Source organism: Gorilla gorilla, chromosome 5 (assembly GCF_029281585.2).
Source record: "Gorilla gorilla gorilla isolate KB3781 chromosome 5, NHGRI_mGorGor1-v2.1_pri, whole genome shotgun sequence".
NCBI classification, from domain to species: Eukaryota; Metazoa; Chordata; class Mammalia; order Primates; family Hominidae; genus Gorilla; species Gorilla gorilla.
Genome location: NC_073229.2, coordinates 157,080,026 through 157,152,114, shown reverse-complemented (window position 1 = coordinate 157,152,114; position 72,089 = coordinate 157,080,026). Strand labels below are relative to the sequence as shown.

General features: G+C 38.3%; 1 pseudogene; it reads left to right on the top strand.

Annotated features, from left to right (window-relative positions):
* Positions 1 to 14,432: 14,432 nt before the first annotated feature.
* On the top strand, positions 14,433 to 42,849 carry LOC134758707 (histone-lysine N-methyltransferase SETMAR-like; annotated as a pseudogene).
* The last annotated feature ends 29,240 nt before the right edge of the window (positions 42,850 to 72,089 follow it).

Sequence of the window (72,089 nt, the reverse complement as noted above, 5' to 3'; positions counted from 1 at the left end):
CTTTATAAAGTGTTTGGTTGGTTGCATTAGATGGGTACCACTATTTCATGAGATGGATTGATGAAACACCTTTATTGCTGTCAGAACTCAATACAACAGTTCTCATCGAGCAAGAAACACTACAGAAGTATTGTTTGGCAAGAATTTGAAGTCATGTTTCATATCAATAGAAATTATGCCTAAGGGCTTGTGTGTAGATTATGTATTAATTCCAAAAAACGTGTTATAGCTCTACCTGGAGAACACACTCAAAACCAGGATATTGAAACACTTGAATGTTCACAAGAATATTAGTGTGTAGATGATTCCCAAGTAGATTGAGAAGAGAAGTAAGGGACAGGCCTCCTGTAACACTCTGAGCTCTTTTCTAGAACAGCACATAATGTAACGATCTATTGTTTGTCTGTCTCCACTACTAAACCTTCAATCCCTTCAAATTAGGAGTCTTATCTTTTAATCTTTATCCTAGTTCTGGCATACTCCAAGACACATTGGGAATTTTAATCATGGTTTTGAAATAATAGAATGACGACATAGTATAATGTTTACTTGCATTAAAACCGTTTATAAATGTAATTGAAAAGGAGTAATGTCATGGAATCTAATTCTCAGATTTGATCTGAAACATTGGCCTTATAAGCGAGTGTCTACATTTGTTCTATTTAATGAGGGAGTTTTCCCAGCATTATTGACATTGGCCATGCAAATTAGCACCATGGATAAATATACAAGATTTGATTTTGCTTTGTTCAAGGAAATAATCAAATTTATAAATTGGGGCAAAATCTTTACTTAAATTTCTTATCTTGGTTTATGAATCAGTAAGATTCATGACTTGTAATAAGATATTTGGAGCCACATTGTAAGTCATAATAATTGGACAATGCAGATCATTGCCATTTAGAATGCATAAGTAATTCAAACTTTTAAATTGGTACAACATGGAAAAATTAATCTTGCTATAAATTTTTATTCAAAAGATTTAGACTACATTATTCAAATTATAATCCTAAATGCTATTTTCCTGTCTTCTTTGATGTTTAGTTTCATAAAGATTTACGTATTACATTTCTTGAAGCCAAAATGTATCATATTGCCTATGCTGTGAAGAGTTTCTCAATGGCTTTTAAAAATGCACAGCATTGAGTGCTCAATGGTGTGGGTATTTATTATGCACCTGAAGGTCAAATTTACTATTGTTATTTGGTTATTTCAATGCCTAACTTTTCCTAAGCTGAGAAAAATAGGTTGCCCTGTTTAATATGGTCTTATTTCCACTGCTTTCCAGATTTCTGATGTTACAGTTACACAGTGGAAATTCTGTTGTTTTTCCATGTTTTTTCCCCACTACTATTTTTCTTTTTCTTTTTTATTGAGGTAAAATATACATGTATAATTTACAACTTTATTTTTTTTGTTTTTTTGTTTTTTGTTTTTTGTTTTTTGAAACAGAGTCTCGCACTGTCACCTGGGCTGGAGTGCAGTGGCACGATCTCAGCTCACTGCAACCTCTGCCTCCTGGGCTCAAGCGATTCTTCTGGCTTAGCCTCCTGAGTAGCTGGGATTACAGGCACGTGCCACCACACCCAGCTATTTTTTTGTATTTTTAGTAGAGATGAGGTTTCACTATGTTGGCCAGGCTGGTTTTGAACTCCTGACCTCAAGTGATCTGCCCGCCTTGGCCTCCCAAAATGCTGGGATTACAGGCATGAGCCACCGTGCCTGGCTTTACCATTTTTAAGTGTACAGTTCAGTGGTAATAAAATCATTTATATTCTTTTTGCTCCCTGCATGCACCACTGTCTCCTACCCTTCCCAGCTTCTGGTAACTGCCATTTCACTCTTTATCCTCATAAGTTTTACTTTCTTAGCTCCCACATGTGAGTGAGAACATGTGATATTTGTCTTTCTGTGCCTGGCTTATTTTAACATAATGGCCTCCAGTTCCATTCGTGTTGCTGCAAATGACAGGATTCTGTTCTTTTTCTTTATGGCTGGATAATATCTCATTGTATATGCGTACCACATTTTCTGAATCCATTCTTTTGTTGATGGGCACTTAAGTTGATTCCATATTTTGGCAATTATGAATAGTGTTGCAACAAACATGGGAGTGCAGATATCTCTTTGATATATTGATTTCCTTTCTTTTGGATATATAATCAGTAGCGGAATTGCTAGATTATACAGTGCTTCTATTTTTAGTTTTCTGAGGAACCTCCATACTGTTCTCCACAGTGGCTGTATTAATTTACATTCTCACCAAGAGTGTACAAGGGTTCCCCTTTCTCCACATCCTTGTCAGCATCTGTTATTGCCTGTCATTTTGATGCAAGCCATTTTGACTAGGGTGAGATGATATTCCATTGTGGTTTTGATTTGCATTTCTCTGATGATTAGCGATGTTGAGCATTTTTTTCATATACCTTTGGCCATTTGTATGTCTTCTTCAGAGAAAGGTCTGTTCCGATCTTTTGCCCGTTTTCTAATCAGATTATTTGTGAGGGTTTTTGTTTTGTTTTGTTGAGACAAAGTCTTGCTCTGTTGCCCAGGCTGGAGTGCAGTGATGTAATCTCGGCTCACTGCAACCTCTGCTTTCTGGGTTCAAGCAGTTCTCCTGTCTCAGCCTCCTGAGTAGCTGAGATTACAGGCACCGGCCACCATGCCTGGATAATTTTTGTATTTTTAGTAGAGAAGGGGTTTCACCATGTTGGCCAGGCTGGTCTTGAACTCCTGACCTTGAGTGATCCATCGGCCTCCAAAAGTGCTGGGATTACAGGTGTGAGCCATTGCACCCAGCCTATTTGTGGGTTTTGTTTGTTTGTTTGTTTGTTTTGCAGTTGAGTTATTTGAGCTCCTTATATAGTCTGGTTAATAATCCCTTGTCAGATGGGTAGTTTGCAAATATTTTCTCGTATTCAGTAGATGTATGTTCATTTAGTTGATTATTTCCTTTGCTGTGCATACTACCAGCTTTTAAAATTATTAAATCAATAGTCATAGGAAGTAAATACAATAGTCACTACATGATGGTTTTAATTGCCAAGTGCATGGAGAGTTGATCATTTCTTCCTGCTTGCCTTCTAGGCAGCCATTGTAAGGGCATTGGCCTTGTTCCTAGCCCCTGGTTGAGAGCTGGCCTGGGTGACTTGGGTATCATGGTACTCTAATCTGCCTCAGGTAATTGTATTAACTGAGCACCTGAGCCAAGGATAATTAAGTCATATGCCTTCCAATAACATTTGACGTGGCCTAGATTGAAGGGAAAAAATGATGGCTATGATCATTCAGATTTCTTTTCTCAGTGATTTTAAGTAAGAAGAAATTCCCAGAGAGCAGTTAAGTCCATGAGCCAGTTAACATAAATTCTGAAATGGCACCAGGATGCTGTGGATCATGACCAGCCAAAGCCATGTGTAAGCCAAAGTAACGTTAGGGCAAAATATGTGAGCCATAAAAAAGAGGACAGAGTGGTTGCCCAGCAGGAGCAGAGATGGCCCAAGACTGCACAGCCTGAAGGAAGCCTGGGCAGTACTGGTCTCAGCATTGCCTCCTTTCCATTTCCACTTCATTAGTTCCAGCGCATGCATGAATGTCTTTCCAGCAGTTTCCCACAAGGAAAATAGCTTTCTTGCTCTTCCAATGGGAAACATAAGACATCAAAAAACAAACAAACACAAAATTTAAATACAATAAATAATTTTTTTAAATAAAAACCACTGTAATGCTGTGATTGTTTTATTGACTAGCCATCTGGGCTTTTCTTTAGATATATTTTGGTATTCACATACGATTTTTCACAGCTGGTTTGTAGCTTGCATTTTTGACTCAAATGTCATGAACATATTTCCATGCTCATAAATATAGCTTTGCAGCATTATTTCTAATAGTTCATAGTATTCCACTGTATCCATATACTATAATGTCTAACATAAATGTCTTCATGGTAGACATTTATGTTTTTTCCAATTTTCCTCTACAATAAATAACGCTGAAATAAATCTATTTGAGTATTATATATATATATCTTATAGATTTATTTTTGTCTATTTTTATAATTTAAAATTTTCAAAGTGGAATTATTATTAAGGTGCCCACTCTTTTTTATTGTTGATTCAATGATATGATTAGCAATTTACATTATGAGCTATTCACTTTCCTAAACCATTGTTAACCCAAAGCATTAATCTTTTCCAGTCAGAGAGGTGAAAATTGCTATCTCTCTTTTTAAATTTGCCTTCCTTGAATCATTACAATGTTTTTTGACTATTTGTGTTTCTCCTCTTGTGAGGTTATTGTTCATAAACTTTACCCACTTTGCTACTAGAGTGTTATTTTCTTATTGATTTAAAGGGTTCTGTATATATTAAGATCATTAATATTTTGTTTAGCATATATGTTGTGAATATTTTCTTAGTATGCTAGTTGGCTTTTAAATGGTTTAAAATATATTTTGCATTCAAAAGTTTAAGACATTTCATAGTCAAAATTACCAACCTTTTATGATTCCTGGTCTTCTTGTCATACTGAGAGCAACCTTCCCAAGAATATAAAAATATCCATGCTAATTTTCTTTGAGGATATTTATGGATTCATTTTTTATATTTATATATTTGATCCCTTCTGGAATTTATCTTTGTGTGATTGAACTAAATATTCAGTTTAATTTTCCCACAGTTTTACAGAGTTAGCCCTGCACCACTTCTTGAATAATGTATTGTTTTTCCACTGGCTGATTTAAAATGCTACTTTTATCATGTACTAAATTCCATGATACACTGGAGAGACTGTGTAGCATAGTAGCAAAGCAGTTTGACAGTAGAATTAGAAAGGTTTATGTTCACACCGACTAACTGTGTAACTTTGGGTGAGATACCAAATTTGTCTAAGCCTCAGTTTCTTTGTCTAAAATGTGGGAATAATAACGCCTCATAGGACTGTGTGAGGAATAAGTGACAAAAGATATGTAGAACACCCAGCCCAGAATCGGGCATTATGAAAATTTCAGTAAAATTAGTTACTAGCTGTACCTGAGCTTCTCTCTCTCTGTAGTCTAGGCTGGAGTGCAGTGGTGTGTGTGATCATAGCTCTCTACAGCCTCCAACTGCTGACCTCAAGCAATCCTACTGCCTCAGCTTCCCAAAGTGCTGGGATTACAGGTGTGAGTCATCGCACCCAGCTTGATTATTCTTTTTTTGTTTTGAGACGGAGTCTCGCTCTGTCGCCCAGGCTGGAGTGCAGTGGTGCGATCTCGGCTCACTGCAGGCTCCGCCTCCCGGGTTCACGCCATTCTCCTGCCTCAGCCTCCCGAGCAGCTGGGACTACAGGGGCCCGCCGCCACGCCGGTCTAATTTTTTGTATTTTTAGTAGAGACAGGGTTTCACCGTGTTAGCCAGGATGGTCTCGATCTCCTGACCTCATGATCTGCCAGCCTCGGCCTCCCAAAGTGCTGGGATTACAGGCGTGAGCCACCACCCCCGGCCGATTATTCTTTAGAAAACTCTTCCCTTGAAGTAATTTGAGTGGCCTAGTTAAAACAATAACAATTACTTTAAGCATATACAAATTTGGTATAATATCTACTTCTTAGAGTTATGGTGAGAGTTGGATACTAATATAAATAAATTGCCTAATAGAATATCTGAAATATGGAAGATATTCGATAATTGGCAATATTTTGATTGTTATGATCTCAATTGATTATCTATCATGGTATTCAGGTAAATTATTACCATAATAACTTCATGTTCTAAAAAGTGGCAAGCAGAATTCTGCATTGTTACTAATTACTGTACAAAGGATGAATTCCAATAGTAAACTTAAACTTAACTGCACACAAAAAATCTTGAATATCATTTTATTAGTCCATTTGCCTGCCTATAAAGGAATACCTCAGACTGTATAATTTATAAAGAAAAGAGGTTTATTTTAGTTCACAGTTCTGCAAGCTGTACAGGAAGCATGGTGCTAGCATCTGCTTCTGGTAAGGGCCTAAGGAAGCTTCCAATCATGGCAGAAGGCCAAGGGGGTGCAGACCTATCAAGTGGTGAGAAAGGGAACGACAGAGAGAGGGGAGAGATGCCACACTCTTTTTAAACAACCAGACCTCATGTAAACTCATTGCCACTCATTATTGTGGGGTAGGCACCAAGCCATTCATGAGAGATCTGCCCCCATGACCCTAACACCTCCCACCAGGCTTCACTTCCAACATTGGGGATCACATTTCAACATGAGATTTGGAGAAGACAAACATCTGAAGTATCTCATTCTGCCTCTGGTCCCCCAAATCTCATGTCCTTCTCACAATGCAAAATACAATCATCCCTTCCTAATAGACTTCCTCAGAGTCTTAATTGGTCCAGTGTGAACTCAAAGTCCAAAGCTGCAGGTGTTATCTGAGACTCAAGACATGTTTCTTCCACCTATAAGCCTGTAAAATAAAAAATAAGTCATTTACTTCCAAGATACAAAGATGGTACAGGCATTGCATAAACATTCTTGTTGCAAAAGGGAGAAACAGGCCAAAAGAAAGAGATCACAGGGCCCACACAAGTCTGAAACTCAGCAGGGCAGACATTAGACCTTGAAGCTCCAAAGTAATCTCCTTTGACTATGCATGTCCCACATCCAGGACACACTGGTGCAAGAGGTGAGCTTCCAAGGCCTTGGGCAGCTCTGCTCTTGAGGCTTTGTAGGGCACAGCCCTCATAACTGTTCTCATGGGGTGGAGTTGAGTGCCTGTGGCTTTTCTAGGCTCAGGGTACAAGCTGCTGGTTGCTCTACAATTCTTGGGTCTGGAGGATGGCAGCCCCATTCCCATAGTTCCACTAGAACATGCCCTGGTGAGGACTCTGAGTCAGGGTTCCAACCCTACATTTCTTCTCAGCACTTCCCTCATAGAGGCTCTCTGCATGGGATCTATCCCTGAAGCAGGCTTCTGTCTGAACACCTGTGCTTTCCCATATATCCTCTGAAATCTAGGTGGAAGCTGCCAAGCCTTCTTCGTTCTTGCATTCTGTATACCTGCAAGCTTAACATCTTATGGAAGCTGCCATGGTTTATGGTTTGCAGTCTCTGAAGTGGCTGCCTGAGCTGCATCTGAGGCCCTTTGAGCCAAGACTGGAGCCAGAGAGGCCAAGATTGGGGGAGCGGTGTCCAGAGACTGAGCACAGCAGCAGGGTCCTGGGCCTGGCCCCTGAAACCATTCTTTCCTCCTTGACCTCTGGGCCTGGGATGGAAGGGGCTGTCTCCAAGCCTTCTGAGATGCCTTCAAGGCCCTTTTCCCATTGTTTTGGATGTTAGCAATTTTAGTTATGTTAATCTCTCTAGAAAGTAGTTCCTCCATAGCCCTCTTAGATTCTTTCCCTGATAATGGTCTTTCCTTCTCTGCCACAAGGCCAGGTTTTGACTTTTCCAAGATTTTTACACTTTACTTTCCTTTTAAATATAAGTTCCAACTTTGTCATTTCTTTGGTACTATATCTGATTCTACGTTGTTAGAAGCAGCCATGCTGTTTCTTGAATGCTTTGCTGCTTAGAAATTTCTTCTGCCAGATATCCTAGGTCATCACTCTAAAGTTTAACCTTACACAAAGCCCTATGGCATGGACACAAGGCAGTCAAGCTCTTTTCTAGAGCATAACAAGGGTGACTTTTGCTCCAGTTCCCAATATACTTCTCATTTCCAACTGAGACTTCATCAGCCTGGCCTTTGCTGTCCATATCACTATCAGCATTTCAATCACAGCCATTCAATCAGTCTCTCAAAAGTTCCAAACTTTTCCTTTTTTTCCTGTCTTCTTCTGAACCTTCCAAACTCTTTCAACCTCTGCCCATTACCCAGTTCCAAAGCTGCTTCCACATCTTCAAGTATCTTTATAGCAACATCTCCTCCTTGGTATCAATTTTCTGTATTAGTTCATTCTGCATTGCTATAAAGGAATACCTAAGACTGGGTAATTTATAAAGAAAAGAGGTTTATTTTGGCTCATGGTTCTGTAGGTTGTATGAGAAGCATGGCACTGGCATCTTCTCCTGGTGACGGTCTAAGGAGGCTTCCAGTTATGGTGAAAAGTGAAGGTGAGGCAGGCATATTACATGGTGAGAGAGGGAGCAGGAAAGAGAGGGGAGAGGTGCCACACTGTTTTTAAACAACCAGATCTCACATGAACTCACTACCACTAATTACTGCAGGCAGGGCACAAACCATTCATGAGGGATCTGCTCCTATGACCCATACACCTCCCACCAGGCCCCACTTCCAACAATGCAGATCATATTTCAACATGAGATTTGGAGGGAACAAACATCCAAACTATATAAATCATACTACTAGAGATGCAGGTTTAGTACCACAGTTAGTGCATTGGAACACGTTGCTGGAGTAGGCAAAAGATGAGGAGGAGAGTGGACATTTCAACTTTCATTACTTCACTGGCCCAAGATAAAATTGAAACTTAGTGCTAAAACTACAAAGATCTAGGTGGTACTTTTACAGACCTTTATCCAAAGATATGTACACAAGGATGTAGATGAAGGGAAGCTGTGCAGAGCATTTGTTATGTTTTATGATACTATGTCTAAAGGGGTAAATAAGAGTTTGCATACGGCCAGGCATGGTGGCTCACTCCTGTAATCCCAGCACTTTGGGAGGTCAAGGCGGGCAGATCATGAGATCAGGAGATCGAGATCATCCTGGCTAACATGGTGAAACCCCGTCTCTACTAAAAATACAAAAACAAAATTAGCTGGGCGTGGTGGTGGGCACCTGTAGCCCCAGCTACTTGGGAGGCTGAGACAGGAGAATGGCGTGAACCCAGGAGGCAGAGCTTACAGTGAGCCGAGATTGCACCACGGCACTCCAGCCTGGGTGACAGAGCGAGACTCCGTCTCAAAAAAAAAAAAAGAGTTTGCATACTTTTTAAGGTTGCTGCTGGACTCCAAATTAAAATTTGAGAAAACTAATCAATGGGCCATTTTTCTGAGAGTAAACAGATCTCTGGGCCCAATAATGAATATAGTTTTTTTTTTCATTCATTCATTCACTCACTAATACATTCAACAACCAGGGTCTCCTCTCACAAATTATTTCCTATCATTAGGAAAAAAGAAAATTCTACTGTCCTCCTTTACCTCTGATAGAGGAGAAAGGAAATAATTTCAGAACTCTAGTCAAGATAAATATAAATTTGTATTATTATTTTCAATGAGTCTTCCAGGGGAGGGGAGTTTCTCATCCAAACCTCCCACACAAAATACCTGAAGTACAGTATCTTCTCACTACAAGCATAAATCTACTAGTTAAAAGGGAAAAATGCATAAATAAGAAAAAAATGCCAAATTATTTTTGTTTGGTAATTTCCTATTTTAGCAAAAGCATTATAACCAATTGGTGTCTGATTTTAAGAGTTTAAAATGCCTATGATACACTGCATAATATGCCATCTGGGTAATTCTGAATGTTGCAAGCAGTCACCTTACTTTTCGGTTCTGAGGTTATGTTCATGAAGAGAACTGCAGTTGGTATCACATTGCACAAGCTCCCGGAGCTTGGGGGAGAATAATGACACGAATCAATAATGCTGTCTGGGAAATGGCTTAGAATAAAATATTACAGAAGGGCACGAACATCACCCAGGGGGAGACTTTGGTGCTGATTAAATATGGCTGCCTCAGCTCTCGTCCATGCAGTGACAGATGGAGAAGGAGTGCTTACTTTGGCTTTTGCTACATTTTTCTGAGCTAAGGTTACTCAGGTAGCATGAAAACAGGGTGGTGCATGCCAGCTTATTTAGCTTTGCTGCACTTGGACGCCCCCTGAAGGTCAAAATTGCACACATAGGAAAAGAATTTCTTCAGCACTTTCAACTGAAGCCATTGCTTACAATCAGTTTCCAACTCTCTATTCTTTTCAAGGCATCTTTGTAAAAAGTAGTTAATACACAAAATAAAGCATTCACACCTAGACTTCTTTTCACCCCACACCCCAAAGGAAACAAAAAAGATAGTTCATTTGTTTGAGTTAACAAAATAAATTGTGTATGAAGAATTAACAAAATACTCCAAAAGAAATTCGGATTTTAAAACAATCTAGATAAATGTCAACTTTGAATCATATTTGAATGCATGAAAAAAGAAATAAACAAACAAATTTGCTCTGCCAGGGCCAAGAAATCGTTCTTTCTTATTTTCTCCATGTGTGAACTGCTAAGTTTTGAAATCATATCATGCCACAAAAAAAGAAATACAATGTTCTCCATTCCATCCAACTCTACTATGAACTTATCATAGTGCTAAACTCAAAAATTCAATACATTTATCCTACAATAAAGTTTATTTTGGCCTTTCACAGAGGCAAAACAAACAAACAAAATTTATTTTGTCCCTGAGAGTAAAAAATGTGGGTGGCAGAGACCTTAGCCATTAGTAGTACAGACACTGAACTTACTCTGTGTGTAAATGCCTGTGTCCCTGGGTACTCTGTGATTGGAGAGACAGGTCCAGGAATGCTTGCTGCCAACTCGGCTCTGTTATAAATTTGATTGAAACCATTAGCTAGAATATAATGAATTCCATGTGTCAGTCTTATTTGGCATTTTTTTTAAGATAAGATTTTTAGAACACATAATTGTGATAAATCTATTCCAGATAATTTATGTTTTTCTCTTTTTAACTAGGATTTTTTTCCCACATACGTATTTTAAACAGTCAAATATGTACTTACATATTAACTGTCGGTTATGACTCTGCTCTATAAATTTACACTTCAAACCACATTTTCCAGTATCTTTCTCCTTGGGAATGATTGAAGCATCTAGGAAAACAGATAACTTTTTTAGGCCACTGATACCTAAAACTTTTTTGTTGAAAACTAGACTTACTTGAAAACTTTTTCTCAAATGTATTCCCTGAATTTTTTTTTTTTTTTTTTTTTTGCACTGTCACCCAGGCTGGAGTACAGTGGTACAATCTGGGCCCACTGCAACTTCCGCCTCCCGGGTTCAAGCGATTCTCTTACCTCAACCTCCCAAGTAGCTGGGATTATAGATGTGCACCACCGTGCCTGGCTAATTTTTGTATTTTTAGTAGAGATGGGGTTTCACCATGTTGGCCAGGCTGGTCTCAAACTCTTGACCTCAAGTGATCTGCCCACCTCAGCCTCCCAAAGTGCTGGGGTTACAGGCATAAGCCACTGCACCTGGCCTGAAATTTTTAAATAATTGAATAGAAAGTATTTTGTGCAATCTAAATCCTGAAAACTCAAGAATAATAAGTGTGTATTTCAACATTTTTATGTTCTAAAACCTTTATTTTAAAGCAATGACCAGTATTCAAAAGTTTGTTTCAGCCAGTACCATATATGAAAACTGAAGAAGAATCTACTATAACTTGTAAACACTAAAGTATCCTAAATCTAAATTAAATCGGCCACTCCCTAACGTTTCTAATTCAGATAGGTAAAGATACTAAATCACATCTTTTCTTTTTTTTTTTTTTTTTTGAGACAGAGTCTCACTCTCTCACCTGGGCTGGAGTGCAGTGGCACGATCTTGCCTCACTGCAACCTCCACCTCCAAGGTTCAAGTGGTTCTCCTGCCTCAGCCTCCTGGGTAGCTGAGATTACAGGGGCCCACCACTACGCCCAGCTAATTTTTTGTATTTTTAGTAGAGATGGGGTTCCACCATGTTGTTCAGGCTGGTCTCGAACTCCTGACCTCGTGATTCACCCACCTCAGCCTCGCAAAGTGCTGAGATTACAGGTGTGAGCCACCATGCCCAGTCTAAATCACATCTTTTAACAAAAGATTTCCTCCAAGCATACGGTCATGGTCTTTTAAAATATGTACACACATATGTACACCAATAAAAGGAAATACAGACCTCTCCTGCACAACTTCCATAATACATTCTTGAGAAACAGACATTCTTTGAGAAAACAGTAACTGAAAGTCAATTTCCCATTATTTGTAGTGGAAAAAGTTAAAATGTGCTATATACTAACCCCAAACCACCAACCAAATTATTAAAACACAATAAGACTCCTCTATATAAGTAACAAGACTCCTCTATGTAAGTAACAAACTAGTAAATTAGAATATAAACTGCTTAAAACATCAATTTTTAATTACTGAAGAATTAATATTGCAGTCAACACATGCAGTTGCTTTGTGTAGAGTACCATGGCCTTAACACCAGCAGCCTTTTACATGCCATTCTGTTACCAATGATATTTGGAATATAATATGAGTTTTTCCCATAGACCAATGAGTTTGGGGGAACATTTTTTTTCCTTTACAAACATCGGCTAAATAATGTTGTTCTGAGGAGATATGCACGTTTGGTGATTGAAAAACAGAGGTCTTTTAGGAAAAATGATCACCAGGGAGACCTCTGACAGAGTGTGCCTATGTGGCCATTGTCACTCAGTAATGCAATCAGCTGCCTCAGGAGGAACTGTTTTCTCTCTTCCTGGAGAGGAGCAAGCCCAAAATGAATGAGCCCACGATTGCAACAGCACCCAGCCACTGTCATCAGTCTTCGTTTCCCGGAGTAGTAGTAACACACTGCTACAAACTTGGGGGCTGAAAACAACAGAACTTTATTCTCTTACAGTTCTGGAAACCAGAAGTCCTAAATCAAGGTGTCAGCAGGGTGGTTCCTTCTGAAGCTGGGAGGGAGAACTTGATCCATGCCTGTCTCCTGGCTTCTTGTGGTTGCCCACAACCCTTGGCATTCCTTGGCTTAGGAACACATTCCTCCAATCTCTGTCTCTGACTTCACATTCCCTTCTTCCTTGTCTTCTCCCCTCTCTTCTTTAAAGAGGACACTGTCCTTGGATTTAGAGTCCATCCTAATCCATGATGAGCTCACCCTGGATTCCTTAATTTAACTACATCTGCAAAGACCCTTTTTCCAAATAAACTTGCAGTCACAGGTTCTGGGTGGACAGACCTTTGGAAGCGAGAGGGACATATTTCACCCACCCCACCATTCAAGGTTGAGTTTGTCTGATGTCACCTCTACTAGAAACCAGACCTGCAGGGGCAAGGCCGTCATTTGCCACAATTCTCCTTCCTCTACTTCAGCTACTTTAGCTCCTACCTCTGCCATAATTATCATTAGCTGAGTTTCTTTTTAAAGGAGAGACCTAAACTTCACTTACATCTTTACAAGAGATAATCTGATATAACTAATTCTGCAGGATTTCTTTAAACTACCACAGTCTATACACCTAAAAATTAGCTGAAAGGGTCAGGGGCCCGAGGGTCTGGTATGAGTGACCTGTGTCAGGCACCATGCAGGGGTCTCTGTGGAAACGTGTCAAGAATTCTGGTGGTTTTTCTGATTTCCTTGCCTAAAAACTGCTTCTAATTCACCTCCATTAAAGTGGTTAAATAGAAATCATTCTGACTGAGAAATGGTGTGTGGAAAAAAAAAAACAACAAAGAGTGATCCAAAGAAATGGCATCTTTGATGGGACTGCAGATTTTATCACTTGCAACTAAGATGACAATTAGAGTACTTGTAGCCCACCAAGAAAATGAGCTAACAGGCTTGACCCAGTTTTTATTCATGTGTAAAGTAAAATTAGTTCATGGTGTTTACAGATGTGGATGAAAACTTTATACATTTTCACAAGCACATACATTTATGTATATACTACCTGTGTATAATTTATAAACAAATATTCACTGATGTCGCTGTCAAACATTTTGTTCTTATCAACCGATTTTCCCTTTCTGAGATTCCCCTGCCCCCGCTTTTCTCTTTTTCCTCTTTTTTATTTTTTTTAAATAAAGTTTTCTTTCAAGTCCTCTACTGTTACAGTGTTTCGGCCATCAAAGTCCTCTTCTAGCCATTTTCATTTACCTTGTGACTCTGACCCTTTGTGAAGCTGAGCATTTTCGGAGTAAACTGATCCTGTGGGTCCCCAAGGATGTTATTCTCATTTATTCACTCAGCCCTTTGAATGGAGCAGCCTTCACTTGGCAGGCGTTCAGCAGACCAAGATTCAAAGAGCACACAATCCTTTTTCTTCCAGGGCCCTTTCAAAACACGGCCCAAGGTTCGTCGAGGGGCTTTAATGGATGTCAGTCATTTAGCATGTTACATTTTATTCATGGCTGCCAGTGAACGTGGTGAGTAGAGAAGGAACAAAAGAAAACAGACAGACAATAGGGGAAAGGAATAATTTTCTGAGCCTTTTGTGACGTGACATCATAGAGGGCATTTTTGAGCTGCCATTACTCATGATGGGGGAGTTAAAATAGACGAGTTAATGTGCTTGTATTTAAAGCCCCACCGAAGCCTCCTAAACAACTTCAGAGCCAAGGTTTCAGGAAATCAGGGATCAATTTGAAACGTAGATGCTCTGGATCTGAGACAGCTGCGGTGTGGGGCGGCCCTATTTTTTCTCCCCAGGTGGGGTGATGGAGGGACGGAGTCCCTATTGTGCCATCTGCGTGGTCACCTCTGACAGCTGCCTCTCGTTTTCTGAACTTCAGGATGTTTGGAGGCAGTCTCTGGGGACCAGCAGTAAGACACGGAAGCTCAATGACAGTCCCAGCGGGCAGAGAAGCGGGGACAGAGGCAAAGGCTTGGGGCTGCGCACCTCTGTACCTGCCAACTGGTGTGTCATAGTTGGACTAAAATTACTGGCTGGTCAGTTATCTGATTAAAGAAAGCCTTTCATTTGAGGCTTTAAAAAAAAAAATCCAGACTGAAATTTAAACCTTCTAGTAACTTACCAAAACTTTTTTTTTTTTAACTTGGGCATAATCAACCTTTGGGGGGAAATGATAAAAAGGTACAGAGAGAAACAGTTTGTTACTGGCTACAGGCCATAAATTGTTCTGAGATTCTTTTTCTTTCTTTTTTCTTTTTTTTGTTTTTGGTCCAAAAGCAATGTTATGTACGTGAAACTAACTGTTGGCATCAGATTTAATCTTACTTATCTTCACACACATACACATACACACACATGCACACATGCATGCACACACACACACAGCTACCAGGCCAACTGTATTTTTAAATTAGTAGAATCAATTGATTAAATAAGGTACCAGTGTTCCCCAAAAGCAATTCATTTTTTATTAGTTTTACAATTGCATTGAAATCCCTTTAAATTATAGAGTTCATGAATTATGCCTCTGTCAGGCAGCATCGGAACTACATTTTTATGGCTCTTGGATTCCACAGAGGCTGTTGTGGTTTGAAAATAACAGAACAATGTGCTGCTGCTTCACCAGCCGGTTAATGACCTGCCTCATAGTTAAAGGCCTTAAACCACACAGGGCAAGCTGGGCTGAGCCACCCGGGCCAAAGCTGCCTGGCTGGATCCAGGCAACAATAGGGAAAACATTCCAAATTTCACTATTCAGTCCATGCTGAGTTGACTTCTTGAAATTTTATTAATAATTTCTCCACAGGTTAGGCTGTCCTGTTTGCTTTACCGAAAGGACATTGCAAAGTTGTAGAGTCAGTAAACAGCAAAGCACAGGAAAAAGGTGAAATGCCAGGAAGAAACCAAAAGCACTCTCAATCTGTACCCTGAAGACTGGGGGGTTTCAAGGGTAGAAAAAAAGCGTGCCCCTTTGTTAGGAAAAGAAAAGAAGAAAATGAGGAGGAAGAGAACAGATGGGGGAGCTGGAGAAGGGAGGAAAAGGAGGAGGAGGAAGAAGACGATGGAAGAAGGGAAAAAGCAAAAGAGGAAGGAAAGGAAAGACTTGTCACCATCTCTCGATTCATAAATGTAGGACCTATCTTTAGATATCAGCATGAGTGAAGGATTTACAATAAAGAATACCATAGTCACTAATACATATACAGAAAAAGCTTTAGAAAACTGTACAAAGGTGGATGCTGACAACAGCAATTTTTAATCTGTTCTTTTCACGTAATGTTTCTACCCTAAGATTCCCAAGAAAACACAACACACTTTTGCAACACGATTTTTGCCATCAACAAACATTATTAGTGTTTACCTCTTACTCTGTTTCCAGTATATCTTTTCCCACACAAGGTACAAAGCAACAACCTGGTTGATGCATGCCAAGTTAGATCACGAACTATTGCAGTTAGAATCAGAAATAAACCTTGGGAAAATATTTCTGCTATGGTTGCTGAATGTGACTTTGATTCAGATGTATTTTACTGCCACTTGGCTACCCATCTTGACCTCTTTTATCCCAGTTAAGAAATGGTAAAAGGAAGAAAGATATAAAATACACTGTGTGTGTGTGTGTGTGTGAGAGAGAGAGAGAGGGAGAGAGAGAGAGAGAGACAGACAGAGAGAGAGAGAGAGAGAGCTATTTTCTCTAAATGCATAAAAGAATCCTGAGTGGGTCATCGCAGATATGACGATGGACTTCAGTTTAAATTTAAAAGAGAAAATTTTGCCCTAGATCCTGACTATGCCTCTTACAGGGAGTACATGAAAGGATCATCATAGATTCTGTCTCAGACTCCCAAGAGCCAGCAGCCCTCACCCTCCCTCCTGCTGCTCAGACAGGTGGGTACACAGGTCACTCCTGGTGGCCAGCAACTTGCCACTATTGAGTCAGCCTGTTCACAAATAACTGTAATTGTTAGAAAAGCATTTTCTTCTGGGAGCCTAAACTTACCACTCTGTGATTCCACCATTCATCTTAGTTCTGTAACTCTGCGGAAAAGTCTACCCCCTCTTCTACCGAACAGCCTTTGAAATTGTTAACACAGCTTGTCATTTTCTCTCGCTAAATGAACACATTCCCCCAGTTATTCCTTATATGATATGGTTTCCAGACCCTTCACCATTATTCCTTTGAACATGTTCCAGTTTGCTGTCAACTTCTCCCTAAAAATGTAGTGTCCAGAACTCAATAGAGCACTTCCTGTGTGACCAGCAGCAAATGAGGTTAAACTAATAATTTCCTTGATGTGGACACTATATTTCAGCTAATAGACAATACAACTGAGTTAGGTGTTTAGCAGTAGGTCCACACTCTTGGGTTAGATTAACTGGCATTAAAATATGTAAATTTACCTTCCATATGCTACCAAATCAAATATTCACTATTCTCCACACAAGAAATTGATTATTTGAACCTAAATGTAAGAGTTATGTTTATCTGGTTGAATTTCAGTTTATTTGTTTCAACCACTCTTTCTAGCTTATAAAGTTATTTTAATGAATTATTCTCCCCCAACAAATTAGCTAATACTCCTCATTTTGTATCACTTGCAATTTTGATAAAACTTCCTTCTTTGTCTAAGGCATTGAACAAAAGAGGGGAGTACAAGTGCTTTTACAGATAAAGAGTTCAATAAAGAGCCTGACACCTAGCATTCAATAAATGTTAGCAATGCTTATCATAAAAACCTTTCAGAATCCTTCCTCTGGCAGGCATCCATTCCTTCTCTCAAAATAGTAACTTACTGGCCAAATGCGCTGGCTCACGCCTGGAATCCCTGCATTTTGGAAGGCTGAGGTGGGCGGATCACTTGAGGCCAGAAGTTCGAGACCAACCTGGCCAACATGGCGAAACCCCATCTCTACTAAAAATACACAAATTAGCTGGGTGTGGTGGCAGCCACCTATAATCCCAGCTACTGGGGAGGCTGAGGCAGGAGAATCACTTGAACCCGGGAGGCGGATGTTGCAGTGAGCTGAGATGGTGTCACTGCACTCCAGCCTGGGTGACAGAGCTAGACTCTGTCTCAAAAAGCAAACAAACAAAAAAACAGCAACTTATAGAAACTTGGAAAACAAACAACAGCAACAACAACAAAAGATATCTTATAAAGAAAAAGGAGAAGAAGGAACATGAAAATAAAGACTCTCCCAGCATATTTGCCCTTGAGAAGGCAACCCTGCCGTAGCCCATGGCTGGGCAGCTGGTGACATTCAGGAGTCTGGAACAGCTCGTGTCCTCAGAGTTCCCTCTGAGATGTGCTCTCATTTGCTCATGGCTTTTCCTCTCCACTATTCTAGTCTAAAAAAGAAAGAGCTAGTAAATTTGGAGTGTAAGTCCAAGAGTTTGCATTTTATTTCAATGAACAATGTTTCCATTGTGTCCACATCAGTAAAATGGTTGTTAGAAACGAATGTTGTAAGAATTATTTATCTGTGGTTTAGGAAAATAACCAAATAACCAAATAACCAAATATGTTTTACTGTGGCAGGACAACATACGATAGAATGTTTCCTGCTGACTCCAGTTGCATCTATAAGCATTTGCTTGAAGGCAGTTCCCTTCAGTGAAATATAAAAAAGTATAATATTACATATTTTTGAAATATATGAAAAAGTATTATTAAAACCACTGAAAAAGACAGTTCTGAAATCTGGTAACTGCTGTAACTTTTTTCTTCTGTTTCCTCAATATATCTACATGTATTCTTTATTTATAAAGTAAATAAATCAGCCTTACACGGTGGCTCACACCTGTAATCCCAGCACTTTGGGAGGCTGAGGCGGGTGGAACACCTGAGGTCAGGAGTTTGACACCAGCCTGGTCAACATGGTGAAACCCCGTCTCTACTAAAAATACAAAAATTAGCCAGGCATGGTGGTGCACGCCTTAGTCCCAGCTACTTGGGAGGCTGAGGCAGGAGAATCACTTGAACCCAGGAGGCAGAGGTTGCAGTGAGCTGAGATCACACTACTGCATAGAGCGAGACTCCATCTCCAAAAAAAAAAAGTAAATAAATAGTCTTTATAATGTAGGCTTCTGGTGTACATTAAATGATTTCAAATAAATGAGGGCTTTATAAAGCAACATACTATCTCTTCTTTTCTTATCTATGTTCCCTGATTGCCTATCTGTGTTGTGGAGAAAGGCAAAAATAATAATCATTTTCAGGAAAACAGGATTTATGAAATAGAAGAAATATAGATTTTATATTTATAAATTTTAGTCCTTCAAAAATGGCCATATGTTCTATAGCAAAATTAATGTAATCAGGATGCTGGAAGCAAATTGAGGAGGTGGATGATTTTGCATATCCAATAGTAAGTATAAAATTTACATTTCTGCTACCTTCTCATATTTTTTACTATTTTAAGGTACTCAAAGAACTCATTTTTAAGAGACTGATATTTTTGCTCATATCTATATTTTCCATATGAAAAATAATTTTATATGAAAAAGTTCTAATTATGTTACATTTGAATTCATCACAGTGACTTCTTAATCAGTTTATGAGAAACAAACAGGCATGCATCAACACCCTCAGGTCTGATAAAATAATGTTAAAGAGTTGTAAAAATACAAAGATGTGATCTTTTTAAGAGACCCCCTTTGACTCTGGAAATATTATGTAAATAGGAAAAAAAATTAAAAAGATCCCCATAACAGAGAGATATGGTGAAAAGGGCTTTTAATCAGACCACGGCCACATGTCATGTACATGGGGAACAGGCTGTGCCCTTGTTCTCTGCCCACTTCTATAGTCCATGAGTGACCAGGCTCCCCACTGTGACTTGAAGGTCATTAATCGTGTTCTGTCTTAATCACCAACCCAGGGTCCTACAGTTACTGAGGCATGAGTGAATGAATGGGAGTGAATGGAGAACAGGAGTCCTCACTGGCGCAGGTCCTTCCCCCCGGTGCGAACACCATCAACTGAGAGATGAAGCATCTGACAGATGAGGCTGTTCACTGCACTGGCTCCTGCCTTCCCTTCCTAATGGTTTTGTATATGTGTGATTGACTTTGGTTATTGATTCTTTGAAGGTTAGCTGACATCAGATACTTTAAATATCTGCCCACACAATGATGGCTGAGAAAACCAATGAGAAAGAAATTTTTCTAAGTTAAGACACTTGTCAAACACAGCTAGTTATAAGTAGACATCATTGCACTAGGGGACCACTTTGGTTTTTAAGCCTCTTTGAGAGACAGAGGGCAAGCCTTTGTTAGCTCTTCTTCTGCTAGAAATCTGCTTCAGACCTGTTGATGTTATTTTTTTCCCTGACTTCCGTAAATATTTTATAATTATCAAAAAAAAAGCTTTCTGAAGAATTATTTACATTTTTCTTCATGAAGATAAAGGACCTGATTTGTTCATAACTTGATGTTTACTTAGCAATTCCTATATTCTAAGCATTTTATTCTAGAGTTCAAAAACCTCTCCTATAATTTTTCTAAATGTTTCACACGTACTTTTTTTTTATTCATTGGAATATTCCCTTCTTTTCATTTAACATAAATACAGTCCACATACCCCACCCCATCCCCCAAAATAGAATAAACATTACTTTTTTGAGAGTTTGCAGAGCACGGACGTGCTTCTGTTTATTACTGCAATGATTTTATAACATAGGTACGGTATTTGTACTCACATTATGAAATAGGATCCTGTGTTTCAGAGGGTTTGAATAACTTTCCCAAGATTACACAGCTAAAATATATGGAGCTAGGAGACAAAGTATAATTCTGTTCAGAGTAATACTGATTCCCTTCTACACTCCCTTCTACACTTCAAAACAGCTTCTCAAGCTCTAACATGAGCCTATATTTAACACCAGCTTTCCTTAGTACATAAGGACCCTCAACTCATCAATCAAGGCTACAGTGATCATGCTCTACATAAGAAACACCTGTATCTTCCACTGATATGCTCGGGGGTGTGCGTGTGTGTGCGCGTGTGTGTGTGTGAGCGGGAGGGGTAGGGGGCGGGTCTTGTTTTTGTATTACTTAAGTGCACTGGCACTGATGGTTATGTGCATTAAAAAGCACACACAAAAAAGTGAAAACATATTTTTCTTTATTGTCAGAAGAAAAAAGAACGATCCATGTTACCTCAAGAACTATCCGTATTACCTCAAAACCTATATGGACATTACAATGTCAAACTCGCCTTATTTTTTTTCTAACATCCATTTGATTAGATCATTTTAAAATTTATTCTGACTACGGCACCATACTTTTATGCATCATTGTATATTTGAAATTAAAGGGTTTACTGAGTTGGCAATTATAGGGAGACTTTAGGCAAAAAACTAAACTATTATACAGAAGGCCCAAATTACAGTAGTGTCCAGTTGTACACCGATTTTATCTAGACCTCAAGGACAGCACTAGACCTTAAAATACCAAACTTTTATTTGCATAGTCAGTTTCGAGTTAGTAAGAAAGATCAAATATGCACTGTATACAACAAAATCTAAGAGAATGTTTGCATAATATCAGCAAAATATGATTGTAACAGTGACAGGGTAAAGTTACTATTAAAAGAATTGTACTTATTCATTTAATGCTTAAAGTTGTCATATGAGGTGAGTACTTATATACCCATTTTATAGGTGAGGAAACTGAGGCACCGAGTGTGTTGATAGCTTGCTCAAGATCACACAAGTAGTAAGTAGTGAAGCCAGGATTTTGACTTAAGTAGCTGGTTGTAGAGTTCCCGTGTTTAACCACTACACTACTTTGATAACACTAATATTGTTATTATTGTCCTTTTTTTTTTTGATACCAAATCTCACTTTGTTGCCCAGGCTGGAGCGCAGTGGCACAATCATGGCTTACTGCAGCCTTGATCTCCTGGGCTCAAGGGATCTTCCCACTTCATCCCCCTAAGTAGCTAGGACTACAGGTGTGTGCCACCATGCCTGGCAAAAAATAATCTTAATAAAAATGTTCAGAGTCCACATAGAAAAAACACCAGAATTCCACTTAAAGATGTATTAGACTGAGTAAGTAGAATCTTAACACATTTTTGGTGAGGAATCTGAATGTTTTACCTGTGTAACTCTTTTATGTTAATGACTTCAATGTAATTTACGTTGAATGCCATATAAAAATCGCTGTTAGTACTTTATTACTGTTCTCTTTTAGGATACCTCAACATTTGAATTTTGCCATCATAATGTGACTTAGTTTTCTTAGTTTTTGTCATTTTTAAGATTCTGGCAAATAATTTTAAATAATTTATTTGTTACTAAAATTTGATATATCCTTAACTATCATTCAGCATATTATCAAACTATATAACCATCCTAAAATACTTGATGAATAAATTAATAAAAGTTAATGTTTCTTAAAAAAAAAAAGAAAGAAAGAAAAGAAAGAATGAACAGGTTCTCCGGACTGTATTGGGTCCTATGCAGGCTGTCATCAGTACAATATCAGTTAATGGCAAGAAAATATTGTCTTGCCATTTAATAAGGTATTACTCTAAATTCTGCTCCCTGCTCGATTGAGTTATTTAGCACTGGAAGGCATTTAATAGCATCTCTTGGACATATATATATATATATATATATATATATAATAACCAGAGCCCTGAATAGGTTGTTTAAGAAAACATAGATGATGAAAGGTTTAGCCAGATCCCAAACCAGGGCCTCGGATTCCCAGTCCAGTGTTTTTTCCCACTGCACCAGATTCATGTAAAACTCTAAGACACACATTTTAAACAGGATATGCAATTTGGAAAATTTACTTTGAATTATAACCTTGTGCCCTCATTATTTTCCACCACTATTTATCTTTGTATCTTTCTCTATCCTAAGGGTTCTCTCTTTTGGATCACTGTTATCTGATTTTTCTAAACATACCTCCTTGTCTTTCACTTTCTCTTCATAATTGCTTTCCATTTTTAGGCCCTATCTCTACTTATATCTTTACTCTGAGTTTACTCTTTCTGTATTTTTTTGAAAATCCCAAGAGGAGCATTGTTTTGATTTTGAAGGCACCAAGTAACATGTCTTTATAATCAAGAACTTGGATGCTACTTACATATTCCAGATATCTACAGTTATCCTTGAAATTGATTTCCCCTAATTTTTATAAAGTTATCTAAGCCCTTTCATCCCTTTAAATATCTGTTTTGAAATTTGCTTTGTAGGCTATGAGAATTCTGTAGATGAAAAAAAAAATAGAATGAGTGCGGTTAGGATAAAGAAGAAGACGTTGGCGTGTAATCAATATGATTCAGTGGATAAGTAGAATTTCCGATTGTTATATCAGTTTTAAACCAAATTATGCATCGCCCAATTCAGGAAGCTTGATTCTTCCAACATGCTTGAACTACTTTCTGGCAGAGTTAGATGCTCCGAAAACAGACAAAAACCAAGAGAGTTTATGGTGTGGTAGAGTCCTATGGCCTCAGAGTTTCTGAAAAACAAGCATGGGCCCTTTAAAGACAAGGGATTTGCTTCACTGGATACATTAATGCTTACAAATGTACTGTTACCATGCTTGGGTAGCCAATATTTCATATTTTGACAACTTCACACATTTCAGAATTAGGATCAGCAAAGAATTTTGAAGGAGACAACCCTGAGTACAAGTTCTTAGAGTTTTATTTAACTTCCTGAGCCTCATCTGTAAACACTGCAAGGTTGTTATGACGATTAAAAGAATGTCTACAAAGTGCCACACAATGGGTTCCCAGTGAGTGATATGATGATCATGATGTTACTAAAATCCCATATTGATTTAAAAAAAGGGAAGAGAAAACCATGCTTCTGGATAAATCCTCCCAGCAGATATAATGAATACCAAATAACTTATAACTGTAAAAATTTTAAAGGATAACAACAATTTACAAATTAGATTGGTGATTCAATAAATAAGCCTGATAGGAAAATGAAAGGTACTCTTAGAAGAAAACCCACAAAAGTTAATCTGATCAATTTATAATGTTTATATTTGCCCTTGATGTAATCAATAATTTTAAAAGGCAATTTTAAAGAACGTCACAAAGAGTCATTACTATGTTAAAATTATTTTTCCCAATGTCTTTCATTTTGCTGTATGTAATTAAGAGATCATAGAATATTTTTTAAAATTCACCGTTTGTAAAGTTTTATTATAAACATTGTATTTGTTTTGTAATTCTAAACAGTAAATGATCCAGAGAGAATCTGCCGCCTGGTAAGGAAAGGCAGACATCTACTCTATGTAGAATTTTAGAACAATCAAAAATCAGACTGACGAACAGGATAGCAAACCCTTGTGGAAAAGCAAATTGGTGAATCCACACAGCAAAACTTTCTCAGGTTTTCAGTTATGAAAGCAAAGTTCTCTATTGTTGCCACGGGTCCCATATTTTATTTGTCATCTCTAAGCCAGACATCACTTGACAGCAGCTAGTGGGCCCTCTATATGTGTTGATGCTTCACTTGTTTACCACAGGACAAGGGCCCTCCAGAAAGGGAAGCATGCTGGGTAGGTGGAGATCCTTTTTTGCCTCTGGGAGACTCAGCAAGAGGTGACTGATGCTAAAAAGAACAGCGATAACCCTTTTCTGTTTGCTAAAACTAATGTTCTTCCTATTATTCTAATTTTGTTTACTTTAAAAATTAAAAGTAGTTATTTGAATCCAGCAACATATTCCCAAAAACAGACGAAGTGGACGTTTTAATACAGACTGCAGTAAAAGAAACATTGTACTGTAGCTCCCTCACATGGATCTTAAGTGTTGAATAACAGCCTCCAGATAATTATTTCCTCTATCCCATACTCTTCTCCCTTTTGGGGTGCTGCCCAGGTAAGCAGCCAGTACTAAGTATCTGATAACATGCCTTGTTGGGCCACGTAGAATAATATTTTCTTCCGAGCCCTGTAATTTTGCCCCTCCACAATCTAAGGCTCCACGCCCAGCACATCTCGTCTCTTGGGAAACCCACAGCATCTCAGTGGCCAATAGTTATACTATTTCTACTTCTTCCAAACCAAGACGAAGATGATTTGAAATTTCTGTTTGTTTATTGCCCGCTGAACATACATTCCAAAAATACTGGAGAAAATACAAAGATGAAGTATTCTCTGAATTAGAAGCCAAATGTCTCCTCAAAGCCAATTTTACTGGTTGGTTATATTATGTTTGTAAAGGTTATTTTATGGAATTAATTTACATTCACCTCTACTATCAGATTTAGTAAGTGTTAATTATATTTCTTATATAAGAGAAGGCAAAACTTTAATTTTTTGCATACTCTCTGCTAGGTATCTTTATTTTAGACACATATAGAATTTTTGTATTTACCTAAACACTCTTAGCTCTATTTTAGAGATAAAAACTAAGGTTCAGCTTATATCCAAAAGACAGGGAACAACAAATGCTAGCAAGGATGTGGAGAAAAGGGAACCCTCATACACTGTTGGTGGGAATGTAAATTAGTACAACCACAATGGAGAACAATTTGGAGGTTCCCCAAAAAACTAAAGATTGAGCTATCATATGATCCAGCAATCCCACTGCTGGTTGTATACCCCAAAAAAGGAAATCAGGATATGGAAGAGATATCTGCACTCCTATGTTTGTCGTGCAATATTTGCAATAGCTAAGATTTGGAAGCAACCTAAGTGTCCATCAACAGATGAATGGATAAAGAAAATGTAATCCCTATACACAATGGAGTACTATTCAGCCATAAAAAGAGAATGAGATGCAGTCATTTGCAATGGACCTGGAGATCATTATGTTAAGGATAATAAGCCAGGCACAGAAAGACAAACATCACATGTTCTCACTTATTTGTGGGATCCAAAAATCAAAACAACTGAACTCATGAACATAGACGAGTAGAAGGATGGTTACCAGAGTCTAGGAAGGGTAGTGAAGGGCCGGCAGGGAGGTGGGGATGCTTAATGGGTACAAAAAAGAAAATAGAAAGAATGAATAAGGGCTGGGCATAGTGGCTCACGCCTGTAATCCTAGCACTTTGGGAGGCTAAGGCAGGTGGATCACTTAAAGTCAGGAGTTCGAGACCAGCCTTGCCAACATGGTGAAACCTCGTCTCTACTAAAAATACAAAAATTAGCCAGGAATGGTGGTGCGCACCTATAATTCCAGCTTCTCTGGAGGCTGAGGCAGGAGAATCGCTTGAACGAGGGAGGAGGTTGCAGTAAGCCAAGATCGTGCCATTGCACTCCAGCCTGGGCAATGGAGCAAGACTCCATCTCAAAAAAAAAAAAAAAAAAAAAAGGATAAATAAGACCTACAATTTGATAGCACAATAGGGTGACTATAGTTCACTAAGAACTTAATTATACATTTTAAAATAAATAGTCTAACTGGATTGTTTGTAACTCAAAGGATAAATGCTTGAGGAGATGGATACTCCATTCTCCATGATGTGCTTTTTTCATATTGCATGCCTGTATCAAAACATCTTAGGTACCTCGTAAATACATACATGTAGTATGTACACCACAAAAATAAATAAAATTCTAAAAATTTTTTAAATAAACTCTAAAAAATCAAGTTTATTAAAAATAAGTACTCACACTAAATATATTGTTGCTTTGATGCTAAGAATGATATTTAAAGTTTATGTTGGAAGATGTCCCACCCTGGAACTTTTTTTAAAAATCTGTTTCTTAAACTGCCAGTGACTTCTAAATGGTATTTGGGAAAAGGTTCATGTTGCTTGGGTTGTTGAGTTCTCAAAGGAAAGGTGAGGGATGGAAAAAATTCTAGGTGTTGGTTTTTTCTTCACAGGCTAGCGGCAGAGAGAAAAGAAGAAGTAAAAATTGGTATTGTCTTGATATCACATTGGTATTTGATCATTGTATGCTTATGTTGAACAAAATTGGGGGAAACTTAGCTTCTCACGTAGTGTTCCAACCAACTCAACACCTTCCCCACTTTTGCCCAACTATTCCCTTGACCTCACTAATGCTTTATATGAAGTATATACCTCAGTTTGTGACTTAGAGTACTCCTAAACAAACTTTTCCGCAGATCACATTTGTGTAAATCAAATCACATTCATTATCCTGCAGTAAACGCAGTCTAAAAGGACAGATTCCTCAGTGCTGTGCTTAATCACACCCAAATTTACAAACCCAATAAATCAAGACATCAGTGCATCTGATTGTCTTCTGGTGTAGAACACATGTGCATTTGCTCCTTAGCAAGTTCATGGTGCTCCAGTACTTGATATAATAAGTCTAGAAGCCACAAAGAAGACTCTCTGAGGAACTGCACGTCTGAAGAGAAGATGTGGGCGTGAACTTGAATCAGCTAGAATACTGGGGGTCAGGAGGAAACGAGGAATGAGACTTGTGTTGGGACTTTGGGGGAGTTCTGCAACTATTCAGAAACAGTCTCCAAAACAATCCATTTTATTTCAGTAGAAATTTCTAAATCTCTTAATTTCCCAAGGAACTGACGAATAAGATGATAAAGATAGATATTAGACAAACTAGGGTGAGGAATAACTTTTAAAGTTTCTCTCAATTATTGAGCATTTTAGATGCCCATTTTTTTTTTCTGCCACAATTCAACTCAAGAAATATAAACACCATGTCTCCCAGATGACATATGTAAGTCACATTCATTATGTCCCCAAACGCTTATATAACAAGCCTTCGGTTTCACAGCAAGTGGCGAAGTTGATGGTAAAATGTTGTTTTTATTTTCCTCCTCCTGGTAGATGCTTGTGTGAAGTGATGGAACTCCTTATCCTACCTTTTATATGCCGTGGCATGTGGGAATGCAGTCATAGCAGAGAAGACTTGAGTATATTGAGTGAAGGAGCTTAGGTATGGAGAGGTAGAGGACTGGTGAAGGAAGCAGGAAAATTAGTAAATGGCCTTCCTCTCCTGTACTCTGCACTCTTTCAGGGAAAAGTAGTTGTAGTCAGTCTCTCAGGGTATTGGTTAATTCTTCCTTCCAGTTTAAATGGTTCATGGGTCAACTGTTGACCTCCTCTGCATAAGACAGCCTTGAGCAATCACCTCCTGAGCAGCAGGCTGGGCAAGGTTCCACATTCCATGGTCCTTTGCTGGAGGAGTGGGACACAGGAAGAGAGAGAGAGAGAGAGCATAGAGACTGCTTGCAGTCCACTAAGCCAAGAGCACTTTTGCTTCTGCATATCTCAAACATCTGAAACGCTATGCAGGTTTCTGTTTACGGGAGAAACTATCAAGGATGCCAGCAAAATACACACCAGTTTCCTAATTTCCAAGTGTCTATGGCAAAGTAAGAGCTTTCCATTTCCAGCACCAAAATACATAACATTGCATCTGATGTGCTGCTTATTTATTCTCTTTAAACTTTTAATTCAGAAGCTCAACTTGTCTTAAATGGCTTAAAGCCCAAACCAACACAGCAGTTACAGCTCTCTGACATATTGTTTGTAACCAGAAAAATCAGCAAAGCCAGAAGCTTTCTGCTGTGAGCACTTTTGTTTCCCCTCTTTTGTTTTATTAACCTCTCCACAGCTGGTGCAGTTGAAAACACTCTTTCATCACATGCTTAGCAGAAGTTCAAGTGTAGCAGAGAATGCAGCCAAGAATCTGTCTGCTGGATTCACTGTCAGAATGTCATGTTTCACTTCTAACTTAACTCCTATCTGATACAGATGACGGAAACAGACAAAGCAAATCTGCAACAGGAAAGGCTCTCTCTCTGGACCCTCTCAAACTGATTAATAATCCAAGGATTCGAGGACAAGTCAAATAGCAGAGTAGTAATATTTTCACATTAATATAAGAATTCAGGATTCACAGGATTTTCTGCTTGTCCATCCTTTTTTTTTTCTGATGTAGTAAACAGTCTACAGATCACAAAGCTGCTGAATTATGAAGCAATAATGCACTCTTGTCTGACACTACTTAGAATTTATAAAATAGATTAAAAATTAAAATAGTATCAAAAATTTACCAGACTTCCTGTTTCCATCTTTAATGAAGCATTTATATTCCTAGTCTTCGTACATCAATATCTTTTTTGTAGGCTAGGGAGTCTTTATCAGAATTGGTTACTACTCAGGTAAATACACACTTATATACTATTGCTACAAGGTGATTATTGGCTGTTGGAATTTTTTTAATGACATTAGATGAGTACTCAAGTTACTTTTCTTGGAGAGAGGTTACATTTTCAGCAGCATTTCCCAAACTGCTTGGCTTGGGTAAAAGTTTGCCTTTATTATAACAGAAGTATTTTAGCTTCTTTCCTAATATGTTCATAATTATAAAAATACTTCAAATTTAGTGAACTATTGTTGGCTCCATCTCCCAAATATAGGAACACACAATCCTTTTTCTGTTGTGACATTCAATTCATAAGCACATTAACAGAAATTAAGTATCTTCTAACACTTGAGAAAAGGTAATACCTAAGTGATGTCTCAGCCATCTTATCCTTTCCCCCAGAACTTCCAAACTGCCTCAGGACCCAAGGATCAAAGTGTTAGCACCTGGCAGAGCACGAAACTTAACTTCAGAAGTCCTGCCGATGGTCCAAGTTCCTGCCATATATATTTCTAAATATTTTTAATATCACTGCTAGTATCATAGTGGAAATATTCATTTTACAAATATTTATTGAGGACCTATGACATACCAGATACTGTTCTAGGTCCTGGCTGAGCTAGTCCTAAATGAAATAGATAAAAATACCTGCAATGAAAAGAAGTGGACAGATTCTGGTTGTGTTTGTGAAATAAAGTAATCAGGACTTGCTGATGGATTTGGTGTAGGAAGAAAGAAGAGAGAGAATTCAAAGAAACCTCATAAGTTTCTTACTCAAGCAACTGCTAGATGAAGGTGTTATTTATTTACATGGGGGAGAATGGGAAGGAGTGGGTTTGCAAAGGTACGCTTCACAGTAGACTTGAATTCACAGAAACATATAAGGTAAAACCTATGAGAAAACTTTCCAAAGAACACAGAATCACTTACCCTAGCTATGTGCCAATTCTTTATCTATAAATCTGGGACATTAATATCTACCACACATAATTCAAGAGGTTGTGGTAATAATCCAACATGGTAACAGATATGAAGTTATTATTATTGTTGGAGAAAGATGGGTCACTACCACTAACACCATCACCCAGATTTCTGGGAACCATTATATTTGGTTCTTCTAGGCTCTCACCAGATAGGAATGTGGGTGGTGGAAGCTCATAGAACAGAGAAGAGTTGTAACAGTGGAAGGTAAGATCAGCAATTAAAATCTCCCCAAAATTAGGAGACTGTAGAGATGGTCTGTACATCAATTACAACATTTCAGAAATGGTTTCTCAACCAATCACTTTTTTTTTTTTTTTTTTTTTTTTTTTGAGATGGAGTCTAGCTCTGTCTCCCAGGCTGGAATGAGGTGGTGCAATCTTGGCTCACTGCAACCTCCACCTCCTGGGTTCAAGCGATTCTCCTGTCTCAGCCTCCCAAGTAGCTGGGATTACAGGCACCTGCCCCAATGCCTGGCTAATTGTTTCACCATGTTCGCCAGGCTGGTCTCGAACTCCAGACCTCAAGTCATCCACCTGCCTCGGCCTCCCAAAGCACTGGGATTACAAGCATGAGCCACCTTGCCCAGCCCCACTTTTCTTAACATTAATGAAAAACTGGACCAATTTTGACATTGTTTTACATTAGATAAATAGGATTAAGATAAATTGCAATTGGATAAATTGCAATTAAACTGTCTTATCTAATATAATTATGAAAAGCAAGATAAAGGGCAGAGAAAAGGAACAAATGATTTCATTCATATGCCTCACTCATTTCACATTTCCCCACTCATGACTTTGGGCAAGTTGAGTCTTTGCATCTATAAGACATGGATCATGAATGCACTTATTACACCTTACTGAGTTGTGGAAAGAATCCAAAGAAACAGTGCATGTGAGCATACTATTCGAATGGGTGTTGTTATTTTACCAGCAGAACATATAGAAGGTACACAGTGGAAAAACTATTTGCAGGCTACAGTTAATTATTTGTTTTATATCTTCTTACTTCACCCCATGGCAACCACAGCATCTTGTATGTATTCCAAAGCGTTTACCACCCTTCACTGGATTAAATGAATTATTATTGAAGGTAGCAGATGACAAAAATATCATGTGTCTAATATACTGTACCTAGAGGCTTAAGTTCAAAGTTTTGGCACGATTCCTAAGGTACTTTGCACCTTCCACACCATACCAACCAACCCTTAAAATTCTAAGTAGTTCAAATTCTATGCCAATATTTCTCAGCTTCCTTCTTTCCCCTCTGTTAAGGAATGAATAATTTAACTTTCTGAAGCTTAATAAAAAGTAGACAGCATCGTATAGTGGTTGAAAGCATAGAATTAGAGTTAGGCTGCTTGGGTTTGAAACCTAGTTATATGACTAACTTTTAGCAATTTATTTAACCACTTGGTATTCAAGCAAGATAAGGAAACTGATAATACCCATTCCATTTCCAGGGTTGTCGTTAGGAGTAAATAAGTTGTTACTTATTTAAGGTGCAGAGAACAGTGCTTGGCACCTAGTATGAATTCAGTAAGCATTAGATGACATTATGTCCTCAGAATATGATATGGCATCTATAATAGAAAAAAAATTAGGCATGGATTTATTCATGTGACTACATCTTAATACTATTGTGTAGAAAATTACTACGGAAGATCCTTGTCACTAAAACAGGAAAGATTTAAAGCTCAGTTAGAATGTTTACATACAAAACGGATTGATTAAACAAACATTTGTGAGATGTATACCAAGCACCAAGGATGGTGTCCATGTAGGGAGTATAAAAGCAAACATACTCAAGCCCTGTCCTTGAGCAATTCACACTGCAGTCAGAAGAATCAGTTAGAATTATTAAAATTAAATGATATTTATTTGTTTATGCTAACCTAATTCCAAACTTTCTTATATAAGTAACACCGTGTGAAAGGTGCTAGAACAGACAGAAGCACAGAGAACAGTGTTGTGGAATTCTGAGCAGGTGGCATAACTTGGGGGAAGCCATTTGCAGAGCCATGAAAAGAGGAGGAATTGAAACTGACCTACGGTACTAGATAAAATGGATTAAAAGCACTTCTAAGAAAAGATGATGCTAGGTCAGAGTCTTAAATGATAAGAAGAAACTTTATTAGATCAGACAATTGGGGAGCAAAGGATAGGTATTTACAGGTCAATAAACAAGAAGATGCATGAAAGGATGATGTAACCTGGGGGTCTATGGAATTAAATATGGCAGAAATGAAGAGTGTGTCTGCACACATGGAAGGAGTTGAGGGTAGAGAGTTTGTCAAGGGTCAAACTATGCACAGTGGGGTACATTAGGTTTAGAAGCGTGGTCTTAGTGCTGAAGTAATGAGATAGCTTTGAAGGATTTGAGCAAAGGGACATTATTATCAGAAGCATGTTTTTGAAATATCTGACTCTGACAACATCCTCACCCCATGCCCAGGCTTCTTTACTACCCTTCTCCTGTTCTGTATTCCCCCATGGCACTTAACACCACTTGATACATTATTTGATGTGTTGGTTGTCAGTCTCCCCCAACCAGAAAGTAAGCTTCGTAAGGACAGATAATAAGTACCTCTCTTGCATTAAACATTTAATGAGGAAATAAATAGCTGGCATGTGAGGCAGATTCCATACAACTTCGTACCTTCCCACTCACCCACTTATTTAGTTTACTTTTCTTCTGGAGAGCAAGCTTTTTTGGTGGAGTAGCCAACATTCTGTTGACATGAGAATTAAAATCTTAAGCAGGACCAGGTGAGGTGGTTCATGCCTGAAATCCCAGCACTTTGGGAGGCCAAGACAGGAAAATCATTTGAACCCAGGCATTTGAGACCAGCCTGGGCAACATAGCAATATCCCATCTCTATAAAAAATGTAAAAATTAGCTGGGCAAGGTGGTTCACACTTAGCTATCCCAGAGGCTAAGGTGGATGCCTTGAGCCCAGGAATTCGAGACTGCAGTGAGCCATGATTGTGCCACTGCACTCTAGCCTGGGCAATAGAATGAGACCCTGTCTCTAAAACAATAAAATAAAGTAAAATTTTAAGCAGGATTCTCATGGTTACTCTTTCCAATTGGCATTAAGAAAAGCCACTTAAATATCAATAATCCATTGTGACTATTTCCTCAAATAAAAAGGTTAAGCATCGGCCGGGCTCGGTGGCTCATGCCTGTAATCCCAGCACTTTGAGGGCCGAGGCGGGTGGATCACGAGGTCAGGAGATGGAGACCATCCTGGCTAACACAGTGAAAACCCGTCTCTACTAAAAATACAAAAAATTAGCTGGGCGAGGTGGTGGGCGCCTGTAGTCCCAGCTACTCGGGAGGCTGAGGCAGGAGAATGGCATGAACCCAGGAGGCGGAGCTTGCAGTGAGCTGAGATCATGCCACTGCACTCCAGCCTGGGTGACAGAGCGAGACTCCCTCTCAAAAAAAAAAAAGAGGTTAAGCATCTAGCATTATCCAAAATAGATCTCAAAGGCCATGTGCTTTTAAAAACAGGTAGAAATCGTGTGATAGAATAGCGTTATTTAACATTTCATTTCAAAGAATTAATAAAAGCTCACCATTTTTACAGTTTTGTTTTACTCTAATACCTTTAGGAAGAAATATAATGCAATGATTTCTGAATTAGGACACCTTGACAGTAAGAGTGTTTTTGTAATCTATAACTTTAATCCCTTAAATGTACATTAAGCCAGGTGAGGTGGCACGTGCCTGTAATCCCAGCAGTTTGGGAGGCCGAGGCGGGTGATTACTTGAGGCCGGGAGTTCACAACCAGCCTGGCCAACATGGCTAAACCCCGTCTCTACTAAAAATGCAAAAATTAGCCAGGTGTGGTGTGGTGTGCACGCCTGTAATCCCAGCTACTCGGGAGATGAGGCACGAGAATCACTTGAACCTGGGAGGCGGAAGTTTCAATGAGCCGAGATGGCTCCACTGCACTCCAACCTGGGCAACAAAGCAAAAACTCTGTCTCGAAAAAAAATAAAAAAGACAAAAACAAAAAACATTAAATTCCTTAAATATATAGAATGATTGCATACTTAAATAATTATTTAGTTAATTATATTTAGTGAAGTTTTAATACAGGCAATTCAAGAGGGCCATCTAAGATCCACCAGGTTTTCCTGAATTAGACATGCTTTCATCGCTTCATTGTTTCCTGAAATTTTCTTACCAGTTGGGTGAAATCAATTGGATTTCACTGTGCCATACGCGTCATGAGTCTGAGCTGCTTTGGGACCTTTATTTATTTCTGGCCTTTGATCACCAGTCTTGTCCCCTCATTCTGAGTAGGAAAATTCCATGCTTGATTCTGTCAACCCACATCCTGCAGCCCTGAAAGCACAGGATGTAATTTTCCCTTGCCATCTCCAGAGCATTTTAAGCTGCTCATGTCTCACTCCTTGATGACTTCCAAGACCCTCTCTCTGGTTGTATCTCTTGAAAGAAGCCAGCTGGGGCTTCCCTGGCTGCCCCCATTGACTGACCCTGGTTTCTCCTATGCCTGTCCATGCTAGGTCTCATTTTACCAAGTCTAAATTTGGTAAACCACAGTGGGCCCACTCTCCATCGTCAGTTCAAAGCAGTCCCCTACTTATCATTGCTGTCACTTGCTTAATATTTAGCGGACTACTTTAGATTTCTCTTCTTTGGGAAATTGCTCGGCTGGAATGTGATCTTCAGAGTTTAAAATTCAATCCGTTGCTTGCTGTGACTCAGAAGCAATTACTATTCCCACCCAGAAGAAAATTTTTCTGAAATAAGTACCCTTTAGAAAAGACAAATTTAAGAAAAGTTGTCCTTTTTAAAAACCAAGGAAACAATTTAAATACTATTACTGAAAGACTTTAAAGCAAAATGTGTGTCTTAAATGTTGAATAAAAAAATTAGGTGTTTAAATTCAATCCTGAAAATTAAAAATAACAAAATAAAGAAGGAAGAAAAAAGAAAAGGAAAAAGATTAGAGGTAAAAGCAGAACTCCAAAGAATAAGTAAAGAGTGCCTTACACTTTTCCATGATATTAAGTGACTGTGCTGATGTAGCTTTTGAAATGTCAGGAACTGCAAAGGGTCTGGGATGTTTAGACCCCACTTGTAAGTTAACAAGCTAGCTAGACACAGTTCTGTAAATGTCAGAGAACATGAGACTTCTGGGTCACAGACAAAAGGCTCTGTTACTCACAGCACAGCAGGCAACATGAGCTTCACACACCCATTGGTTCCACCTTGTCCCCCAAGTGGCATGGGAGTGATGCAGGTAGACCTAGGTGAGTGCTACACAGAGTTAGTTGGACTGTGTTGTAACCGAGGAATTCCAAACTTAGGAAAACCCTAATCTAATAAGGGCTGCTAAAAAATCTTATCCTTTTCTAATGAGAGCTATTATCTTTATTATCCTAGTCAGAAAGAAAATCTTCCATCTATCCCACAAGGATCTCTATCTTTCAGGGATGTTTGCAAACATGCATGGCCAACAGCCTTGAAAAGGTAGTCTGAAACAAAAACAGTCAGAAGATATGTAGAAATGATATGAAGAAGTGACCTAAACAATACCTGTACCTTAATGTCATTTTTAGAAATATAAAAATTTTGCTGAAATTTTATAGGAACTATCACTTAAAATTATAAAACTTCATTACAGAGTTCATCAAAGCACAAACATAACCACCATTAGTTCAACAAATATTTTGAATCTCAAAACTAGCAGAGTCTTTAAAAGTAATTTTAAAATGTGACATATTAGGTACTTTTTACATCTGGCAAAACATAAATTTACTTCATAAGACAGGATGTTCAACTAATATATACGACCTGACATTAAGGCATAAAAACATCCATGGGCTGATACAAAGTAAATGAACAATAAGGACAATAGTGAGGATTTTTACAATTATGTACATTTCTAGGGGTAAGTGTTTTTATTTTTATATGGAAACTTGAGGCCGGGCGCATTGGCTCACGCCGGTAATCCCAGCACTTTGGAAGGCCTAGGCAAGCCAATTATTTGAGGTCAGGAGTTTGAGACGAGCCTGGCCAACATGATTAAACCCTGTCTCTACTAAAAATACAAAAAATTAGCCAAGTGTGGTGGCACATGCCTGTAATCCCAGCTAGTCAGGAGGCTGAGCCAGGAGAATCACTTGAACCTGGGAGACGGAGGTTGCAGTGAGCCAAGATCGTGCCACTGCACTCCAGCCTGGGCAACAGAGTGAGACTCTGTCTCAAAAAAAAGAAACTTGAAGAGAAAACCTACTACATTAAAAATGTAAAGTTGGATATACAATGATGGTTTTACATCTTTTCCTTTCCTCTTATAACTTAAGCACCATCTGCGTGCTCCCCACTCTTAGCTAGTGTGTCTCTTATTTCACTGAGAAAAGAGAATTGATTAAATGAGCACCATGTCATTTTCCATCAAATTTACCAGCCTACCTATCCATATCTGTATCCTTTGTCTTCCTCCTATTAAACTGAATTGAATCTTCCTTCTCTCTTTTAAGGCTATTTTATACCCCAATCTCACCCCTCTTGAGCTTTTTCAGAGACTTTTTCTTGCAATTGTCCCCTCCCTCTCTCCTGCATCATCAATTCTTTCATTATTACTGGCTCATTCTTATCACCATGTAAACGTGCTTCCAAAATGTCTTGAGAAAAACCTCCCTGGGCTTCAGGTCCTCCTTCAGCTTCCCCCCAATTCCCTACTTCCTCAAAAGAGTTCTCTAAATAGTCATTGTCTCTACCCCCTCACCTTCCTGTCTCCTCACCCAGTGATTCTTCCATCCACCACTTCACTGAGGTCACTATTGTATAGGTCAACTTTGTTAGTAGCATATAGATAAAATTCCAATTCATGACGCTAGTTTATAATAAGTAAACAATTGTACTCAAAAACATAACAATCAGCTGTCTAAGTTATAAAATACAGACAATCCTGTCTTCTCTACCTCACAGGGTTGTGAATCAAATGACATCGTGAAAGTAAATATTTCAATAAGCCACAATGTACAACATATGTAAGTGTTATTATTTTCAAAGGCATGGATTTTTATAGTTCTTATCAAAGGCATGGATTTCTATAGTTCTTATCAAACCCTATTGCAACCTCAGAAACTAGAAAACAGTACATTGTCCACAGACATTTTTTGAACAAATAAATGAATGAACTGAAACACTTGGTTTCGTGGAGAATTGTGGCTAGAAATGACCAGAAGCACCCAACTAGAGTGATGTTAAAGAACATAGCAGAACCTAGAAACTATACTTTTTTTTTTTTTTCAGACAGAGTTTCGCTCTTGTTGCCCAGGCTAGAGTATAATGGCGTGATCTCAGCTCTCCGCAACCTCTGCCTGTCGGGTTCAAGAGATTCTCCTGCCTCAGCCTTGCAAGTAGCTGGGATTACAGGCACGCGCCACCATGCCCGGCTAATTTTTTTGTGTTTTTAGTAGAGATGGGATTTCTCCATGTTGGTCAAGCTGGTCTCGAACTCCCGACCTCAGGTTATTTGCCTACCTTGGCCTCCCAAATTGCTGGGATTTCAGGTGTGAGCCACTGAGCCCAGCAGCACCTAGAAACTATAAGCAAAAAATTTATTCCTTCCATAGTAACATGCAGAACACCCATCTAACACCTTGAATAACAAATAAGCTCTCATTTTGTTCAAGAAATTATCTGAGCCTTCAAAGAACCGTTCTTGTCTAAGTTCCCATTTAACTGAGAAGCTGTCTCACACAGTCACACAGCAAATAAAGATAACAAATACACACACCTCTGTATTTGTATTTGTTACACAAAAAAGAGGTGCTTTTTGTGCTTAGCCAAGACTCAAACATCAAGGCCATCAACTAAAATAGCCAACGTAAAACATGATAAACTCAGTAAAATATATTTCTTATCATCTGGTAAGTCATTTCTTTAGGATACAGTTAAAATAAACTGATCAACATCTTGAGGCCCTGAGCTACATACATCATAATAGCCTACTTTGCAAAACCACACTTAAATTATCATGGTCTATCTATCAAATGTTTAAATTTTGGTGGCCCACATGATGATATTCTCCAAGTCTTTGAAAACTTTTCCACATAGTCTAATGAGGCACTTGGAGGCATGACTGGTCAGCATCAGATTGAAAATAAATGTGCTGTTTCCAGATATTTCCTTCAGGATTGGCTGACATCAGTCTACCATGTAACAGTTTATGGGGGAGAGCAAGAAAGCTTGACTTAAGAACAGCCCTGCCGCCAGAGTAAACAGTGCGACAAACCAAGGAAACTTAAAGCACATGCCTTGTTGTCAAGTTTAACTTGTTTGACACCCAAACAGCCATCCCAGCTTCTAAAAACTCATTTCTGTTTCAATAATTTATACTGAATCATGAAGATAAAACAAATACATTTGTTCACATAAATATACGGTAATTATAACTGCTGCCAAAGAACTCAATTTGTCACTGTTCCCATGTACTATATGGGAAATTGTTAGAAGTAATAATAACGACAGAGAAACATCACAGAGAAATGTGACCAAAGCAATATCAGTCAGGAGCTAAGTATGACACATTCTATTTCTTTCTAAACTACAGATAAACCTGTATGTACCTAAAATATAAGGTGATATCATTTTGCCAATATATTCTCTCTTCCTACATATCTTACATACCATCCTCCTGAGTTATAGTGTACAAATCTTTGAAAGACATGAAGAATTATAGTTGAAAATTATAAAGAGAAAAAATAAATCACAAAGATTATAACATGAAAATTATTTCAATAGTAGAAAAATATATTTATATAGAAATGTTACTATATTAAATAATATATATCTTATTCTTATATATACACATATGTACATAAAAGACCAGAATAAAATATACTATAAGTTTTTTATGGGGTTATGCTGCAGTGACAAATAATCCCAGAATTCCTTCATCTGTTATACCCTCATCTGTTATGTATTTGGGAGTGATTTATAGTGATTTACACTAATAAAGGTTTAATTCTTGCTCTAGTTTCATGTCAGTTGTAGCTCTGTTTTGAGTCTTCTTTGTTCTACTTATTTGTACAAAGTAACAGCCATTTTTCAGTGCTTTGTTCTTCGCATGGTCAAGAGAAAAAAGCTAAAGAGAAACCAAGTGCTGACTTTTAAAGGTTGCACTCAGAAGCAGCCCATCATTTCCATCACATCTCATTGGCCAAAGCAGGTCCCATAGACAAGACTCAGTTTACTGGAGCAGCAGGAACAATCCCCTCACAAGGAGGACCCCACACATCACATGGAGAAGTAGCGACTACTAGAAAAAATAATATAATTTACAGCAATAACCATTATCTCTGGGTGGTGATATTAGGGCTATTTTTCTTTTTCTTTCTTATACTCGTATATTGGTTCCTTTTCTATATAATGAACACGTGTTACTTTTAAAAGAAGAAAAAGTAAATGTCACACACAAAAAGAAATCTATTGAATCATACCACATCATTCACCTCCCACTTCACTTTCCTCCTGTCATCTGTGATGAAGTGTGTTCTGATGTATCATTGGCCGTGGGTGTTGATCTGTTGGGCTGTCCATTCTTTCTCACTGAGTCATGTGTAGGCTTCCTTTTCATGCCACACAGCACTATAAAATCGACCTACGAACAATATCAATTACATTACTGAAGAGTGGATATTGGTGCGTAGCCCAGTGGTTCTCAGCTCAGGACAATTTTGTTTTCCAGAGGTTATTCTCGATGTCTGGAGACATTTATGATTGTTACAACTTGAGGGCAGGAGGTGCTTTGGTATCTAGTGGCTAGAGGAAAGGGATGCTGCTAAAGGCAGCCCCCCCCAATGTAAAATTATCTGGCTCAAAATGTACAATAAGCACCAAGGTTAAGAAACCATGTGGTTTCTTACATGATTCCTACTTTAAAAGACCACTGAGAATCTTGCAAGTGCTTTGACACTCAAGTCCTTCAGCCTTCAGGCCATGCATAGTGATTTACTAGAGGCTGACTATCACATAAATGTGATCTATGGCTGAAGATGGTGCTGGGAGCTGGATTTATTGACAAATCAAAGCACACAATCACATAGCTTAAGGACTTTTGCCATCAGGACTTAGGGGTTAATACTGAAAATTATTTAGAAATAATGTCTGGGTGATGACTGTGAGATTGATTCTTAAGAGAAATTGCTCTGGTATTTTGCACAGGAAATTGTTGCTGACATGAGGAAGAGTATTTGGAAACAAGCAAAGAATGTTGTGACAGTTTGTCAGTCATGAGTAACTGGAAATCATACAGTTATTACCATTATTTGTGTACATGTCTGTCACTTTACCTTCATCTGTTATGTATTTGGGAGATGGAGGAGAACAAGAGTGAGATCACCACAATATTTAGAGGTATCTTGTAACATTTGTATTACACATTGTGTTCTCAAAGGTTATTAATTGACTACAATCAATTCTAAATTTAAAACAAATGTTACACAAATTTCTCAATTTAAGAGATTATTTTATAAAAGCTCCTACTTATAAACATTATTTTGAAATAGTTAAAATGTGATCCATGTCCTCTTCAACTTGCCGTATCTTTCTCTATGCCCTGTACTAGAAGTTTCTTCCCACCAAAACTCAGTGCCCTCTTTTTGCCATCTTTCCTACGCCAGAATTCCATATCCTCACAAAATACTCACTCCTTCCTACCTAGTATGTGAATAAGGATCGCTATGCCTATAACACTTCCCACAGTGTTTAACTGTGTCTTCCCACTCAATTATGGCCTCTAAAAAGGAGGCCACTTTGTAACCCAGATGTTTATGTAATGTCCAGTACACCGCAAGTATTAATTGCTGATTTTATGTTAATATATCCTCTGAATGGCCAGATTTCATTGTAAAGGAAAAATGAATCTGAGGGTTTTTTTTATATTAAGAGGAGAATAACTAGCCTTTCAAAAGAATACATATGCTGACCCAAAGGAATAAATATCTAATAGTAAAGTTCCACCCAGAGAGATAGTAGAATAGGAAATAAATTTTGAGGCAAGAGAGGCTTCCTAGGTTCAATTCATTACTTAAAGGCAATGGCCTACTCCAACATGACCAGGCCTTGCTCTGCAATAAAGAACTAAAGCTACATCTAGCATATTGTCCATTACTTGGGTTCCTGAAACTAAGAAATAGTTTTCTTAAAATTATGGCTGATGAAATTCTAACACATATTGCAAGAAGATGGCCAAAAAAAATATTTATCTGCATGTTAACAATACCAGCTTGATTTAGGATATATTTGTCATTGATATTTTTAAACATATACCTAAACACCACACAGAATTCTTCTCAATTTCACAGTTTATTAAGTTATATTTTTATTAAATAATACGATAGTTTGATTGCTGCTTTTATGGGAGGGGAGATTCGACTTTCATTTGAACTTTCTAACAATACACACTCTGGCAATAGTTGCTATATCTTTCCCCTGGTTGCCCTTAATCTTAATGGCTACACTTAATTTTTGGTGCTCTTGATGATATTTGATTTACCATTTTATTGTGTACTTTCTTGTGTTGATAACAAATAACGTTTTTGACATATGTCATCTTTTCCACTGAAAGTTCTTTGAGGGAAGGATTAGATTGCAGACAAGTGTTACCAGTTCACCAATGGGTTGTGTTTCCAAAGTCATATCTTTTCAACGGATATTTATTGATCAGCTATCCCATGCTAGATTCTGTGCTAAACATTGGAATAAGCACACTTACTTAATTGGAAGTTGATTTGTTAAAACTCAGAATGCATTTTTCCATAAAAGCAGTACTTTAAAAGGAAGTTAAAATCCCACATGATCCCCACAAATCAATTATATATGTCACATGATTCTATTGCATTCATTTTATGTTCCTGTTAGGTTGGTGCAAACATAACTGTGGTCTCTGCATTGTTGAAATTTTTCATTTGACATTTGAATACATTCTTAAATAAATGTGGATATGTTATACATCATTTTGATGCACATTTCTCTTTTTTTACTAATAAAAAATTATTAGTAATAAATAATTAATAAAAAATATTACTAAAAATTACTAATAAAAAAGTAATAATAATTACTTGCTGTTTATTTTATATTTATTTTAGACTTTGGAAATGTTGTTAGACAAAAAGTAAATTCAAGCAATGTTCTTACTCAAGTTCAAAATTGGTCGTAAAGCAACAGAGACAACTCACAACATCAGCAACGTATTTGGCCCAGGAACTGCTAATCAACGTACAGTGCAGTGGTGGTTCAAGAAGTTTTGCAAAGGAGACGAGAGCCTTGAAGATGAGGAGCGTAGTGGCGGGCCATCAGAAGCCGACAGCAACCAACAGAAAGCAATCATCGAAGCTGATCCTTTTACAACTGCACTAGAAGTTACCGAAGAACTCAGTGTCAACGACTCTAAGGTCATTCAGCATTTGAAGCAAATTGGAAAGGTGAAAAAGCTTGATAAGTTGGTGCCTCGTGAGCAGAGTGAAAATCAAAAAAATTGTCAAGTGTCATCTTCTCTTATTCTACACAACAACGCGAACCATTTCTTGATTGGATTGTGACATGCAATTAAAAGCGGATTTTATACAGCTGACTATGACCAGCTCAGTGGCTGGACCAACAAGAAGCGCCAAAGCACTTCCCAAAGCCCAACTGGCACCATAAAAAGGTCATGGGCACTGTTTGGTGGTCTGCTGCCAGTCTGATCCACTACGGCTCTCTGAATCCCATCGAAACCATTACATCTGAGAAATATGCGCAGCAAATCGATGAGATGCACCGAAAACTGCAACACCTGCAGCCGGCATTGGTCAACAGAAAGGGCCTAATTCTTCTCCACAATGCCTGGCAGCTCTTCACACAACCAAGGCTTCAAAAGTTGGAACAATTGGGTTACCAAGTTTTGCCTCATCCACCATTTTCACCTGACCTCTTGCCAAGCGACTACCACTTCTTCAAGCCACTTGACAACTTTTTTCATGGAAAACCCTTCCACAACCAGCAGGATGCAGAAAATGCTTTCCAAGAGTTCATCAAATACGAAGCACGGATTGTTATGCTATAGGAATAAACAAACTTATTTCTCATTGGCAAAACTGTGTTGGTTGTAATGGGTCTGGTTTTGATTAATAAAGATTGTTTAAACCTAATTATAACGACTTAAAATTCATGGTCTGAAACCACAATTACTTTCTAAAAAATTTTTATTATTATTATACTTTAAGTTCTGGGATACATGTGCAGAACGTGCAGGTTTGTTACATAGGTATACACGTGCCATGGTGGTTTGCTGCACCTATCAACCCATCATCTACATTAGGTATTTCTTCTAATGCTATCCCTCCCCTAAGCCCCCCACTCCCCGACAGGCCCCAGTGTGCGATGTTCCCCTCCCTGTGTCCATGTGTTCTCATTGTGAAACAGCAATTGCTTTTACATCAACCTAATAGAAGAAGAAAATTTAAATTATGGCACATCAAAATGTTTTCTACAAATGGTAGAAAACAAATAGTGTTATAATATTGCAATGAACAAAAGAGGAGCTGAATTTATTCCCCACTCCATACTCCCAGGGTGGATCTTGTCTCCTCTGAGTCAATCAGCATGTGACGTTGCCCTGACTGTTCTCTGTGCTTCAGACTGAAGGGAAAGATTCCCTACCCCTTCTGAGGCAGGGAACTCTTCCTTTCTCCATTGGAAATGACCCAGGAAGGGACAGTGCTGATTCCCCCTGGCTGTTCTGTCACACAGGAGAAATAGCCTGGATGGGCTGGGTGTGGTGGCTCATGCCTGTTATCCCAGCATTTTAGGAGGCGAGGTGGTGGATCACCTGAGGTCAGGAGTTCGAGAGCAGCCTGGCCAACATGGCAAGACCCCATCTCTACTAAAGTACAAAAATTACCCAGGCACAGTGGCACACACCTATAGTCCCAGCTACTCTGGAGGCTGAGACAGGAGAATCGCTTGAACCAAGGAGGGGGAGGTTGCAGTGAGCCAAGATGTTGCCATTGCACTCCTGCCTGGGTGACAGAGCAAGACTTTGTCTCAAAATAAAATAAAATAAAATAAAATAACGTAAAAAAGAAAAAGAAAAAAGAAAGAAAGAAAGAAAAAGAAAAGAAAAAAAGAAATAGCCTGAATGGTCCTAAGCAGGGTATGAGAGAAACAGAGAACACACGCCCTTGACATGGAGACAGCAACATGGGCCATCTCCATGTTGCTAAACTCACCACCTCTGAAGCCTGACTTATTTCTGGGACCTCTAGGATATAATATAATAATTTTCCTTTATGTTAAGCCAGTTTGTGTCAGGTTTTTATTACTTGCAGCTAAAACTATCTTAAACAAACCAATATCAAACCTTTGGGAATAGAGAACACGGTACTGTTCTATTCTTCTTATTCTAATCCTGGCAATAAGACTTCCTCTATAATTTCCAAGACCTAATTTTTTTCTGAGACTTCACTGGGCAGATATCTTTTTGCTTATAGAGGAATCATTCCTGATTCCTGCTACAGCCCACGGTGCCTCAATTTTTCCCCAAACCAGAAAGAAAAAAAAAAATCTTCAGATGCTAAAGGAGGCAAATGGCATGAAGCCCAGAGACAAGCTATTTTTCTTTTTCCACTTCAAATAATGCTCAAATCTCAGCCAGTTTCTTTTCAACGGTTCACCACCACATCTAAAAATCTAAATGTGTGCTGTATTGGTAGTTGCCTTGAATTCCAAATTACCCTGAACACCCGTTCCTAATCATGGAGATCTTGATTGGAACTAAATTTGTTCTCTGTGCAGAAATCACTCATGTTCCAAGAGCAGTTTCTCCTCTGGTCAAATTAGCTGTGTAAATATTACAAATAAAAATATATGTAGGGGCAAGTGGATTACAAAAAGGCATTTCCTTATAAATGATCCATATGACCCCAAATTAGAATGTGTCTTGCAAACAGGGAGAGCCTGGGAAAGATTATTAGACCATAACAACTGGTGCCCATAAACTGCCTTAGACTTGTAGGCCAAATTCTCACCAGTGTAAAGCTTAAAAAAAAAGGATGGTGGGGAAAACAAGGGAAAGAGAGAGAGGAAAGTTTTAGGTATAAAATTTAAAAATCTGAAAATACAGGCCGGGTTTTAAAAAACAAGGGGAGGGATAGTTTGGGAAGAACGCATAGATTAAGGATTTCCTTGCTTTTTTCCAAATTTCTGCCTTTACTGTGTCTCCATCCTATTGTAAGCAATTTAATTCATCCTTTCATAATTTTATAACAACTTGTATTTAAATTTGGGTAGTGCTTAGAAAGAAAATAAACAAAACACACCCAACATCTTTTATCATTACATCAAGCTTAGGGAGAATCTTTAGTGTGGTGCTTTCTTCTCTTATGAAGATAGTCAACCACATTATAAAAGGCTTAAAGGCATGAAAATACATACTTATAGCGCCATGACATTCTGCTGTTTTCCTAGGGAAAATCCTATTTATCCTATGCATGAGTCAGTCCCGTGGAACAAAACTGTGAAATTTTGGACATCAAGTCTCAATACAGGGGAAAAGTTCAGCAATAGAATACAATTGCTCTTTTTCCTTTGTCTCCTTCTATTATAACATTGAGTGAGGATTTGTTCATTTGACCTTCATCTAAGGAAAAGAAGTAAACAAATCTTGCTAAGTGTTAAGCCTGTTTCAAACCAACACTCTGACTAACACTCTGACTATCTGGTGTTAGACTCTCAGGCAACAATGATTACACTTTGATGGTATAATTTTCAGAGAATCATGTAGGCTAAAGGAAAGAATTATATACATTTTGTCAGGAAAACTTTCTTTCTGAAATAGAACCACATATATGCTTTATACTATTCATGTGTGTGTAAAATAAAACTATTACTATGAACAGTGTTCATTATAAGTAACAAGTAGTGAATTGATTGTAGCTTAGAATAAACTGTCTTACAAGAAATAAGAATATAGATACAAATCATAGTTCAACACTTACCTAAAACAGTTGTTAAAGCCATAGATCAATTCCTCTGAGTTTAGATGTTACACGAATCAATAATTTATAGACCACCACATAATAAATCGTGCAAGTTCAAATTAGATACTTATTATTAAAATACCCATCCTATGAAACTCCTAGACACCATCAAAAAATTATTCCATTTGAATGAAACTGCTTAAAAAAGGACTCTGTGTGTGTGTGCGTGTGTGTGTGTGTGTGTGTGTGTTTCCTTCTTCAAAAAGATGAGGCATCTGTTAGATAAATGTGAATGAGGAAAGACATTCCTTCTTGGCCATATCACATAATGTCTCCGTTTTAACCAAGTATTTTACCATATCACGTCTAACTTTTTCTGCCTTCATTTTAAATGTTCTCCCACCCTCCACTAATCCATCAGATTTCCCACTAATCTCAAACATTCCCTTCCACTCCAGGAGGGTCTTTAAATGTATCCCTCCAGATGCCACACTCAATTCTGCTATTATGATGATGATGACTTTGTTCCTGCTTGAGGAAAGCAGAAAAGTTCAGCCTCACTCCCAGCACTATTTTCTTACTTGCCCTAATCCTTTGCATCTTAACTGCCTCCTCTCTCATCACGCCTCTGCAGCCTGACTGATATGTCTCACATCTCTTCATGACAGAATCACACATAAACGAGGCCCTGGTAACTCAGCTCTCACTTGCTTTGATTAACCGATTAACCAGTATTATCATTCTCTTCCCAACCATGCTGTAGACCTACTGAGAGCAAGCACTTTGGTTCTCTCATAGAACAGCAATGTAAGCTACCAAAGTTTGCATGTTGATTGATTCTTCCTATTTTTTTTTCTGTAAATCCTAGCTACAGAAACTTGTTCCAGAAAATACTTCAGCGGAAAAAAGCAAGTAGCAAAATAGTATACTAGAGTACACTATAGAGTATAATTTGATTTGTGCTAAAAAAAAATGATATACTTAACATATGTTTCTATAGGCTGTAAAAGTTCTAGAAAAATGTACCTCAAACTGTTCTCAGTAATTACCCCTGGAGAACTAACAGGTAAACAGGGCTTAGGTGAAAAGGCAAGAAGTGATGTGGGTTATAAGAGGCTTTAACTTTTCCTTTAAAATTTTTTAATATTTGTAGGCCACAGTGGTTCACGCCTATAGTCCCAGCTCTTTGGGAGGCCGAGGCAAGTGAATCACCTGAGGTCAGGAGTTCAAGACCAGCCTGGCCAACATGGTGAAACCCTGTGTCTACTGAAAATACAAAAATTAGCCAGGCAAGGTGGCACACGCCTGTAATCCCAGCTACTCAGGAGGCTGAGGCAGGAGAATCTCTTGAACCCAGGAGGCAGAGGTTGCAGTGAGCTGGGATGGCACCACTGCACTCCAGCATGGTCAAGAGAGTGAGACTCTGTCTCAAAAAACAAAATTGTGATATTTGCTTTTATAGAATGAGCATTATCATTTTTATAATTTCAAAAACCTGGAAAAAGCAGAGAATTGATAAGTACAAACATTATACCATGTGATTCACTTCAATTTTTATGAATATTCCATGTTTTCAGAGGTGTCTACCCAGCAAGTTTAAAACATAGGGCCAGATCCTGCTACCTGGAGACCTTTGAAATTGGCAGTCCAGCCAATTCAGCCACTTTTAATTCATTCGGTCAATTTGGCCACTATTAATACATTCGAAAAACTTACCATGTCATAGCTAACTGTTGCTTCTTTGAAGAAGTGCCATATGAAGATAAATATATATTGCTAATTCATAAAATTTGAACAACCTCTCTGTTTATTTGGTTGAATCGATACCTTATAATGCAGGGAAAAATATAAAAGTCATCAATGACACCTCCCTTCTTGGGTAATCTTTTTATACTATAACCTGGATGGATTCCCTCTGAGACTAGGCCTGTGCATACTCTGGCTGAGAAAGGTTTGACTGACCATCGTCTTAGAGAAATTTGAGACTTGCTGGATTGTGATGGTTCTCAAACTTTAGCAGGCATCAGGATCACCTGAAGGGCAAACAGATTGTTGGCCTCCCCTCCAGAATTTCTGATGCAGTAGGGTTTGGGATGGGGCCCCAATATTTGCATTTCTAACAAATTCCCAAGTGGTAGTGATGCTGAAGCTGCTGCTCCAGGAACCACATTTTGAGAAACACTTTTCCATGGCTACTGAGGCTAACCTTTGTTCTTTACTTTCTCTCTTTTTTTTTTTTTTTTTTTTTTTTGAGACAAGGTCTCACTGTCAGTCAGGCTGGAGTGCAGAGGCACAGACCTCGGCTCGCTGCAGCTTCAACCTCCAAGCCTCAAGCTATCCTCCCACCTAAGCCTCCCAAGTAGCTCGAACTATAGATGCCCACCACCATGTCCAGCTAAAGTTTAAAATTTTTGTAGAGACGGGTTTTGCCATGTTGACCAGGCTGTTCTCGAACTCCTGGACTCAAGTGACCCACCTGCCTTGACCTCCCAAATTAATGGGATTACAGGAGAGAGCCATCACACCCAGCGTTGTTCGTTGCTTTTCAAGTAACAAGGAGACTCCTTTTCCCAACTTAAAGTCTGTAGCCATTTTGATTCAAATAAAATTGATAAAAAGTAGATTGGCCAATTAATATTTCAATACTTAGAGTAAAATCTCTGGAGCTTTATAATCCCTGGGATTCATTTTTCTTCATCAGATCATTTTCTCCGCCTTACCGCAATCAACATTTCTAAATTACCATTTACCTTCTCATCCCCTTCAATTTCTTATCAATTAACTAAAACCAAGAATCCTTGAAATCATATGAGTAGGTTAAAAAAGGAAAAAAATTTAAAAATAACACACCTAAAAACAAATCATTGTCATCTTCATTATCACCTAATTGAAGGCATAGACATTTCCTGTGAACGTATGTGCTTAAACCCGAAGAGTTTTCTCCACAGCACTTAAGGATTCTGGCAGGTTTCTTGGTCAGCGATAGAACAAACTTATTCAAAATGAATTGTAGCCATTTGTTGGATGAAATAATTGGTTGTAACATGAAAATCATATATTCTCGTCATGTTCTTCAGAAGATTTTACTGACTTAAATGATGAGTTAGCAGTTACAAGATGCCTGGTGTCTATGTTAGAAACATACCAGTTGTTCAGGAAGGCAGATTTTTCTGGCCTCCGCTTAACAGAAATATCTCTTTTGGGACTCATAAAAAAGACACTGATAAACAACAATCTTAAGAACAAACTTCAACAAAAACTACAGTCATTTCTTATGACTGCTTCTCCCTGCTTTCCTCAATGCCTGCTGAGGGCATAATGCCAAATGCAGTTCAGTAAAAACAATTCCACAAGGGGCCAAAGCAATCTGGTCAAAGCATGTAGCTGTCTGGTAGGCTGGCAAATATGAGAAAAATTGGAGAAGTAAATGGAATGCCTATCCTTTTGGTACTGCTCTTCATTTTTTTTTTTTTTTTTTTTTTGGATGGTTCTTGCTCTGTCGCCCAGGCTGCAGTACAGTGTTGAAGTCCTGGCTCACTGCAACCTCCGCCTCCCGGGCTCAAGCAATTCTCCTGCCTCAGCCTCCTGAGTAGCTGGGATTGCAGGTACCCACAACCACACCCAGCTAATATTTGTATTTCTAGTAGAGACAAGCTGGTCTGGACCTCCTGACCTCAGGTGATCTGCCCGCCTTGGCCTCCCAAAGTGCTGGGATTACAGGCAGGAACCACTGCGCCTGGCCTGCTGTTCAAATATTATTTCTAGAGACAACTATGGTAAGAGCCAGGCAGCTGAAAGGGAAGAGGGGAAGCAGTGTTACACACCCAGTGAGAGTGCAGGGGTGTATGTTGCTGCTAGTGCCGCTGGCGTGGTTGTGGGTGGAATTGTTGCTGTTAGAGGTATCGCAGTAGGTGGCAGGCAGCTTGCAGTGAGAGAAGAAATGATTTCCTCCTCCACTTGTCATGATTTTGCAAATATGCAGGCAGCCCTGGCCTTGTCTGCAGTCCTCCACCATCTTTGGGCTCCAGCGGTGCATACTCTCCATGGGAGAACTGCTAAGTTTTCAGCCGGCTTTGGTGGGGCTGCAGCTGATTAAGTGGCTGATTTTCCGTTGACCTGCCTGTTAGCCCTAGTCCCATCCCTCAGGAAGGGTTTTTCCTGTGTAAACCCTGCAAACTAGAAGGTACCTAAAAAGACATCCTGCCATGGCTATCCAGGACACTTCCAAATCTGTCATATCGACTTTTACAGGAAGGCCTAAAGACCTGCTCTACGTGCGTTTCAATATCTTCATATGTGCCTTGAGAAACACAAAGAGGAAAGAATAATGCTATATTCTGCCACTGTTTACATACATTAAATAACATTTAAACTTTGTATATGTTGTAAAGAAGCGGGAGGATGTTCAAGAAGGACTATGTATCTTTGTAAATAAAATACAAGTGGATTCAGACATGTCCGTGAAGAGGGGCAAAGAAACAAGATACTACCAAATGGTGTACCATAAAATGGGACTATTTTTTTGCCACTCTTTCAGTCCCTCCCTCTCAGTTAGATGGATCCACACAGGGAAATGAAGCTTTCAGTAAACAAGGGTCTGCAGTTATCAAGAGTACCAGCTAGCTCTTTTATTGGGATATAAACAGAGAGAAGGCTCAAATGCCCAGACTGATTGCTGACGTCTTAAATATTCCCTTTCCTCTGGGAAAGCTAACAGGAGAGTTTCTTTAGGGTCTGCTTCTCTTTCCAATTTCTACTTTTCTAATAGCTCTCCTCTCTTTCCAAGATAATCAAAAAATAAGAGTTTCTTAATTTTTGTGTTTGGGGAATTTGAGAATCAATTTGAACTTGAGAAGTTAGGATTGGATGCACACTGTATTCCAGAAAAAAAAAAAAATCAACTTACTGCTTTGGAAAGGCCAAAGTAAAAATAGATTTTTGTCTTGTTGAATTGTAGTCCTCTGAGTTCCCTTTTAGCTTGTGATGAAATATACACATTTATGGGACATACCTACTTAGACATGGAAATTAGACACTGGATTAAGTTTTTAAATGATATTTGAAAACTCCACAGAAAATCAAACAAAAATTAACTTCTGAGATGACTTATGTCAGTACTAGTATATATGGTGTAGTAAAAATGTCAAAGCAAAGTACTGGAACATTTACCATTAAGTTATACTTTGTGTAGAGCTTATTTCTCTTAAACATTTCAAATAGAATCTCATTAACACAAAATTTTGTTTTGGCAGTATACATTTCTGAAAGTTAGGAAACTTACCTCATCCTTATTTGCATCTTAGAGAAACCTGGTGTGAAACACTAGCTTTAAAGCCAAACTGCCTATAGTTTATTATTGACTATGTAATTCTTTTGCTGTTGGAGCCAGTGGGTTAGATTATTTATGCCTCAGTTTCCTCCTCAATAAAGGAAGATAATAATGGTGTCTACATCATAGATTAGTCTAATAGATTAGTCCAATAGATTAGTCCACTGACTAACTTTTCCATCAGTCAGTGGAAAAATTACATATTTTAATTCATGTGAAAAAATTAGAAACATGCCTAGCATATGCTCAAAAATTATTATTACTACTTTATAAAATCCATATTCCTTAGACACTGCATGTCCTTTTTTTTTTTTTTTTTTTGAGATGGAGTCTTGTACCGCCACCCAGGCTGGAGTGCAGTGACACAATCTTGGCTCACTGCAAGCTCCGCCTCCAGGATTTATGCCATTCTCCTGTCTAAGCCTCCCGAGTAGCTGGGACTACAGGTGCCCGTCTGGCTAATTTTTTTGTATTTTTAGTAGAGACAGGGTTTTGCCATGTTAGCCAGGATGGTCTCGATCTCTTGACCTCGTGATCTGCTTGCCTTGGCCTCCCAAAGTGCTGGGATTACATGCGTGAGCCACCGCACCTGGCCTGTTTCTCCTTTTAATCCATTTTGTGCAAATACATTGTTAAATCCTTTTATTTGGCCACAAATTTTTATTATACCTAGGACTGCAATACTTAAATCAGATAACAAACTAATATATGGAAAAATCAGGACTCTTAGATTAACAGTAGCAAATGTGCATTCTTCAAAGGCCCTGACCTTGGACCTGGGGATTCAAGGTGTCCAAAGTAAAGCTTTGATCTTTAACACAGGATGCACCATATACATTTGTATAAACAAAGGAGATAGACAGATACACAAACCTCTCCAGCAATCTTGTTCACCATCATAAATTTTCTTTAAATTGGCCTCTACTCCCAAAACAAGGTCTGGTTGGGCAGAAAAGAAAAACAAAAATAAGAAGTACCCTAATTGAAAAGTGATTGGGTAAGACGGGGCTCTTCTGATCGTTTTCACATTCATCCCAATATTATTGCTGTCCCCCTATGTCCCCTCCTCCAAAGGGGAAAGAAAAAGTTACCACAGGTGGAAAATTGCTTCTGGCATTAATCCTCCTAGCTCAGATCAAGAAAATGGACATCAGTAATCTCTTCTGGAATAGCTGCCATTATTCATTTTAGTACCATGATGAAAATGAATAGGGAAAAAAGGCTCTTTGGCCAGTTTCAAAGAAACTCACCGAAGAAATAAAATGAACAACCTTATCTGTGCATACTAAAATCCCAATTTCATCCAACTTGATTAGAAAGCAGAAGTGAGACTCCTTTTTTTTTGTTTGTTTGTTTTTAGTGTACTTTATTCCCTTAGGGGTTTTGCCAAAAAGCAGACTCTTAAGTTATCAAACTCAGAATTTTCCCCAATCCCTTATTTTTCCAGTTTGCTTCTTGCGGTTAACTCCATTACTAACCTATAGCGATAAACACCTGGAGTCCATCAAAAACAAAGAGAGGCTTATTCAGTGGGTACAGCCCGGCCTGGTGAACACTCTGAGCAGAAACAAACTACATAATATAAGACTTGAGCAGGAATATGTTTTTTATGATGTGCCAGCATAAAGGGGATCAAAGGCTAAAGCCAAATAAATAGCAACTGGGCACCAGCAGAGGAAACATATTTAGACTTTAAAATAATCAAAAACAAACCCAAAGAACACTAACACCCTCCACTTTCAGCAGTCATATTTTCCCTCTTTTTAGACATGGCTTAAACCTGTCAAGAGTTCTGAAGCTAATCACTGAATCTAAAGAAGAATCCTGCCTTTCATTGAGGTTGTGACAATCACCAAAAAAGACTGGGCCTGAATAGATAGACCCTCCCCCAACTTCCCCCACCACCTCAGCCTCTTCATGCCAACCCCCTCCTCCTTCCGCTACTGGCCTATTATTAAATTTACCTTGGCCACGTTATGGAATTTGCCGGCTGACATTAACCCATTTATTAAGCTTGACTCCTCCTTATCTAAAACATCTCTAGGCAAACTGAAACAATCTGTCTGCCATCCACTGATTGGCAGGGGAAATTTTTCCAGGTGGTACAACTAGCTCCCTTCAAATGACTCGCCAACGTTATTTTAGCCTGGCAGAACGACGGAAAGAAGGCCTGAGCAACCCGTATTTGCTGCCATGTTTGGTACCCCCAATGTATTTACATAAACAATTTTGAAAGATTAGTAGTACTGAAAAGAAGTTGAGGATGGGGGGCCCAGCACCAAGGGGAGGAGGTAGATACGAGAGCCGAGAATTGACAGGCTTACCCCTGAGGGCAAAAAGCTACATCTGTATTTGATTTGTCAGGGATTTACGTTAGTGAAACTTTAACTCTGCAGATGATACATAAGATTACACTTACAGAACAAGCTTATGCAAATATAGCTTAAACTCCATGGTATGTGGCCCAGACAGTGAATTTGGCAGATTTCATTGAGTCTGGTGGCTGGATCTAATAAATTCATTTACATGAAGGATCAGGACATCTGGAAAAGTAGCATGGTGGTTTATTGAAACATAAATAACATTAATTGAAAGGTTACAGATATGCAAAACACTTCATGTAGGCGATACAAAATGTTATAAAGTTGCTTCCCTATTCGAATAAAGCAAAAGAGAAGACTATCTTGCTAACATAAACAGAAAAGGTAATTTCCAGGATCTAATTTAAATGTCACTTTACATAGTGAGAGTGAGAAAGGCAACCCATTTTGTTATCCTGCCTTGGTAGTAAACCCTCTTTCGAAACCTACACTGGGCTGCCCTCCTGATACATATCTTAGGCACTAATTAGCAGCAGCAAAGTAGTAACATAATTAAATTTATTTTCAGCTAGAAATCCCCAAACTGTCATGCCGTTTTGTAGACGGAAAAGCATGGTTGAGATCTCAAGCTATTTCTTCTGTGAGTTTATTTTTATTTTAGTGCTGTAATGTATACTCACTGGTAATGTGGATTGCCGGTTAATGTCTCATGGAGTTGGTTACCATCAGCATAATAACAAATTACCCAGAGGAAAATGAGCAAAGATTGATATCATATGATTTAAAAGCTGAGAGGAAAGCTCAGGTGGTTTACAATCATTTGAGTATCTCAAGATTAATTTATAACTTGGTAACCCATTCAAACACCCCTTCATCATTTATTCTCAAATAAAGAGATGACTTAACTGCTCAGTCATTCAAAATGCCTCCTGCCCAAACCAATAGCAAGCCATTCCTTTTAAAAGGATTGTTTTCTATAAATCATTATCAACATGCTGACTTTGAGAAGTCATGCAAATGAGGAAGCAGGAAATCTGACATTCTCTCAGGTATTGTAATGGAGTGGAGCCCACTCCAGAAACTCTATGTAGGTTTGACATAAAGTCATCACGTAAAGAGCTGTTTGACCCAAATTGAAAGAGGAACTCCAACAAAAATTGTTTTTAAATGAAATAAGATTTAATGGAGTGATTGATATACTTTGTAGAATAACGAGATTTTTTTTTTGAGACGAGTCTCGCTATGTTGCCCAAGCTGAGTGCAGTGGCGCAATCTCGGCTCACTGCAAGCTCCGCCTCCCAGGTTCATGCCATTCTCCTGCCTCAGCCTCCCGAGTAGCTGGGACTACAGGTGCCTGCGACCATGCCCAGCTAATTTTTTGTATTTTTAGTAGAGATGGGGTTTCACTGTGTTAGCCAGTATGGCCTCGATCTCCTGACCTTGTGATCCTCCAGCCTTGGCCTCCCAAAGTGCTGGGATTACAGGCGTGAGCCACCACACCTGGCCAACAAGATTTTTTTAAAAGAGGCTAATATCCTAGATGACCTTTCTTTCCATTATATAATAAGAAATTAGACAACATGATTTTTGTTTTTAAAGCAGGTAATATGATTAGAAAATGAAACAAGTTTTTACTGACCATTCACATTTCAACTCTTTCCACCATGAATACAATTTAAAGGATTTTTTTTTTTTGAGATACAGTCTTACTCTGTTGTCCAGGCTAGAATGCAATGGTGTGATCAAAGCTCACTACAACCTCCACCTCCCAGGTTCAAGAGATTCTCCTGCCTCAGCCTCCTGAGTAGTTGGGATTACAGGCACCTGCCACCACGCCTGGCTAATTTTTGTATTTTTAGTAGAAATGAGGTTTCATCATGTTGGCCAGGCTGGTCTCAAACTCCTGACCTCAAGTGATCCACCAGCCTTGGTCTCCCAAAGTGCTGAGATTACAGGTGTGAGCCACTGTGTCTGGCCAAGAATGTATAAAATTTTAATACAGTTGCTGATACGGTTTCTGTCAGAAATTAAACTTAACTGATAACTAAAATTTGTCAAGTACAATACATTGTCACAATAAATTTCTTCCCCCAAAATGGATGTTTTTTCTTAAAAAAAAGCATTAAAAAATATTTTTCATAAACAGCTAAATGACAATAGACACATTGAAAAAAAAAGCAAATCATGTTTATTGATTCTTATGGCTCTCCAAAGAACAAGTTTGAAGTTTTTATACAGAAATGTCAGTTGGTTGCACAGTGATAGAATACAAACATTTGAATCTATTTCAAACAGATTGGCCTTGTGGATGTAGTTCATCCAATAGCACATCTCACTGCTGCTCCTCCCATGGCATAGCTGGCCATCAGTGCTGCTGGGATGCCAGGAAGCACTTCTTTACATACACGGATAGTGGCCAGTCTGAACATTTTTTTAAATTTTACTTTAAGTTCCGGGATACATGTGCAGAATGTGCAGGTTTGTTACAAAGGTATATGTGTGCCATGGTGGTTTGCTGCATCTATCAACCCCCCATCTAGATTTTAAGCCCTGCATGCATTACGTATTTGTCCTGATGCTCTCCCTCTAACCCAATGCGAGGAAGTTAAGAACCTTGATAAAAGGTTACGGGAACTGCGAACTAGAAAAACCAGTTTAGAGAAGAACATAAATGACCTGATGGAGCTGAAGAACACAGCACGAGAACTTTGTGAAGCATACACAAGTATCAATAGCTGAATGAATCAAGCAGAAGAAAGAATATCAGAGATTGAAGACCACCTTGCTGAAATAAGGCATGCAGACAAGATTAGAGAAAAAAGAATGAAAAGGAATGAACAAAGCCTCTAAGAAATATGGGACTATGTGAAAACACCAAACCTATGATTGGGGTACTTGAAAGTGGCACAGAGAATGGAGCCAAGTTGGAAAACACACTTCAGGATATTATCCAGAAGAACTTCCCCAACCTAGCAAGACAGGCTAACATTCAAATTTAGGAAATACAGAGAACACCAGTAAGATACTGTTCGAGAAGAGCAACCCTGAGACACATAATTGTCAGATTAACCAAGGTTGAAATGAAGGAAAAGCTGTTAAAGGCAGCCAGAGAGAAAGGTCAGGTCATCTAAAAATGGAAGCCCATCAGACTAACAGCAGATATCTCTTCAGAAACCCTACAAGCCAGAAGAGAGTGGGACCAATATCCAACATTCTTAAAGAAAAGAATTTTGAATCCAGAATTTCTATCCAGCCAAACTAAGCTTCACAAGTGAAGGGGAAATAAGATCCTTTCCAGACAAGCAAATGTTGAGGGGTTTTGTCACCACCAGGCCTGCCTTGCAAAAGTTCCTGAAGGAAGCACTCAATATGGAAAGGAAAAACCAGTACCAGCCACTGCAAAAACACACCAAAATGTAAAGACCAATGACACTATGAAAAAACTGCATCAAATAATGTGCAAAATAACCAGCTAGCATCATGATGACAGGATCAAATTTACACATTTGATATTATTAACAATATTAACAATATTAACCTTAAATGCAAATGGACTAAATGCCCCAATTAAAAGACACAGATTGGCAAATTGGATAAAGAGTCAAGACCCATCGGTGTGCTGTATTCAGGAGACCCATCTCACGTGCAAAGACACACATAGGCTCAAAATAAAAGGATGGAGGAATATTTACCAAGCAAATGGAAAGCAATAAAAAAAACAAAAACAAAAACCAGGAGTTGCAATCCTAGTCTCTGATAAAACAGACTTTAAACCAACAAAGATCAAAAAAGACAAAGAAGGGCATTACATAATGGTAAAGGGATCAATGCAACGAGAAGAGCTAACTATCCTAAATATATATGCACCCAATAAAGGAGCACCCAGATTCATAAAGCAAGTTCTTAGAGACTTACAAAGAGACTTAGACTCCCACAAAATAATCATGGGAGACTTGAAATTTTTTAAATAGATCCAATATTTGGAAGAAAAGTGATGGCTTTCTGACAAAAAGAAACGTATTGTTCATATTATTATAGCAGGCCCCAGTGGTCAGAGTAAGTTTTGATGTAATTAGAATGGCCAGCAAGTAGCCTACCCATCCAATTAAATCCTCACAATGAGTTTAACTAGGTAGGCTTCAGCCATTCAGAAGGTTCGTTTTCTTGGACACTTCCAGAAAGACTAAGATTAGATCTCAAATTCCAAACATCATTTGATGCTCATCTGTGTTTTTGCAAATTTTTGACCACCAGGAAGGCAGAGTTCAATAGGAAGTGCTCACTGACTTCCCCTTAAGTCATTGTATGAAGTTCCAGTAAGAGTTTCTCAGCCCATGTGGGATTTAAGCAGGAAAAGCCACAGGTAATAAGAGGAAATATACAGAGCTCACAGAGGTCAAATTCGAGGTTTGTTTCCTATGACAAGTCATCTATAATATTTATGCATTTAGTAAATAAGAATGCCTGTTTCATTTACACGATTGGGATGTAATCTATATTACAGAAAAGATGTTAAGAACCCTTGAAAACAGGGCTGCACATCTGTTAACATGCTTTGATTGAACAAGTACAACTTAGGGACACCAAAGTGGTGAAATTAAAGAGAAAATTGGTTGGTGCACAAATGTGTCCCTGGTTGACAATTTAACCATTTACTAGTTCCAACATGTTAGGCAAGTTACCCAATGTATCTCACTTTGCTCAGATACTAAGTGGAGATAATAATTGTACCTACCTGGATGGTACTGTAGTAAGGATCAAATGTCTTGATACATGCATAATACACTTGGAATTGTGCCTGGCACATGCATCAGGCTTTGCTACTGCTACTACTGCTGCTGTTACTGCTGTAACCTGAGAGCCCAGCAGAGAATGGCATGTAACAGCTACCACATAATGATGTCTTCTACTATAATTTCTAGAAGGAGCTGAAAAATGGCAATAGGTTGCTGAGAATAGTTTATCAAAGTAATCTCACTTAATTCCAAAACACTGAATAACCAGAGGCCTATGGACAGGTCACCAATACGGAAAAAGGAAAGAAGCATTTCTTGAAGGGAAATCTTGAGACGATTAAGAGTGACTGATTTGAGAGCCATACACCAGAGTGAGAAATGCCTGAGACTAAAGACATCATCGCAGGAGTAAACGAAACAAAGAGAAAGAGAAAACTAAAAGAAGAAAAAATGTCAAAAAGATGAGAGTGGTTAGAGGAACTTGAATCCAAGGATTGAAAGGAAGAGAGTAAGGAGAGTATATAACCATTAAAAAAGTGTGATTTCCCCAAAGCAGTCTTCAGTAGAGTTGTTGGGGCAGCAAGATTCTGAGAGATACTGATGTACTGTCAACTTAACCAACTGAACAGTCCATGTTAAACTAGTGATAAGTACAGAAAGATATAAAAAGTACACAAGTATCACCTTATATAGAATGTAGAAGGTACTGAGTTCAAGGTATTTTTGAAGGAAAGGAATATTAAAAGACTATTCCCACGACATCAACAACTACTTCCCTACATGTTCACAAACCTCATCTTGCCCCCTCCTGAACAACAGACCCATAATAACATCTGGATATACTGCAGACTCTTCAGGTATCACCAGCCCAGAGATGAACCACCTCCTCCACTGCCTCTCCTTCCAAAAACTTCCTCCTCATTTGTCAGCAAACGACCTCAACAGAGTATCAGGTGGCCAAACTCAGTGCTTCCCTTCATCTCTTCCATTCACCTCCTTAGCCAATAAAACAGTAAATCCTGTTGCCTCTGCCTCTTCCAGTTCTCTCAAATCTAGCCACCCCATCTCTTCTTAGCCACTGCCTTGTCTAAGACTTAGCAACATTTCATTCACCAGCTTAAAGTCTTTCATTGACTTTTTTGCCTACAAGTTAAAGTTCAAACTCCTTGGTATAGCATATGCGGTTCTTTTTTAATTTTTAAAATATTTGTATTATTTCAGTTTTCTTTACCTTTTTTTTATATAGTCAAGGTCTCACTGTGTTGCCCAGCCCGGTCTTAAACTCCTGGCCTCAAGGGAACCTCCTGTCTCAGCCTCCCAAAGTGCTGGGATTATAGGCATGAGCCACCATACAGCCACATATGCAGTTCTTTACCATACCAAAGACAGAGATGGGGAACCCTTACAGAGGCAAGTGTTTTGTTATTAATAGTTTGTGATATAGAGTGCTTAATTTTGCTGGAATTATTTTTCTTCTCAGCCTAGTTCAAAAAGAAACAATGACAAGAAAAAGAGCACCTCACCAATCATATTGTTCCCTACTGAGTCAATTCATTACACTCTCTATCACAGAACATACCATGAATGTTTCACAACTCTGGATATCTGAACATGTTATTTCCTGTCTCTCTAACTGGCAGGCTCCCACCCATGCATCAAGATTCAGCTCAGATATCACCTGCTCTATGCAGCTTTTCCCAACTTTCCAAGGCAAAGTTTATTCCTCTCCACTGTGTTCCCACAGCATTTTAGGACCTCTCCCATGAAATATATTTTCCATTTAAAATCTCATAGCCAGGTTCTCTAGGGCCAGGCATAATTCACAGGAGGTGCTTAATAAATGTCTATTGAACAAATTGAATCTAGAGGTGTCTAAAATGAAAGCTCCATCAGAAGTAGGTAACAAAGCAAATGTATCAATTAAAATAATTTCTTAAAGACAGATGGATGAATATCACTTAAGCAGAAAAGAATTCCCAAGAGCTATTGTTGGCAACTAAACATAGTTAAAAAAATGAGCTGGAAAAGAGTTACAAGAAAAATAATTTACATTTCAAATCATTATTTACTTGTGGTTCTAACCTTGAGAACATTTTAGCTGGATAAGTGTACTCATGCTTGTTGGAGGAAAATCCAAGTTTTTCATTGTCTGGTACACACCAAGCAGTACAACCACTTCCTTCTCCCAAATAATTCCTTTAGCCCTGAATGTTATCCACAAATTTGTCCCCTGCCAGTCTTTCCACACTCTCCATGCTGCTTCAGAATCTCTTGTCCTCACCATATTTGTGAGTAAAATTGGATGGCTGTGCCTACTTGGTATTGCCACACAACTAGTAGAAAAAAAGAGTGAGAGCCAGTGCCTGACGGCCCAGCTAGCTGAAGTCCTATCTGCCACCCAGGAATAATGTTAGGAAGACAGCGTAACTTCCCTTTTTCTACACTTCAACTTCCAACCATTACAAACTATTCTAGTGATTTGTTTTACCCTTTCTTACCTTGGCCTGCCCTAACATTACCTATTTGAAGGTGGACACCATCTATACTCATTTGCTGGGCCTACTGTAAGAAGTGCCGCTTAAATCTCTAGGCCCAACCAGGCACGGCGGCTCACGCATGTAATCCCAGCACTTTGGGAGGCCGAGGCGGGTGGATCACGAGGAAAGGAGATCGAGACCATCCTGGCTAACACGGTGAAACCCCGTCTCTACTAAAAATACAAAAAATTAACCAGGTGTGGTGGCGGGCGCCTATAGTCCCAACTACTCGGGAGGCTGAGGCAGGAGAATGGCATAAACCCGGGAGGCGGAGCTTGCAGTGAGCCGAGATAGCGCCACTGTACTCCAGCCTAGGCGACAGAGCGAGACTCCATCTCAAAAAAAAAAAAAAAAAAAAAAAAAACTCTAGGCCCAAGCATTGGTTACATCTATTCTAGTTATTTTCATAAAACAGTTCTGTAGTTTGACCCCCGAGGCTCTGTGAGTGATTGCAAAGAAGGTAGTTTTAAAACATGGCCTCAAAACTCTTGACACCCTCCTACTATGAGGTGGAGCACGTGTTCCACTCCTTGTGCCTGGGCTGTGGGGCGGCGTGACCCATAGACAAAGGAAATGCCACTGTGTCAGCTTTTGAGCCCAGACCTTAAGAAACTGACGAGATCTACTTCCTGTCTCTTGGGACACTGGCTCTCAGAACACAGCCACCACGCTCCTAGGAAGCCCAAGCAGCCCAGGTCAACTGGAACCAAGGCCCCTGGCTCACGGTCCTGACAGCTTCAAGGTGACGGCCAGCACCCACTTGCCAGCCAATGCGAATGAGTCATCTTGAAAGTAAACCCTCCAGACCCCCGGGGAGCTGCCCTTTCTGATGCTAGGAGGCACGAAAAAGGGTTATCCCTGCTAGCATCACTCAAATGACAAACTGAGGCACAAAATAAATGACAGTCATTATTGTGAGCCTCTAATTTTTAGGATGGTTTGGTACAGAGCAATATATAACTGTTAGAGCAAAGTAACTGACCAATGAATGATAAGAAACTGTTCAATTCCAGACCAGGATTTCATATCAAAAAAACAAAACAAAACAAAAAACCATACTGGATTTATAAGCCATTTAGCTGAAAATGTCTTTCTTAACTTATTATTCTCAAAAAGTTTAAATCATACAAAAGTCATGAGATGAGTTTACCCATCATGTACGTACCCATGACCTACCTTAAATAATTTTTAATGAATGGTAAATCCAATATGAATTTTAAAGCAAATCCAAGGCATCATATCATTTCATTCCTAAATACTTGCAGTATGTCTTTAACAGAAATCAATTATTTTTTAGAAAACATTTAAAAATACCATTTTTGCATCTAAATTAGCAAGTCCTTAGTAGTATCTTAATATTACCAAAGATCCTATCACTATTCAAAAAAAGTTTTTTGAGACAGGGTTGGCTCTGTTACTCAGGCTAGAGTGCAGTGGTGCAATCTCCGCTCACTGCAACTCTGCCCTCCACACTCAAGTGATCCTCCTACCTCAGGCTCCAGTGTAGCTGGGACCACAGGCATGCACTCCATGGCTGGCTGTTTTTTTGTATTTTTAGTACAGACGGGGTCTCGCCATGTTACCTTGGCTGGTCTCAAACTCCTGAGCTCAAGCAATCCCAAAGTGCTGGGATTACAGACATAAGCCACCATACCTGGCCTGTTTTGCTTTTTTTTAATTTGTTAAAGTCTGTATTCACACAGGGCATTAAGCAGATTTGTTATTTAACCCTCATTAAAAAATCTGTAGATTCTCCCTCTTGTTTTATTGTTTCATCATTTTTACTTATTGAAGACTCCTAGTCATTCGTCCTGTAGATTTTCTCATATTCTGGATATTGCCAACTGTATGTCTGTGGTTTGGTTTAACAAGATCTTCTGTCCCCTATACTCAGGTCGTATCCAAATACTTGGTACACTTCAATTGGATTTTTGAAATTTCTTGTTTTGCTAAAAATCGATGCTTTGAAGGTTTTCTCAAAACCGATGTTTGAGTCATGAAAGACACGGTATGTCTTTGTTCTACAATCTTATTACTGAGAGAGCAGTGACCCAGTTCAGACTTGGTGGCAGTGCCAGTTACTTAAAAAACAACTCCTTGAGTCTAATGATAGCCATGCAGGTTCATTAGGAGAAGATCAGATCTTCTCCTAAATAACTCTGACTTTTACTGCCCTGCCCTCCACAACACAAATAACATAAACTCATTCATTTTACAAACAGTAAACAAAGATGAATAAAGTAAAATACTTGTCTTCAAGAAGATCATACTCCAGTGGAACACAGAAATGTGAAATTTATAGGACAAAATGGCAATTGCAATTACAGAGATAAGCAACGTTGCAAAGACACCGCCCTGGGCTTACTTCTCTTTTGCCAGTGAATGAAGCTTTCCCCAGGTCATCAGCAGAACAGCAGATAGTATGGTAGCTGAGAGCACAGACTCTAATATAAGCCACTGTCTGGTTTCAAGTCCTGGCAACATCAGTTCAAATCCTCTAACCTCTGTCTGCCTCAATTTCTTTATCTATAAAACAGGGATAATAAGAAAACAACAATAAATTATTAAGGTAAAGATCGTTAAAGTAGGAATTATCAAAATTAATGCATGAGAAACACTTAAATCAGTACCTAAAACACAGTAGATATTTATTTGCTCCTATGGAAGTTACCACGAAAATGTATGGCCCTAATAAAATGTTTAAAATCTCTTTTGAGATAATAGGCTACTAGATCGGTACCAAAAACTCCTGCTTGTTAGGAAAGGCTAGGTCTCAGCTGAAAGAAGCCTCAATCTAGTGTAGATTTTTTGAAGACTACAATAGAATATCTAGACACAGGGACCTGCGTATAGGCAGAGTAAGAAGTTGTCTATTCAGAATTGTTTTAGGACTTTGCCCTTGCTCCAAATAAACTATCTTCCCACAGGGCCATTGGAAGTGCCTCTGGGTCAAGAATTTCAGGATGCATGGTCTCATTTGTCCAGGAAGGAGTAATACATCTAGATCACTGAACCTGGCAAAGCTTCATTTTTCAGATTAGTCATTCCCTTTTCTTTAAGACTTTTCTTGAGGAACCAAATGCAGGAGAAGTCAGTTTGATGTTAGGAGGAGGTTGGGAATGTTCTAGGCCTCCTAATATGCCAGCAGAACAGATTCATGTAGGGTACTGAAGTAAAAGGCTATAATCACCCAGTGAGTAGCTTGGTATCAGGTATCCAAGATAGGAGTGAACAGGTATCTTGAAGGCAACCCTCACTGCATAGTTTATGCCAGGCTAAACTTTAGCCTGCCTTCATGCTATCTCCCTCACACCTATCCTGCCATATAGCTAATATCCCTTTGTTTAGTTCAAAACTCTTTCCTTAGCAAAAAAACTATACTCGGGAAAGCATCTAAAAGGATCTGAGGCAAAAGGACCAAAGTCTTTTGGTTTTAAGACTTCTTTTGAATTCTAGAATGAAAAGTTATACTTCTCATTAAAGACCTTCCAAGACTTTGAAAAGAATAGTGCTTGCTTTTACCAGGGAAGCCTTCCTCATGCCCCTGGGGCATAGGATTCAAACATTTAAGGAAAATCTGTGTGCCCTGATGACACAGGACATGTTATCTGGGGATGTCTCTAAGCTTAAAAACAAACAAATGACAGCACAACAAACTGAAGACAGCTCTGCATTAAGATGCTGCAGACCTTGGCCTTGAACTCTCACCTGCAGAACAAAGGCGTGCCATTAGCTTGCATCACTCTGTCTCTGTTGCTTTGCGTTTCTCATATGTCAAATAGTGTTACCAAAATAGAATCATATGAAATGACCATTATACATCCTGGTTTAGGGAAATCAAGAAAAAAAAAGATTTAATCTTGTTTGGTCTAATACCCCTGAATGGTGAATGGCAGTTAGGGAATAGGAAATTAAAAGTAAATACGTAAACCAAGCTTAGACAGCAAAGTTGTTTTCAGATTTTGGACACTTTGAATACCAGAACCAGAAGTCTGAATCTGACATGAAAGGAGTCATTATAGATACTTAAAGGAAATCCAGGCTGTAAGGAATCAATATGAAGGTTAGAGAGGAGTGAGAAAAGGCAGGCAAACCAGAGTAATCCAGATGTGACAGGTTATGCGTACAAGTTACTGTGAGAACCTGTGGCTTACATGGTAGCTGTGAGAAAATGAAAGACAATGAATATGAATGATACAAAAAGAAAGAGACTGATGACAGAAAGGCTGTAAGAAATCAGAGAGCAGAAATAAAGGTGACTACATTTTCAAACTTGGACAGCCATGAAAATGGTGAATATTCAACTGAAATAAATCCAAGGCCGGGTGTGGTGGCTTATGCCTGTAAACCCAGTGCTTTGGGAGGCCAAAGCAGACAGATCACTTGAGGTCAGGAGTTCAAGACCAGCCTGGCCAACATGGTGAAACCCTGTCTCTACTAAAAATACAAAAATTAGCCAGATGTAGTGGCAAGTACGTGTAATCCCAGGTACTCAAGAGGCTGAGGCACAAGAATTGCTTGAACCCAGGAGGCAGAGGTTGCAGTGAGCTGAGATTGGCCAGTGCACTCCAGCCTGGGTAACAGAGTGAGACTTTGTCTCAAAAAAAAAAAAAAACTAGTCCTAAATAGCATAAAATATTTTATGTTGAGTGGATTTATTGGTAAGAATTTAGTTATTAATCATGAAATTCATCCTGGACTGCTGAAATTATTCTTTTTTTCTATATTTCTTTATTAAATGCTCAAATAAATATAAAAAACTCTTTGAATTTGTTATTAACTGCAGCAATACACAGCTTATTAAGTAGGAGTAAATTATTCTTATTTTTTAGAATGAACGGTGGCAGAACCCCATGAATATGAAAAGGTAGTGATGCTTCACCAAACCAAAGCTGGATGAGAGTAACCATATTAGAAAGCACTAAATATTTCACCAAATCTCTCAGTAAACTTACGAAATGGAACTTTTTTGTGTGAAACACTGAAGTAGATAGTTGGTCTTGTACACATTAGTAATCATTAAATTGGCAATAAGAGTAAGTAAGTGGCAATAAGTGAAATGTAATTTATAAAATTGAGTATAGAATATTATGGTTTATGGTCATTTTGGATTTAGTTTTATCATATCTGAGCACAATCTAAATCCATATTTATAAAAATAAACATTTTAATCAGGACTATGCCTTTAACAACGAATTTTTATCTAGAATGATTTTGTTTTGCAAAATTTATTAGATCATTTAAATCCTTTGATTAAGCTTCAAAGTGGCACAGTTAACCATTTACATATTTCTGTTTGTTTTTTTTTCAATTTTACTGAGCTTACTTTAAGCAGAATAATTTTTCCAATATAAATCTTCAATGAAGATTTTTTTCTGAGTCAAACAGCAGAGTAGAACAGCCCTAAAATGTTGAGATCAAAACTCCCAACTTCAACATAACAAGACAACCGGAGCAGGGCAGCCATCAGTAGGAAACATGTTGAGCACTTTCTTGAACATGTCTGGTATAATAGCCCGCTTCCACTGAAGTAACCAAATCCTCCTCATTTGTGTGATTTTTAATTTTTAAATATTTCCTCATTGTTTAATAGTACCCAAATTTGTACAAATTTGTCAACAATTTGTGTAGTCTCTATGAGGATGAAAGGCATCTTAAAAAAAAAAAGAAGAAGAAGAAAGAGAGAAACAAACGAAAAGAAAAGAAATGTAGTCCTACTTGGCCATGATGGAGTCACACACTCTCTAAAAAGACATTTTCCCAACCTAAACACATGGTGTTTCTGGTACTATTTTCATTGCTAAGTACTGTATGATCTTTGAATTTCATGGGACCAGAAAAAAATGCAAAAGTAGGTTCGTAGATTTCACCACTTAAGGACCAACTGACCATAGTTCATGCTATAGTAAAACACACTGGAAATCTCCATGCCCTACCTTCTGAACACCTAGCAAGCATATTGCCACCTATGGCTTTCACTCCCTCAATTATTCATTTGTCATTAGCAAAACTTGTTAAATGTGTTTCTTGTCTTTGAGACACAACAAGAGAATCTAATGTTTTCCTAGTATGAAGAAGTTGGTAGCATGATGGATGAAACTTCAGGAACATTATAGTAGCTGCTTGTGTAAGCTTTAATAAAAAACACACTTGGGTCTTCCTTGCTAGATTTGAAACTTAACATGAATTGGCCTGGAAGGAAATCTAAGTACCATTTTTTGCTATAGTTGGATTTTTACCTGTTTCAATTGTTCAGAGAAATTATTTTCTAATTGCTTATGATTGTAGTTTAAAAAAAACCCTAGGATAAAATAATAATTTGTTTCTGAGGACTTAATGTACTTTTTCAAAATCATTCCTCATATACATACAGAGAGAGAGAGAGAGAGAGTCTCTCTCTGTCACCCAGGCTGGAGTGCAGTAGTGCAATCACAGTTCCTGCAGCCTCAACCTCCCAGGCTCAATTGATCCTCCCAGCTCAGTCTCCCAAGTAGCTGAAACTACAAGGCACTCACTACCATGGCCAGCTAATTTTTGTATTTTTGATACAGATGGGTTTTGCCATGTTGCCCAAGCTGGTCTTGAACTTCTGGGCTCAAGTGATCTGCCTGCCTCAGCCTCCCAAAGTGCTGAGTCTATAGGTGAAAGCCACCACGCCCAGCCTCATGTATCTTTTTTAAACGTTGCTGTTTATGGCATTACATGCTATTTTCTCATAGTCTAATACATATATATATATACCTTTTAACCTGCCATGCAACTCTTGCTAGTTAATGACTAGACCTTTAATTTAGCCAATAATTGTGATATCATTATAGGAGCCCTGGAGTGTCATATAAAATGTTATTCTAGTGGGCACATGGGATGATCATTTAGATGCAGTCAGAAATGAGAACCAAACTTGGGCGTTAATAATTCATTGCTTGCAATTTTCATCTCAAAGAAACATTTGAATGATGATGATGCTTTGGTTGGCAGCCTTAGATATTCATTAAACTTTATTTGAATTTTACATGGTCCTATTAATTCATTTAATGCCATTTTGTATGAAAATAATAAGCAATTTTAAAAAGCAAAAGATCAAACAAAATGTGTTCATCTAATAAGATTATTCCTAAAAGTTCACAATTATGAAAAATAATTAGATGATCATTTATTTCATCCAGATCAATATACCTGTTTCTTTAAAATTATTTTTAAGTGTAAGGATAAAAGAGATTACATTCATCCATCTCATTAGATGATAATGAATGTATTGTTCACCAACTAAATCAACTCATTTTTGAGACACTTGTGATTTTCTTCCTTATTAGCATGTCATACCAGAAAAGGATTATTGTGGCAGCAATTTGTTTCAGATTTACTCTGTCAGATCAGCCACTGATGACTTGAGACCACCCTAGAAAATGGAGCTTTTTGTTGAAATGCTGGAGTAGCAGATCTAGTCATATAATTTGAAAACCTTTAATCACGAACTTTTCTTATTTGTCATTTCTTCCTAGTTCTCAGTCCAAGTTATTTTCTTTAATATTTAGTGGAGAGAAGTAAAGCATTTGAAACTTTAGTTTGCCTTTTCAATATAGTTAATGGAATCAAAACTCCTTGGGAACAAAAATATACAAAACAAGTATACATGAACAATACTTTTAAATGCACCCAATTTTTTTAGAATCATATCTACTGCTCTTATTTATGTCAAACAGAAAAATGAGATGGATTTAAAAATAACAAACTTTTTTTTTTCTTTTTTGAGACAGAGTATTTTTCTGTCACCCAGGCTGGAGAACAGTGGCGCGCTCTCGGCTCACTGCAACGTCCACCTCCTGGGTTCAAGCAATTCCCCTGGCTCAGCCTCCCAAGTAGCTGGGATTACAGGCATGCACCACCATGCCCAGCTGATTTTTGTATTTTTAATAGAGACAGGGTTTTGCCATGTTGGCCAGGCTGGTCTCAAACTCCTGACCTCAGGTGATCCGCCTGCCTCGGCCTCCCAAAGTGCTGGGATTGCAGGCCTGAGCCACTGAACCCAGCCAAGTATATGGAATTTCTATAAGATTCTGTATTCCAGATGTGTTTGGAATTAATAAATTATATTAAACTTTCTTAAAATGAAAAATGATGAACTGATGGACTAAATAATTTAATGTGGTGTGATGCAATAAAGGAAACTGAACAAGATGGTGGGAAAGTTACTTGTGTTCTAATCTCCCATTTACAGTATGTATACAAACAAAACAGAATATCTGGAGCAAGTCATTTAACTTCTCGAAGCTTTTGTTGACTCATCTTCAAGCAGGGGATATTATTTATCAGCTTCAGAGCAAGGACTGGACCAAATTTTCCACGGAGTTCATTTGAAGCTCACAGAACTACTATTTTATAAACATCTACAAATTTGTCACAACCTTCATGATTGAAAATTAGATCATAACAGCACAATTAAAATTTTACAAGCCATTAACCATCAAATTTAAGCATCAATCCAAATTACTCAGACAAAAAAATTGTAAAGCTTATATTCTTAGCTAAAAAATATGATTAATAAGTAGCAAATTATTTGTATGTAATCATGAGTTAGATTTACGTAGATATGTTCATTTATAACCAATTTTGCCTTAAAAACATACTTAAATCAGTAATGTAAAAAAAATCAGCAAGGTTCAAGCAATCTTTATTCTTACCTCAGAGTAATTTAATAATCATAATCACATCTAAATATAATAGAAAATGCAAGGAAAATTGCAAAATATTTTTAAGAGCGGCATTTTCAGAATCAACCTTGCAAATGGCCTTTTAGAAGTCTCCACTGTGTAAAATAAATATGAAATGTATTCCTTCAATTCAGGCCTAAGCCCACCCATATAAGGTGGTAAAGAGTTCCCCTTTCAAATCTCTCAATTTTATATTTGGGTATGAACAATTACGTATATGTATGCATCTGCTTGGCTGGGTCCACTGAGTATGTTTAAGTTGTAGGATTTTCCCTTGCTTAGTGCATTATACTTACAAGAAAAATTTGTACTTTCCCAGCCAACTAAATAATAAAAAAAATTTAACTCATTTTGGGATTTGCCCTCACTCACATACACACTCGTTCAACAAGCACACACACATGTGCGAACACACACGTTTTAGTTGTACTAAACTTAATGTGAAATTTTAGATTAGAGTCTCATTTATTGGCAATTCTGGGAAAGGGTTTTAGCTTAATCCTCAGTTAATGAAACCCTTGCTAGTGAATTTCCTTTGTCAACACTGCATTTAATGTATAGTGCTTCATACCTGCTAGATCATCAAAACCCACAAAGTGATCAGGTTCAACTGGAAAGCAAAAGTTGGAAGGCAAGATTTTTGTAAAAATTTTATAAAAAGATTATGCTCAGAAATTACATGGGCTGACTCTATTTAAAAACTATTTTCCAGTTTCTGTGTTTTGCTGTTAAAAGCAATGAACAGCCTATGCTTCAAACATAAACCATTTCTTGGAAATCAAGCCTGATTGATATATGGCTTCTTGAATAAAAGCAATCAGGTCAGATACTGGCTCAGATTAAACCAGTATAGCCACTTTTCCTTCTTTTGTCTTTTCAGGGCTAGACACATACATGAAAATGACTTTTAAAAAAAAATTACTGCAAATACCTATCCAGAATTGTTGGCAAATATAGTACATATGATAATTAAACATTGGGTTTAAAGGAAGCTATCAGGGATTCATATACTATTTTACATTACCCCCCTTTCAAAATGATGGGCTACAATAACATTCAGTAAATATGAAATATACATAACAATTTTTCTTTGGAGGAATAAGAGACACTTCTAGATTAGGCATTGTCTTCTAATATGGTACCCAAGGTAGCTAAAGCAGAATTACCTCTAATAAGTTAACAGTCACAAGGCAGAAATAGGCATTACAGAGATCATCAAAGGCAAAAACACTTGGATTTTAATGTGAAATATCTATTATATAGTTGAGGCTTAAGTTTACTTAATAGCATAAAACGTACTTCTTTGATCAAAAAGTATATCAGAATTCCACTTTGATCCCTTCATCTTTGGTGTTTCTTCAACGGAATTAATTCATAATTCTCATACTATATCACTTTAAAGCAATAATATTAATTCTTATTCAGAATAAAGTAGAAGATAGATATGAGATCAAAAGTTTATTTTTTAAAAACTGTAAGATACTGCATATTTAAAACTGGTCTGCTAAAAAAAAAGACTTCTTTTGTATGAATGGTTTTTATATTTAAAGTTGCATGATATTAAATTAGCATGTAGTTCAGCCAAATGCCTTCCAGTAATTTTTTAGTCTTGTCAGTTTAATTGTTACCACATTCATTTGAAGAAAAGCTAAAAAAGGCTGGATATAGTGTCTCATGCCTATAATTCTAGCACTTTGGGAGGCTGAGGTGGGTGGATCCCTTGAGCCCAGGAGTTCGAGACCAGCCTGGTCAGTATGACGAAACCCCATATCTACCAAAAATACAAAAAAGTTATCCTGGCGTGGTGGCACACATCTGTGGTCCCAGCTACTCGGGAGACTGAGGTAGGATAATGCTTGAGCCTAGGAGGCAAAGGTTGCCGTGAGCCAAGATCTGGCCTCTGTACTCCAGTCTGGGCGACAGAGCCAGATTCTGTCTCAAAAAAAAAAAAAAAAGACTTTAATTCAAAATTCCTTGTAATATGAGATGTAATTGTTTTGAGTGAACTTCTTTGATGCTTGGCTACACACACACAAAATCTAAAACACACAAAGAATAAAAAATACAGATAGAGGCCTAACCCCTAGGTATAAAAGAAAAATGTCTGCCAGCTCTTCACAGAGATTGGCATTATCTCCTATGCAGTAAATAGTGTGAGGCTTAATAATAATTCAATTCTGTCCTTTTAGAAATTCACCAAACCTTTGTTTCCATGACCCCTATTTCTAAACTCGTCAGTCTGTTACTTCAGTGTGTAAAAAAGTATTCTCTTTTCTTTCCTCTAGCTATACTACTCACTAATTTTTTTAAAATTCTGAATTTTTGTTCTACATAAAGGTATGCCATGATAAACATGACTTTAGAATTTTACTATATAATACCAAGAGAAAGAAGAGGTACATATACATGTGTTCCCATGCATATATGTAATGGCAACTTATATTACAATGAGAGGGTTTGTTTCTAAAGAAAACTAGTCATCAAAACAGAAAGTCAAAGATGGGGGTAACGGGTATACAGCCCTTTCTCCTGTGTACTGGGTATGTGTGTAAATAGTCTGTCATCACCTTATTCTGTCTCAAGCAGAATGGTCTGTGACATGCAGTAGGCTTTGCCCAATGTTATTAGAATATCCTTCCCTTTCAGGCAGCTATTTAAGTGTGGATTCAGAGCTCTTTCTTCTCCTTGAACTAGCAAAGTGGGAATGTGGTATACTCCTTCTTTACAAGAATATTTTGGAATATATAATAATGCATT